The sequence below is a fragment of the Ursus arctos genome, unplaced genomic scaffold, assembly GCF_023065955.2.
Source record: "Ursus arctos isolate Adak ecotype North America unplaced genomic scaffold, UrsArc2.0 scaffold_32, whole genome shotgun sequence".
Taxonomy (NCBI): Eukaryota; Metazoa; Chordata; class Mammalia; order Carnivora; family Ursidae; genus Ursus; species Ursus arctos.
Window position 1 is genome coordinate 18,907,462 of NW_026623008.1, and position 68,139 is coordinate 18,975,600.

The 68,139-nt window shown below is 47.4% G+C and overlaps 3 protein-coding genes across 4 annotated transcripts; 1 reads left to right on the forward strand and 2 right to left on the reverse strand.

Annotated features, from left to right (window-relative positions):
• Positions 1–2,262: 2,262 nt before the first annotated feature.
• On the reverse strand, positions 2,263–24,603 carry TRIM63 (tripartite motif containing 63). Of its 2 annotated transcripts, XM_048221771.2 has the most exons (10): positions 24,471–24,603; positions 14,080–15,465; positions 13,037–13,209; positions 9,851–10,019; positions 8,985–9,080; positions 7,534–7,767; positions 6,744–6,766; positions 6,284–6,408; positions 4,115–4,189; positions 2,263–2,859 (listed from the first exon to the last, which is right to left on the reverse strand). In XM_048221771.2, the coding sequence occupies exons 2-10, from the start codon at positions 14,236–14,238 to the stop codon at positions 2,849–2,851; spliced, it is 1,065 nt and encodes a 354-aa protein (XP_048077728.1). In that variant the 5' UTR covers positions 14,239–15,465; positions 24,471–24,603; the 3' UTR covers positions 2,263–2,848. The 2 variants fall into 2 exon arrangements, with proteins under 2 accessions (XP_048077728.1, XP_048077726.1); XM_048221769.2 differs by lacking the exon at positions 24,471–24,603 and adding an exon at positions 20,459–20,537 and having other exon boundaries at positions 2,263–4,189.
• A 9,870-nt stretch (positions 24,604–34,473) lies between these two features.
• LOC130542329 (collagen alpha-2(I) chain-like) lies at positions 34,474–45,301 on the reverse strand. Its single transcript, XM_057305506.1, has 4 exons — positions 44,887–45,301; positions 43,655–44,801; positions 42,674–42,768; positions 34,474–41,768 (listed from the first exon to the last, which is right to left on the reverse strand). The coding sequence occupies exons 1-4, from the start codon at positions 45,299–45,301 to the stop codon at positions 41,710–41,712; spliced, it is 1,716 nt and encodes a 571-aa protein (XP_057161489.1). The 3' UTR covers positions 34,474–41,709.
• On the forward strand, positions 44,069–55,424 carry PDIK1L (PDLIM1 interacting kinase 1 like). The gene is made up of 3 exons (XM_026516984.4): positions 44,069–44,298; positions 46,763–47,064; positions 51,538–55,424. The coding sequence occupies exons 2-3, from the start codon at positions 46,780–46,782 to the stop codon at positions 52,276–52,278; spliced, it is 1,026 nt and encodes a 341-aa protein (XP_026372769.1). The 5' UTR covers positions 44,069–44,298; positions 46,763–46,779; the 3' UTR covers positions 52,279–55,424.
• Positions 55,425–68,139: the final 12,715 nt, after the last annotated feature.

Genomic DNA, 68,139 nt, shown 5'->3' on the forward strand with positions numbered 1-68,139 from the left:
GGGCCAAAGGCAGATGCCTACCAACTGAGCCACCCAGGTGCCCCTCAAGACTTCATTCTTGACCTTTCTCTTCAGGGTGACCTCTCCAAATTTACTTGGTCAGAAATCATAACTTACCTGGAGCTTCCCCCCCACCCCCCACAATACAATCCTCACCCCTTTTTGGGCTAAGCTTTGTCTTCCTCATAGTAACCTTCTTTTGGTTTCCTCCTTCTGGGACCACGCAATGCAAGGATGGTTTTCCTGGAAAGAAACCTGTTCGTGGCTATCCTAACGCCTTCCCTCCTTAGGACCCCTGGCCTCAATACTCCTGCTCCTAATTACTGGTCCCCCTCTTTTTAATCTCTTTCTTAAATTTGTCACTTCTAGAATGCAACAATTCCATATCTGAATGATGGCTCAACAGGAATTCCAGCCCATACCACGGGAGGGTCCCCTCCCCCAAATCCCATGGACCTGGCCACCAAGGAATTCCACTCAAATCGCCTATCAGCACGTTAATCTAATACCATGCTCCGGTCTATAACTGACAGAACCCCTGACGGACTGACAAGTTTAGGTAGGGACGTCTCTGTGTCCCTCATTCAGCAGGAAGAAGCTACTGAAGACGAGACCTCGGCCCAAATGCCAAAGATTTGTCATTGTCCATCTGTCAGGGGGGGAAGGTAGAGGCTGCTTTTAGGCAAATAGGCTTAAACAATAGAATGTAGGAGGGGCTCCCAGCAACCACCTGGCTGAATACAGACGGGCCCATCAAAATATCCATAGGCCCGAACTAGCCAATGGGCTACTTACAACGAGGCACGGCTACCAGAAAAGGGGAAGATTCCATACATCAGCACGCCTCCTCGTGTCCCCCCTTTAGAAACAGCTGCCACCCCCTGCCTCCGTGCAGACAGCCTCTCCTCTGCCGTCTGCCCTCTGCTCCCTTCCAGGCGTATTCAGTAAACTTCTATCTCCTTTGTTCCGCCTCAGGTGAATTTTTTTTTTTTAAGTAGAAAAAAAAAAAAAGAGTCACATGCCCTATCAACTGAGCCAGCCAGGCGTCCCGCCTCAGGTGAATTCTTGTCACCGCCCTCACTACTGACTTCCACCCAATCAGACACCCCGCATTTGGGGGCCCTCATTTCTCAAGAAAGACACCCCATTTAGACACCACAATTGGTAAATAATAATAATAATATAATAATAATAATAACTTGACAAAGGACTAGAAATGAGAGAAAATTTTGAAAATTCAAAGTTAGGGACTGAGTGAGCCTTGGAAAAACTCCCAGAAGTGAAAATGGGCAGAGGTGTGATGGGTCGAAAGCACTATCATAAAGTGAGCTCCACAGGACACTAGTTCTGGACGATGTCACACGAATGAATAAGCTGGGAAATGCTGGGTTAAATACTCAATCCACCAAAAAATATCAAGAGGCAGTATTTCAAACACCATGAACTAGATGGACCAATCATTGTCTAAGGTTATGGCAGGACTGCTCAGAGCCCTTACCTTGCTGCTGTGCTCTGAATGTCGAAAAAATGGGACAGACTCTGCAGTGTTCCTCAACGATCTACGTTCGCAGCAGCTCAGACCCGGTCACGTGCCTCCTTGGATCCGCTCGGCCTCACCTCTCTGCTGGCCCCTTGGCTCCTTGTTCACGGAGGCCCTGGATGCTACGTCGGCCTTGGTCTTTGTCTTATCCATCCCCTAGCACTGGTGGCTGGCTCGGCCTGCCCTGCATGAAGTCTGGAATTAACACTCTGGGAGGTGGACTTCGATCCTGAGACAGAGACGAAATTCCCTCCCTTCTTCCCTCCGATGAACTGCTTTGAGCGGTGTTGCATTCTTTATGACTTGCTAGAAATATCTCCCATGACTGAACAAGCAGCTGGGGGCGGGGGGAGGGGAGGGGTTCTCTTGGTGAAGCTGTAGCCAGCTCAGTAATGCCCACGTCACATTTGCTTCCCTCCTTTCCTGTCCCGCTGCCACTTCCCTTCCCTCTGGCCGCCCTGGGATCGCCCCGAGGCTACAGCATTGAAGCTTTGCTTCAGTCTCAGTGTTCTGGAGAACCAGAAAACAAGGCATTGAAGCTGTTTCTTGGGGACTCCCTCTCAGGGCCAGTTTTCCACTGCGCTCCCATTGGGAAATGCGAGTTTAAAGAACTTCTTCTTTGGCGGAATGGAAACCGGGCCTGCAACACACTTCCCATCAGACCTTCTGTCCATCCGCTCTGAGTTCTTCCCAGAACAACAGGCTGAATGAAACCCCAGCTCTTTGGGTAATAACAGAAAGAGAGCGCTGTGCATTTATTGAAACAACATGTAACACAAACTCAGTTGCCATCCCCTATGTCAGGGATCGGCATTGACACCTGCACGGTACAGTATCCCTTTCTCGGCCTGTGAGTGCTACCCAGCCCTCCCTCCCAGGAAAGGAAGAGGGCAGCTTTGTCAGGCTGGCTTCCCTCCCCTCTTTGTAACAATAGCCGGTCACACAATGACCAGGCATTATCATACAAAAGTTCCTTTACAAAAAGCACCAATTGGCATACATATACAAGTATATACAAAAATCACATTTAAAAAATGTACAAAATATTCCATTTTGCACCAACGTAGAAAAGTGTCCTGTGTGGTTGTTTCAAGCACGTTTCCAATTCTGGTTCAGTGGCTGCTGGACACAGCAGTGGGGGTCCTACTGCTAGTTCCTGCTCTCTGAGCAGGGAGAAGACACACCTTCCCTTTGCCCCTCCAGGGGCCCCGACCCCTCCCACCCTGGGCCTGTCACCAAGGCAGCTGGGCCCATCCCCACCCTCCCCAGTCTCTCTGCATTCAGAAGGTCTCTCCCTCATCCAGCTCCTTACTGGTGTCCTGCAAGATAGAGACAAAGAAACACAAGGTGAGACAGGGCACGGAGGGGGGGGGGGGGCGGGGATCCAGGGCTTACTGAGCCCCAGTGACAAAATTATCAGACTCCAACTCCTGCCTGGCTCGTGCCTTTTTAAACCAAAATAGAATTTAGTCATCAAAACACCACGGACTGCACACCCAACACCAAACTCCAAAAGAGTAGCCTGTATTTTTTCAACTGGATTGGAATTTAGTTCCAATAGTAACTTGGCTTGAAAAATGATATCAGCAAACATGTGCTAATCAGCAAACGTGTTTTCTACGCGCCAGACACTGTTAAATGTGATCTGATTTACTCTTCCCTAGAACGTTTTGCCGTCAGTAGTTCTGTGCCCCGGTGTATAGATGAGGAGATCAAGACCAGAAAAGTTGTGAACAGCCCAAGATTACACCATTCCTCTGTGGGAAAGCTGCCGTTCAGAACCCAGGCACTTAACGACGCTCTGGGCACAGAGAGCTTTCTAAATGACTACCCCGAGAGCACGTGGGTGGGCAGATGCCCCCAGAGGCCAGCGGAGGACCCCACTGAGGAAAGCCGGCAGGCGGACAGTGGTGGGCGGAGCAAACAGGCAATGGGGGCGGCCCCTGCCCAGCGCCAGCTCTCTGGGATTAGGGAGGCGGGCAAGCATTGTTAGTTCTTTCCAAATTTTCACAAGAAGGTGGAAATCCAGATTCTTAGTTGAAATCTTCTTTCAAAACAACAAAAAAACAGGGGCGCCTGGGTGGGGCAGCCCGTTCAGCCCCCAGGTCATGATCTCAGGGTAGCGAGACCAGCGTGGAGCCTGCTTGGGGTTCTCTCTCTCTCTCTCTCATTCATTCTCTTAAAAAAACCTGTCTCCCATCTCCTAATTTTTAAAATGTTGGCAACTAATTTAAAAAATTTTAAACATTGTGCTGGCCCAACAAAAGTTCTCAGTGGGTCAAGCCTGGCTCATAAGTCCTCTGTCTTCTATGTGACACTGTATTGCTTTCCACTCAGGAAGGTCATTGAGATATAAAAGGAAAGTTTTTATTATGAATAGTTTGGGGGTTTTTTCTCTAAGAATAAAGGGAACAGGATTTTACCCTCAAAAGGTATAAAACCCGTATTAGGACCATCACCACATATTGGCATCGTCCCCAGGGTCCAGCACAGCTCTTTGCCCGCAGTCGGGATTTCGTGTTGTTGAATGACTGAACGAATGAATGAATGCATGATGGTGGAGGACTTTCTTACCTTCTTCCTTTCTCTCTGTGGACTCTTCCTCTTCCTGATCTTCTTCTTCTTCAATGAACTCTTCCTCTTCCTCATCTGTGTGTGACAAAGAAGAACTGTATGAGGATGGAGCCAGTTCCTCGGAGGAGCTGCTCAAAGGGGCACCAGGCTGGAGACAGCACCTACCCAAACCCCTTCCACACCCAGTTGGGACCACACGGCCATGCAGTGACATCAGTGGCCCCAGAGGTGACGAGCTTGCCAAAGCTAAGCTGCACAGAGGCCTGCTTCCTCCTGCCCTGGCCTCCTCCTTCCTTCCCACACCCCTCCAAGGGAGGGAGGTTCAAGACACCCCTTTGTTCTAGGAGCAACAGCAGCTCCTATCACTTGACCTGCCGGTGACCAGAGGGGACTTTGGGGGAAGCACACTTGGTGCCTCTGCACGTCTGCCAGTTAGACCGAGACATGTCCCCTGGGGGGAATGGACTCCCTGGTTCTCAGGGATCAGAGTCCTTGTCGTGGAGGAATTTGCTCAGCCCTTGAAATCTGCTTGCCTAGCACTCCCTGTCCAGTTTTCCTCATTCCACAGCCTCCAAAGGGGTGGCCGTGGGGTGGGGGACATTTCTAGGGTCATCTGCTTGATAGCTCTCTGAAGCTGAGCCCCAGACAGACGGCGACCTGTGTCCTCACCTTCCCATCCTGGGACATGGCCTTCACGCTCCGCTAACAGGGAACGTGTCTGTTCACCCTCCCCTCCCAAGCCACTTCCTCAATGCTTTGGGGCCCTGAGCCCCCCAAAGCCAGAGCATTTGTCAAGAGTGTGCATGGGGGGTTTGAAAGAGTTCATGCCTCCAAAATGTCAGCCTGATTTCCGGCTACATAGCTGGGACCTGTGCATAACCCGGGGGTTTTTGTTGTTGTTTAATTATTACCACAATTAACTGCTCTCAGCAGCATCGGCTGAGCCCTTCCTGTGTGCCCAAGTGTTGTGCCAAGAGTCTTACACGCGTTGTCTCATCGACTCCTCCCCAGGGTCTCTGGAGCCAGACGGCCCTTGGTGGAGTCCGCGTGGGCTACTTACTAGCTGTGTGGCCTCCAGCAAATTACTGACCCTCTCTCGGCTTTATTTCCTTAACTACAAAATGGAGATGACGATAGAAACTACCTCGTAAAGTTAAATGACAGAATTTAATGAGTGGGGTATTTTGGGGTTCGAGCAGATCTTCGACACAATTCTGAAAGCCTGTGGCAGAGCCAACACGAGACGTGCGCGCTCTCTTTCTCAGCTGGTCACCGGAGCATCGCCTCTCAAGTCCACACAACACGTGGCACAACTGGATCTGCTCTCTCTTTCTCTGTTGCTAAATAGCTACCTTGCAACGGTGTGACCTTGAGCAAATTATTAAATCTTTGTTCTTCATCTGGTTTCCTCATTTCCCCTTAGTACTTTCCCCTATTATTGCTAGGGTTATGTTGTTACGATGGTTATAGGTACTCTGTGCGAGAGTAATCACAGACAGAAGTGAGGAGAGAACACAGGTCCGTTAAGGTGCCCGGGTATCAGAGAGGGTAGCATTGGGAAGCTGAAGCTAGGACCAGCCTCGGGCAATAACTAGTTTTTGTCTGGTGCCTGACAAACCCCTCAGCATCGCTCTTTTATTTGTTTCAAGAGCACCATGACGTGGTCATTATTAGTAGGCCCACGTTTTAACTTAATTTTCGAAGTTAGAAAATGAGGCTCAGGGGTGCCTGGCTGACTCAGGCGGAGAAGCACGTGATTCTTGATCTCGGGGTCTGGAGTTTGAGCCCCATGTGGGGTGTGGAGATTACTTAAAATCAATAAAAACTTTAAAAAGGAAGAAGAAAATGCAGGTCGGAGAGGGAGAGGAGCTCACCACAGGTCACGCGGTAACGAGTGGTAGAGCCAATATTTGAACTGACTCTGCCTGACTCCAGTTGCCATGTGCTCTTTCTGGGGCCCCAGGCCTCCTGCAGTGGATCCATACATAATTTACTGAGCGACAACTATGTAGCAAGTACTGTGCGAGGCTCTGGACTCAGGCAGAAGCTGGCTACAGGAGTCTGACTGTTTGCTAGTGGACCTGCCTCCAGGTGGGGCTCAGCAGCAGGGAAGCAGATTTCCAGGGGCGGAGCAGGGGAACAGACACCTGGCGCCACCCCCTCCTTTACCTGTCCCAAAGTCGATGGCCCTCAGGGCGTCTGCTATGTGCTCTAGGTCCAAAGTAAAGTAGTCCATGTTTTCAAAGCCCTGTTCTGTCTTCCCCAGCTGGCAACCCTTGGAAGCTTCCACAATGCTGTGGGGGAGGGAGAGAAAAAGAAGAGGCGGGGTGAGATTTCTGGGTCTCAGTGAAAGAAGGGGGGGTCTTAGCTCCAATTCACAGCAGTGCACACATTTGTGGCCACACCCAGGCCTTGTATCTAGAGGCTCCCCGTGGAGGGGGGGTATTTCCTCTCCAGTCACCAGCAGAATGGAGGGGCCAAGAAGGCAGGGGATGCAAAGGCCAGGAAAGCTAGCCCGGGTCGAGACCCTCCCAGCCGACCTAATGCAAAGGGGGAGGCCCACTGGGCAGAGATCAGAGGCCCTGGTGGGACCTAGGGCCTTGGATCATAGTCCTGGGGAGACACTGACCTTTTGATGAGTTGCTTAGCACTCTGTGGGGGGAAAGAGAGACAGCGAAGGGTTAGGAGTGCAGAAGAAGTGGCCCCAAGAAATCAGCAGAACCAGTGACAGAGCCACAGATGGGCCCTCGGTGCTGTTCCCTAGCCTAGCTGGGACCTGCTCCCTGCCCAGAGTTGAACAGCACTTGGGTCTTTTCCTCCTGTTCATGGTCCACACAAGGTTTTGGTCATCACTCTAGGACCCTTCCACTGTCATGGCAGGAAGCTTGGATTTTCAGAGTATCATTCTAAACATTCTTAAACTCCCAAATCTCCAAGACGAGAATCATATCCTAATCACCTTTTTATACCCAATGTCTAGCCCAAAGCCTGGTCCACAGTATGTGCTTAGGAAGTTTTTATCGAGCTGTGAAATCTTATCGTTGATCCTTTTCTGTCTCCCCAACAAGCTTTTCTAGGGCAGGCGGTGTCTCCCTCATCTCTGTTGTCTCTACTTCTGTGGCTGACCTATAGCATGTGCTCAATGTAACAGTCTCTACGTGGACACTGTGTTTGGCAGCTTACAATGCCATTTCGCAAACATCTTCTTATTTGATCCTCACAAAATCAGTTAAGAGGAAAGAAGGTAGGAATCATTGCATGCCCATTTTACAGATGAGGACGCTGAGGCTTAGAGCTTTAAATGGCTTGCCCAGAGGCTTAGAGCTTTAAATGGCTTGACCAGCGATGGAGTGTGACTTGCACTTTAGTCAGAGCTGGTGAGTCGAAGTGACCACCCACACCCTCCTCGTCCTGCTCACCAAGAGGAAGATGGCCCCGCCAGGCTCGTCCAGGGACTGGATGGCCGTCTCCACCAGCTTCGTGGACTTGTCCAGTTGCTCCCGGTACTGCTGGATAAGGGCCTCGATGAAGCCGAGCTTCTCCTCCTGCTCCCGCGTGATCCGCTGCAGCAGCTCACTCTTCTTCTCGTCCAGAATGGCGTACAGCACGTCAAACTTCTGGCTGAGCTCTTCCTTCACCTGGTGGCTGTTCTCCTGGGGGCAGAAATCTCAGAGTCACACCCTGTGGGGTCCTCCTCCCTGCGCCTGGCACGTCCTTCCTGCGATGGGTGTGCTAGGAGTCACAGGTCTGAAGCGGGAGGGGATCTTACTACACCCCCATTTTACAGGAGACAAAATGAAGGCCTAGCAAAAAGGAAGCCCTTGCTGAGGTCTCATAGTCCCTTCGCACACCAGTAACGTTCGGAGGCTGGTGTCTTGGAGAAAGCTAGCCCCTTCCTCAAAATTAGAGCTCCAGGGTCAGATGGGGTGATTGATTCTGGGCCCCCTGTGTGCCCCGAAGTCACTCTCTCCCTCCCCCCATCCCCCATTTTAGGACAAGACTGGATTCAGGAAGCTCTGCCTCAGTTGGTCCTAACAGGGGTGGAGAAACAGCATCTCCCCTAGCGGCCTCCTCGTTGAGGCTCCCTTCTCTGCAACATAGTCTCCTGACCTGTAAAACAGGTATAATAACCGTATCTCATCAGCCTGGGGGCTCTAGTACCCTCGATCAGGCTGCGAGCCTCGCATGAGTAGTAACAATGCCCCCTTCTTCTTTTGAAAGCACCCTTCACACAACTCTTCGTCCACCAGGAGTGTGATGTTCCTTTCCCCCCATCTCATCTCCAGGCCCCACCTCAAGTGGCGATGGGAAACCGTGGGTGCTTTTGCAGGGATAGAAAAGTTTCCTTCTGCCCCTACAGTCTGGCTACTCAGTGTGGTCCATGGACCGGCATGTTGGGCAAACCCCGGGAGTTTGTTAGAAAGAAATGCAGAACCTTATGCCTCCCTCCAGACCTACTGAATCAGAACTTGAATTTTAACAGGATCCCAGGGTGATCTGAATGCATTTTAAAGTCTGAGAAGCTTTAGTTCACCACACACTGGGAACAATGCTCTGAAAACTGCACGTGCTGAAGAAATACTGAGAAGGATTGCTGGGATGCTCCCTGAAGTCAGGGATCAGGTCTGTCTTGGTCACCACCCCATCCCCAGCGCCTTTGGCAGGGCCTGACACACAGCTGTGTTTCAGAAGCGTTTGGTGAATGAGTGGATGAATAGATTAGTTGGTCCCCACTCCACCATTCCCAGTTGAACACCCCAGCCTCCAGGCCCCAACCTGTAGCCACAACCCACAGGTGAGCCTTCACCCCAGAGACCTGGCTGCACCCAGAGGCTTTGGACCCCCAGACAAGGGCTCTTTTCCCCCTCACCTTGGTCACTCGACCAGAGTCCTCCAGCTGAGTGATGATGGTCTGCATGCGGTCGTTCCCCGCCACCAGCATGGAGATACAGTTACTCAGCTCAGTCTAGATGGCAGGAGGGGTGGGGGATCAGGAGAGGAGACAGAAGTGGTCTCAGGGCCTGTATTCTCAGGAGCGGCACCCTCCCTCCCCTCTCTGCGAGAAAGAGCCTCTTTCTGAGGTGCTGCTCAGATCCAGAGCAGAGAACGTCAGAGAGATACCGCGTCCCGGATGTTGCAAATGAGGCCCAGAAAAAGGGGACGTGAGCAAAATAGAACAGCAACGTACTGTCAGAGGAGGGGCTTGTTTCTAGGAAAGAAAGGATGCAGAAAAGAAGTAGAGTTGGAGAGTTCTAGAAGAGAAAGATCAAGAGAAGAGTGGGAGGCAGGGAAGGAGTGTCCGGAAAGAGGGGCCACACCTTACTGCGTGGGCAGGATGATGGGACTCCCACAGGCCTGGGGGCCCAGGAGGAGTGTTCTCGGCTATTTTCTGCTGCAGGAGAGGTAATCAGCCCAGGAAGAAGTATCTGGGGCCTGAAGCACACTGGGATTTAGAAGCCGTGGCCTGAGAGGACCCTGGCGGCCTGACCCAGGGGCCTGGTCTCTCCCCTGTGGCCACACCCAGGTGCTCTCAAGTGGCTCTAAGTATAACCCATGAGCTCAGCCACCTCCCCCAAGAGGCAAGGGCTGCTGTCCCTGTGGCCTGGGAAGTCCCTCCAGAGGGACTATTCCCGAAAGGCCGGCTCAGCAGATCTACAGGGATCAAAGCCACATCCTGAAGCATCTGGCCGTGCCCCGCAGGCCCAGGCTGGGGGTAGAAGCGGCACGGGCCAGTACCTTCTGTCCCTGGAAGACGCTCTGCAGCGGGGCTACCTCACAGGCCTGGTGAGCCCCAAACACCTTGCACATGGAGCACGTGGGCACCTCACACGTGAGGCAGTAGATGTTGATTTTCTCGTCTTCGTGCTCCTTGCACATGGGGTGGCTGCCCTTCTGTGGGGGCCGACTGCAATGGAGAAGAATCACAGGTCAGATGGGGGAGGGGGGGTTTGGTCCCGAGTCCCTGTCTCCTCCCCAGCTCCACGGGACCACCCCGGATCTAGGGCCTGAGCTCTCAGTGACTGGCTGCCCCCAGTCCTTTTCATTTTCTGGAGACCCAGAAGCAGGAAAGCCAAGTGACACCAAGGCCGTCCTCGTATCCTTGGACTGCAACACCGGTGAAGGAGCTGGCCTTAGGCCCCGCCAGTGCCGAACGTGGTTGTAGAGTCCCAGGGTCGGAACTGGAGACCATTTCTGGGAAGGGGAAACTGAACCCCAGGAAGGTGAATTGACTTGCCCAAGGTCACCCATCAAGTCAGGGAAGGGGAGGCAAGAGTGCATTTGCTCTAATTATAGTCCCCGTAGCTCTTGGTTCCTGCAGGCCGGACTCTGAGCAAAGCAATTTATACACATGGCCTCAGTGAATTCTATATTTAATCCACCAGACTGTAACCGCCGTCAGAGCAGGGAATCTTGCCTGTTCTCTTCATCTCCGCAGTGTGCAGTGTGGGGCACGGCCTCAGTGGTGCAGGTGGAGAGATCGCGTCAGTGAGCACGCCCTGAGGGCGGCCCCAGGCTCAGAGAAGGAAGAAATGCGTGGGCCCCAAGTCACACAACCAGGACACGGGCAGCCCAGGCATGGCTCACAGCTTAGCCTAAGCCTTGACTTAAGGTCCACAAAATCTCTCCAGTGTCCAGAGTTTTCTCCTTCCCAAACACACATTCTTAGAATGCTTTTCTCGGGGCGCCTGGGTGGCACAGCGGTTAAGCGTCTGCCTTCAGCTCAGGGCGTGATCCCGGTGTTCCGGGATCGAGCCCCACATCAGGCTCTTCCACTATGAGCCTGCTTCGTCCTCTCCCACTCCCCCTGCTTGTGTTCCCTCTCTCGCTGGCTGTCTCTATCTCTGTCAAATAAATAAATAAAATCTTAAAAAAAAAATAAAGAATGCTTTTCTCCCTCGGTCGCGTTCTCTACGACTCTTGCATGTTATTTGTGTTTCTCTCGAGGCATCAGTTACTTCCCATCTGAGGCTCAGTTTTTTGGGTCTAAGTCCTACCTCCCCAGCTAGACTATACGCTCACTTAGAGCCAACCCCATGTCTACACTGCTGTTGCTTTCCCAGCCCCTGACACAGCAAGCCTCTCACAAATGTCAGATGGTGACTATCCCCCGTCCATGTCAACGCCTCACCTCTGAACAGCCTTGCACAACTGGTCACACCCCAGGCATGATTATCTCCCCAGGTTCTTAACTAAGTCCCTTTCCAGACTTATCTTTCTTTCATCTTTTAGCCCAGGGTCCCCCATGCTGGCAGGGGTCTCTCTTTGCCACCTGTCTCTACTCCCACTCGGGGAAGGGAGCTCTGGAAGGGCCATAGCTGCAGAGGTGAGGTAAGACCCTGAGGTCTGGTGCCCGTGCCCTCTGCCATCCCCAATGCCCATTCTCCCAGGCATCAGCACCTGGGTTCAAATCCACACTGTTCTGCCACTCACTCATTTTGTGACCTTGGGCAAGTGATTTCTGCTCTCTGAGCCTTGGTTTTATCCCAGAGCTACCGGGATCATGGCAGCTGTCTGAAATGAATGTGTTGAGCCCAGCACAGAGCAGACCCTCCAAAAAGGGCAGCTCTCCTGACATCTGACTATGTGGAAAGGTCCCGAAGGGTTCAGACATAACAGACTCTTCATAGGTCGGCACTTGGGGCAGGGGGCCCATATTTAGGTGCCATATCGACTTTATTATTGTGAGAATGATCGGCAATATAGCCGCACTTTTGTAGTGTTGAACTCAGCAACTCAGAGGCCATAGCAGTTCGGAATGTCCGCCTGGAGTCAGACAGACAGGCTCCCTCCCAGCTTCACCGCCTGCTGGGTGCCTCGGGCAAACCTCTGACCCTCTCTGAGCCTCTGTTTCCTCATTGGAAAATGCGGGTAAGAATGCCGTGTGGACTGCCGTGAGAATTAAACCGGGGTCACGCACAGAAAATGCTCAGCACGGTGCCTAGACCCAGGAGGTGCTCCATAAATATTTGATACATCTAACACTTCCCATCAAAGCCCTATTTGATAGTCGCAATAACCAACCTTACCACCGGTTCTGCAGGCGGGAAATGAAGGCAAGTTCCCGCAGAGCATTAGTAACAGAGTCAGACTCGCGGACGGTTCGCCCAGTCAGGGCTTTTTCTCACCAAGATTGGTGTGTCACCGATGTTGGGGCAGGCCGCTGCCTGCGGGCAGCACTGGGGGACGGTTTGGGACCAAAAGCCCCGAGGGCAGCAGCCTGGGAGTCTTGTCAGGGGTCCGGATGTGTAAAGAGCTCCCTGGTGGCCGTGTCTCTCCCCAGTTTGAAGCCACACACTGCACAAACTCTGTTCCCACAAATTCTGCCCAGGACGGAGCTGCTGTTTCACCAACAGGGAGACTTGGGGCCAGATCGGGGCTGTTCCCCGGCCATTTCTCTTTCCAGCTGGGAAAACTTGGGCAGCTGACGTCACCTCTTTGAGCCTCAGCTTCCTCATCCGTGAATGCGGATGATGAAAGTCATGCCCGATCCACAGGGGTGCTGTGGACAGCGCGAGGAAGCTTCCCCAGTGCCCACAACGATAGCTGTGGCCTTCGCTATAGAGAGACCAGCTGTGTTCTCTCTGCACTTTCCTCTGCTTGTCGTGGCCACTTAACTGGCCCCAGTGCGTCCCTCCCCCTGTCACATCTCGCCCTTCCCCTGGTTCCTGTCTCAGTCTCTCCTAGGAGGGCAGCCTCAATGTCTGGGCTCTTCCCATTCCCTGAGTGACAGCGGGAGCTGGTGCTGGGGACAGAGAAGGGCCTCCATTCTGCCTGAGAAAGAGGGAGAGGGCTCTCTGGACTGGCGAGTGTCGCTCTTCCAGCCAGGGCACTGGATCCTGGGCAGACGGGAAGGAGCTGGGGAGAGCGGGGACAGAGCGGCTGGGGAGGGAGGATGGGCTCCCCGCAGCCGGGCGCACTGACCTGGAGCACTCCTGCTTGTAGATATCAATGATGTTCTCCACCAGCAGATTCCTCTGTAGGCCGTACACTCCGTGACGGTCCATGATCACCTCATGGCGGCAGGAGGGGCAGCGGAAACGGCCTCCAGACATGGACACGGAGCCAACCCGGTTGGTCCAGAAGGGATTTGCGGCCTGCGGGTGGCAAGGGCAGAGGTGAGGCCTGGGACAATCTCCGATTGTCCTTCTTCCTGCTTCCCCCAACAGTTCTCGTCAAACCATTTGACCTAGAGCTCCCCATCCTGAGATGAGAACCAGCCCACTTATAACGGGGAGCACCTCAGAAACAACTAAGCGAGCGTGGGAGTCAGCAGACCTAGGCGCAAGTCTCGGTTATCTTCTGAATGACTTTGGGCAAGCAAACTTCTCGCTCCAAGCCTCCACCCCATTCACGCAAGGGGCATTATCATTAGAACCAGCTCGTAGGGCTGCTAATTCAAAGATAAAATTGTGAGAGAACATTTTGTAAAATGCTTCTGGGAACCTTGAATCCTGCCTCCCAGCCAGGACACTCCTCCCCTTCCTTTGTTCAGGAGATGGATCCCCTCCAGCCCCATATTATAGGGAACCGGCCTCGAATGGGAAGACGCCTCTACTGCCCAGGGCCTCCTGGCCACCCTCCTCCTCCGAAAGCTCTGGGCCCCCTGCCACCAGGGAGCTGGCTCCCTCCCCAGGGGTCTGGTTTCTCTCTCCTCTCTGCCTGCCTCTCCCACTTATCGCTTGAGGCATTTGACTCCTGATTGGAGAGTCAACTGCGGGCTCAGGGCAGCGGTGGGGGAGCTGTGGGCAGGGTGGGGACGGGAAACACGCGTCATGGAGAAGGAATGGGGCAGCCAGAGCCGCCGCCGAGCCCCCTTCCATCCAGAGGCCTCTGCAGGGGCTTCGCTCCAGACGGGAGAAAGCCAGCCCTGGTTTAGAAGTCCTGCACTAAGAGAGACTGGCTTTCACCACAGGCGTCCTGAGTGGCCACCTGGGGCCCGGGACCCGGCCTTGCCCAGCGCTCACCTGGAAGATGTCATTGGCACACTTCCGGCAGAGGTTGTGCTGACAAGGCAAGATGACCACTGGCTTGGTAAACATCTCCAGGCAGATCGGACAGATCAGCTGCTTCTCCAGGTTCTCCATGGGGTTCCCATCCTGGATCAGGCTTGATTTATAATCCATATTGTCAGGAGGTGTGGGGGTTCACCTGGCTGCCTCCTTTGCCTGCCTCGCTCTACGCAGACCTGGGGTCTTGCCTTTATCACAAAATACCCACACAGAGCCTCTTTACCTTCTTCTCCTGGTGCCCAAATTCTGTCTTGGTCTGAGGCCCCTCTGATATTTATAGCTGGGTCCCGGTCACATGAGCCCCAGGAGGGGACCAGCTGAACATTCCGATGCCAAGTGGCTGGCTGGGGCTTGAGTTTCCTCCAGGCCTGAGAGACCGGCCCTCTCAAATCACATGTGGGGATGAGCAATCGCTGTTCTCCCGGGAGGAGGGTCGTAAACAAGAACAGCCTGTTCGTGGGCAGGCCTGGGGGGAGGATGGGGTACCAGAGTTTCCTCCAGAAACTAGTGTTTCAGGCTGCCAAGCCAGCAAGGGGACCCAAGGAGTGGGCCACTGGGATTTGCAGGGTTAATAACCAGGGATCCCTCACTGACTAAACCCCCTCTTCTAGAGTACTGAGTAGCTCCCAAGAAGAGGGGTCAGAGCAGCCCCTCTCTCTGAGCCCATCCTGAGCACAGAATATTGCTAGAGACCTTGAGACCCCACCCCAGCTAGCCCAGCCCTCTGGCAGCCGTTGGCCACTATGTTCACTCTAATGCTGAAAGGGCTTACTTGAGACATAGTCCAGTGCCCTTGATTTATAGATTTTGACCCTGAGGTCTAGAGAAGGAAAGGACCTTATCCAAAGTCACTTAGAAAGTCAGTGACAAAGCCAGGAATCTTTTTCATTCATCAGACATTTCTCTGAGTACTAACCATACATCAGGCACCAGGGTGACAGATAAATGAGTAATCCGTTTCCCTGCCCCTAGAACCTCACAGCCCAGGGAGGGAGGCAAACAGAAATAGCTATCACGGGGTGCCACGAAGCCCCACGTGGACACTTAGAAATTATCCAGATATTCCCTCTGCTCTCTGCACAAATTTAAATTTTTCTCTATGTTCTGTGGGACATCTTCTGTGTTGGCAAGTAGAAATCATTAGAGTAGTTCTGATGGCTATTTTTAATGCGGAATCTCATGCAAAGGGATGCAGGGGCCAGCCAGTGTCAGGTGCTGGGGCAAGAGTGAGAGCAGTGACAGCGGGCCTCGAGGATGAGCCGAAGAGACCGCGGAACATGCAGGAGTACCCAGGGTCTCACGAAAGAAGGGCGGTAGGAGAGGAGGTTGGGTCACCTCAACCTGAAAAAGAGATGATGGTTGGAGCCTTGAGGCAAGAACTAGTGAGTAGTGAGGGAAGACGAGCCAACCTTGGGGTGAGGGGAGGAAATGGGAGCGAGAACCAGTCATAGAAAGAGGAGGAGGGGGGCGCCTGGGTAGCGCAGTCGTTAAGCATCTGCCTTCGGCTCAGGGCATGATCCCGGCGTTCCAGGATCAAGCCCCACATCGGGCTCCTCCGCTGGGAGCCTCCTTCTTCCTCTCCCACTCCCCTGCTGTGTTCCCTACCTCGCTGGCTGTCTCTCTGTCACATAAATAAATAAAATCTTTTAAAAAAATTAAAAAATAAAAAAAAAATAAAAAAGAAAGAGGAGGAAGCCCAGAGGACGAGAGGCCGGGGGATGTTTTTTTTTTTTTTAAGATTTTATTTTTAAGTGATCTCTATACCCAATGCGGGGCTTGAACTCACAAATCCAGGATCAAGAGTCATAAGCTCCACCGACTGAGCTGGCTAGGTGCCCCATGAGGCTGGGGAACTTGAAGGAGAGGGTGCTCCCTGCCAAATGTTAATGGCCAGTTTTTGCCGGGCACCTACTTACCGAGTGCCAGGCACTGTGCGAAGAGGTTCGTACGAGTTATTTACTTCATTTCATCACCCCAACAGCCAACAACGTGAGAACGATTCTATCCCCATTCCACAGATGAGCAAGTACAGAGCATAAAGTAAGTGGCGTGAAGCAACATAGCTTGCTAGAAATGGCTCTAGGGCATGAACCCAGGCATGCTTGACTCAGAAGCCCAAGCTCCTTATTGTTTTTTAAAGATTTATGTATTTATTTTTAGAGAGAGCACGCGAGTGAGCAGGGGGAGGGGCAGAGGGAGAAGTAGAGAGAGAGAGAGAGAAACGGACTCCCCAATGAGCGTGGAGCCCAATGCAATGTGGGGCTTGATCCCACGACCCTGAGATCATGATCTGAGCCAAAATCAGGAGTTTGAAGTTCAACCCACTGAACCACCCAGTCACCGCCCCTGCCGAAGCTCCTTCTGTCTCTACTGAACTGCGGGTCACCACTGCCAGGCCAGCTAGGGGTTGGAAGAGGGGGCAGGATGAAAAGAGGCCATCCCTTCTTCCTTGCTCACACCTCAGCTTTGTTCAGGTATCAGATAGCACTGTTCTCCAGGAAGGTGGACCTCTCCAAGGCCACAGGAGACTAAGGCTTAAGCCTATCACGGTAATACCATTGTCCTTCGTCTAAGAGATATAGTTATGGCCTAGGAGACCCAAGGGCTCGTGGAAGTGGGAGAAAGATAAAGGGCTTCCTCCGTGATAAAAAGTGAAGTGCAAAAGGAAAGCTTCATTCTTGCCTTTGAATGGGGGCTGTGAGCGGGTGGGGCAGCTAGTTTGCAGCCCAGAGCAGGGACAAGTCTCCGGGAGACATCCACTCCCTGGAAAGAGCAAGGAGGGACTGTAGAAAGCACGGGTGACATTGATGCCATCACTGTGCTGCCAATTTACCCACCCCTGGACCTTCCCCCCTCCTGACTATTTATGATGTGAGATAACAGGGGCGCCTGGGTGGCACAGTCGTTAAGCGTCTGCCTTTGGCTCAGGGCGTGATCCCAGCGTTCTGGGATCGAGCCCCACATCAGGCTTCTCTGCTAGGGGCCTGCTTCTTCTCCCACTCCCCCTGCTTATGTTCCCTCTCTTGCTGGCTGTCTCTCTCTGTCAAATAAATAAATAAAATCTTTGAAAAAAAAAAAAGATGTGAGATAACAAACGTCATCATAGTGTAATTACTCTGTTATTTGCAGCAGAGAACACTCTGTATACAGTCAAGTCTCCACCTCCTATACGCCAATGATCCTCACATTTCTAATTCCAGTTCAGACCTCTCTCTCTCCCTCAAGCTGAAGATTTGTTGGAGATCTCTCCTGGGATGTCCCAACAGCACCTGGAACTCCTCATTCCCCCAAACAGAGCGCACCATCTTCCCCCACACCTAACTCCTCCTTGCATTTTCCTTGTCTCGTGTCTCAGCGAACACCACCACCATTCACCCGTTTGCACAGACCAAATAACTGAGAGCCGGCCTTGGGCTCCCCATCCCTCCACCGCACACCTGGTCAATCTCTGCATCAAGCATGGGTCCGTCTTTGCTTCCCACCTATCATTTTACCCTCATCTGTTTGTGAGTCTGATTCTCCCTTTGGACCTTGAAGACTTTGAGGGTAAAGACTGTCTCTGTTGATTCTGTACACCTGGTACCCGGCACACAGTAGGCCCTCAACAAATACTTCTTAAATGAGTGGACTAGGGAAGGAGTGAGTTCAGTAAGGGAGCAACAGGGTCACTGTCAGACTTGGGAAAGATTGAGATACTTGAGCGAGGTGTTTTTTTTGTTTTTGGTTTTTTTTGGTTGACACGTTGGAGAGAGAAAGTGCTGGAAGATTGAGAGGGGGTGATGGAATGAACAATTCAGCCTCAGAAAGGAGAAGGACACTCTCTGTCTTGAGTTGGGAGGAGAGGAAAGAGGAAAGGATGGAGGTGAGAATCAGGTGCTGGGAAGTGGAGAGAAAGGTCTTCCAGTTGATGACCTTGGTCAAGAGGGAGTTGAGGCCAACTTCTGAGGCTAAGCAGGGGTACGGGGAGCATGAGTGGGTGGACCAGCCAGTGCGGAGTGTAAGAGGAAGTCCCCTAGAGAGGCCTGGAAGGGCTGTGTGAGGGCAGAGGAGCCTTGCTGGTGTTTCATAACCATCGTTTTCTATTTGCGAGGAGCCATTCACATGGTTCTGTTGACTTTGTCCAGCCGCACTTGGCAGTCCAGGTGCAAAAGCCACGCAAATGGACAGTGGGATCCACTCCACCTGGGCCTCGGCCAGGCCAGCACTGCTGAAAGTCAAGAGGTGAGGAAGGGGAATTCCCACGTGGGCCACGCTGGGCATCAAAACATGTCTTGTCACTTAATCCTCCCAACAGGTCTGCAAGGGGGGTATTATGATCTCCGTTTTCCCAGGAGGAAACAAGATTCAGAGAGTTAATTAGCTTGGCCAAGGTCACACAGCCACAAGCGGCCGAGCAGAACTGGGGTTCACATCCAAGGTGGTCCGACTCCTAACCCAGTGCTCCTCACGCTGAAGCATTTATTGAGTGCTTACTGCGTGCCAGGGATTGTGCTAAGCCCTTCCCAACCATCCTCTCTTGTTCAGTCCTCAAAATAACTCAGTGAGGCACGGGTCATGATTTTCCCTGTTTTGCAGCTGAGCAAAGGGTCTCAGAGAGGTTAAGTCACTTGGCAAAGGACCCCAGCCACTGAGTGGTGGAGCCAGGATCAGAACCAGGAAGTTATAAACTAGTGTCATTACCAGTTGCTGGAACATACTGGAAAGCTATGGATTGACAGATGAAAGACAAGGAGTATCAGTGGTACATCTGATCCAGAGCTTTTGACATTTTGCTGCTTCCCTCTTTGCACATCTCCTTGCTTATTTATTTATTTTTAAGCTTTAATTTATTTATTTGAGAGAGAGAGAGAGTGAGTGAGAGAGAGAGAGAGAGAGCATAAGCAGGGGAAGGGGCAGAGGGAGAGAGAGAAGCAGACTCTCCTCTGAGCAGGGAGCCCGATGTGAGGCTCAATCCCAGGACCCTGGGATCATGACCTGAGCTGAAGGCAGACACTTAATCGACTGAGCCATCTAGCTGTCCCAATTTTTACTGTTATTTTTTAATTTTTAAAAATTTTTACTGTATATTAATGGAAATTTTGAACACCCAGAAGTAGAGAGAAATGTACAATGAGCTCATGTAACCAAACCCAGCTTCAACTGCTACCAACAATTTCCCAATCTTACTTCATCTAAAACCCCACACACTTCTTTTGTCTGAAATATTTTTTAAAAGATTTTACTAATTTACTTGACAGAGAGATACAGAGTGCCAGAGAGCACAAGCAGAGGGAATGGCAGAGAGGGGGAGAAGCAGGCTCCCCCCTGAGCAGGGAGCCCAATGCAGGGCTCAATCCCAGGACCCTGAGATCATGACCTGAGTTGAAGGCAGACGCTTAACTTACTGAGCCACCCAGGCGCCCCTTGTCTGAAATACTTTAAAGCAAATCTTAGACATCAAGTAATTTCATCCATAAATACTTCAGTAAGCATTTCTAACCAATAAGGATTTTTTGTACATAATCACAATGCCATTAGCATATCTAACAAAAATAATAAGAATTTCTTAATATTATCTAGTTTCCAAACCATTTTCGGAGGACGCAGATTGCCTCAAATGTCTTTTACAGTTCGTTTTACAAATGAGATCCAGATAAGGTCTCACACATGGCCTTTTGGTGTTTTTGTCTGTCTCATTGATCACTTTTAATCTGTAGTAATTGCCTTCCCTCCCATTGTTCTGTGCCACTGATTTGTCAAAGAATGATGCGGGGTATTATGATTCTCATTTGGACATATCAGGAACTGAAGTTCAGAGAAGTCGAGTGACTTGCAGAAAGAACGTCACCCAGCTAAGAGACAGGCCTCATTTGGGACTGCCCCCAAAGTCAGTTACCCCTGGGAGGAGCTTAGTGCCCAAAGGGGTCCCAGCTGGGTAGGGGCTAGACAAGGTGGTGGGGGCAATGGGCTGGGCCTGGCAAGGAAAAGCAGAGATGGAAGGTAATAAAAACTATAACACTATTTTTGACTGATGGACTGCTCGCCCGTGGCTGGGCATCTACTAAGAGCTTCGTGGCTCTATTTCATTCAGTCCTCATGACAACCATCAGTAGGTCATACTTATCCCCCATCTTCCAGATGAGGAAACTGAGGCACGGATTGGCATATGGAGTTGTCCCAAGTCCCATGGCTAGTGTAGGCAGAGCTGAAAGTGGCTGATTTAACCCCACATTCTATGCTGGTTTCGATTGTCACCAGAGGGGGACTTTTTGGAAACCTGAGATTTTGAGGCCTGGTGGTTGGAGAACATTCTGTCAGACACTAGCAACGTGATGCCCACACCCGCCACACCCACCTTCAGTTTCTTGTTTGCAAACAGAGCGACCATTAAGAAATGCTCCCCGAGGGTCCCTCCGTGTCCTCAGTGGCTGGATTCTCGGAGGAGCTCTTCCAGGGATGGGTGACTGGCTGACACAGGCCCGGGGGTGGTGATGCTGGAGAGGAAACCATCCTCCCTCTCCCCTTTCATTTCCGCATAGCTTGGGGCTTGCTTAAATGTTTTTTTGGTACATCGTGCGTGGATCGGATCCCCTCCACGTGTGTGCTGTTCTCGCCCCGGCCCCCATGACCTCCCCAGGAGGGTGGGGGCTGCCCCGCCTCTTCCTGCGGATTTCCCCTGGAGCTTCAGTGGTGCCTGAGTACCCTCAGAAGAGGGCGGGGGGGGAGGACAAAGACTGGTTTTCTTACAGCTTGAGATCCCTGTCACATGCAGGGTCATCCTAAACAAGAATCACCCCAAATCACAGGATCAAACCGATAGGTCCTTCACCCAGAGGCTGAAGACAGAACAGTTGGCAGGGGCAGGTCAGCGGGGTTTGGGGCGTGATGCAGAGCCCCAGGTGCAAAGCCCACGTGCCGCGGAAGGAGAGCAGAGTGTTCTGGGCTCTCACCACTCAAGGCCGGGAGCCCCACACATCTCTTCCACCGGCCTCAGGTCCAGGCCACCACTGTGGGCAGCTATGAGGGCTCTGGGGCGTGGATGGCCTTTAGAGAAATGGACTGCCCCAGGGGATACGGGACACCTAGAGGGTGTGGAGGGGGCTCTGCACTGATGATCCCAAAATAAAGTACTGAAAGCGCTTTATACACTGTGAGATGCAATCATCCCTTATTATAAGGCCCTCGAGAGCAGAGCAACAACAAAGAGGCTGCCCTGGCCCCGGTGGATCTGAGTTCAAGTTCAGTCTCCTCTGTACATCAGCTCTGTCACCTTCAGTGGATTACATAACCTCCGTGTCTCAGTTTGCTCAACTGTAAAATGAGAGTTGGGTCAAGTAACGATATCTCCAGGTCTTTTAGCCCCAGGAGTCTAGGATTCTCGGTAACTGTCTGCCCCCAGCACTCCATGGCTTGCTGAAAATTGACGGCACAGAGGGAGGCGTCCATCTGCCCAGAACGTGGCGCATATTTGGCACATGGCAGACACTTGAGAAACACTGTTGCTAATATTTTCACCATCAGGGGAATAATACGGGGGGCACTTACTGAACAGTTGCTATGAACAACCCCATGGTATTAGGTATTGCTGCGGCACAGATTTTCCCCAAATTTAACAGCTTAAAACAATAATAAACATTGATTATCTCAGATAGTTTCTGTGGGTCAGGACTTCAAGAGCAGCTAAGCCGGGTGGTTCAGTCTCAGTGGCTCTAGGGAGGTGGCAGTGAGGACGTTGGCGGGGCCGCAGTGCAGTTTATCTCAAGACTTGCCTGGAGTTGGAGGACCCACTTGCAAGACGGCTCACTCACATGGTTGGCAAGCTGGTGCAAAGCCTCTGCTCCTCAGCTCGGGTATCTCTCCACAGGGTTGCGTGGACATCCTCAGAGCATGGAGGCTGACTTCCCCCAGACAGAGTGACCCAAAAGAGCAAACGGTCTTTTCTGACCTAGCCTCAGACATCACACGCTATCATTCCCACTCTACTTTACTGGTCACACAGACCAACCACATAGAGCGTGGGAAGGGACCACACAAGGGCATGAATACCAGGACGCAAGAATCATGGGGAGCCATCTTGGAGGCTGACTATCGCCGTCTGCTCTAAGGGTTTTAGAGCTATTAATTTATTTATTAATTCATGAGGTCGATACTGTTATTCCCATTTTACAGATAAGGAAATTGAGTCACAGAGAGATTCAGGTAACTTGCCTAAGGTTATACTTCTAGGAAATGGCTTGGAGGCATTGTTATGGACTTAATGTCTGCGTCTCTCCAAAATTCATATATTAAGTGCTGACCCCCATCGTGATGGTATTTGGAGATGGGGCCTCTGGGAGGTAAGGACTAGTACACTTAGAGACACAAGAGAGCCTGTTCCCTATCTCTCTGCTCACGCACATGCCCTGAGGAAAGGCCATGGGCGCTGGCAGCCATCTACAAACGGAGAGAAGAGGCCTCAGAATGGAGCCCACCTTGCCCACACCTCCTTTTAGGACTTCCAGCCTCCAGAACCGTGAGAAATAAATTGCTGTGTGTACGCCCCCGGCCTGTGGTATTTTGTTACGACAGCCTGAGCAGACTAAGACAGGATTTGAACTCAGAGAGGTGGGCTGCTTAGCCCTTGCTCTCAAACTTCCCCTCCCTCAGCTGCCCAGTTAACACTGGCCCTGACTCTCCCTGCTCCCTGCCTGGCCCCCGGGCTTGCGGAGAGACTCTCCCCTGACAGTGGGGTCCAGACCGTGCTGGGAAGACTTGCAAGGGGACTGGAGGGAGCCTTGCAGCAAACTGAACGTCTGGGGCTCAGTGGTGGCCCGGATGTTTCAATGCTTGCACCCCAGAGAGACAGTCCTGGGGGCCAGCTGCCCACCCGACCTGGCCCGCTGCTCCCCCCACCACCAGCTTGAACCTGGGGTTTGCCACACACACCCTCGGGGCGATCCAGATCATAAATGGTAAGTGCGAGGAAAACAAACTATATTTAAACCGGCAGTTGCTCCATAAACAAAGCTAGAAGACGAGTGACCGTTGGGAGCAGTAGAAACACATGGAAACACGACGCGTCAATACCCATAATACAGTACAGTTTTATAAACAAGCAAAGGGTACAAAAAGGCAAATCAGAAAATAAGTGCCAAGGCTCCCTCCCTCAAAACAAAAACAACAAGAGGCTTATCCTCCCGACTTTTTAAAATCTCATTAAAACCACAATAAAACCTGATTTTTCCTCTATCGGATTGGCAAAAAACTCTTAAAGATTAATAGTATACGAGTTTGGTGGACATGTAGGGCAATGGACACCGCTACTACCCTTGACCTTGGGGGCCGGCGTACAATTTTACAAAATCAAAATGTGAAATATGGGTACATGTGACTCAGCAGTTATATTCTGAGGCATCTATCTTATCCAAAAACTAGAAAGATAACAACCAAAAGATATATTTAGCTGTAGCTAGAGACCGAGAAATAGATAATCAGATACATAGATCCATTTAAATACAAAGATGTTTTTTGCAATCTGGCTTTATAGTGGTAAAACTTTGGAAACAACCCAATGTCCATCAATGGAATAAATAAATACACTGTTGTCTGGTCACATAATGAGTACTGTTACAGCAACGACAATGAACAAATATCGTCACGGGCAACGACATAGGTGCATCTCAAAGACTCTTGAGCAAAAGAGCACATACAGCATGATTCTGTCTTTATAAAGTTCCAAAAAGCCCCAACGAATCTAAGCTGTTAGAAATCAAAGTTGTGCTGCCCTCGGTAGGGGGGGTGGGGGTGGCAGGGAGGCGGGGGGGGGGGGTTGGATGGGGGCATAAGCCAGGCTCTGGGCATGCTGGTCAAGTCTGGGTCTTGATCTGCGTGTGGGTTATTCAGGCATACTCCCTTTGTGAGGGTGCTTTGAACTGTACCCTTGTGGACTGTGCCCTTTTCTGAATGCATATTATACTTAAAGGAAAAGTTGATTTAAAAATGAAACAAAGCAGGGGTACCTGGGTGGCTCAGTCACTTAAGTATCCAGCTCTTGGTTTTGGCTCAGGTCGTGATCTCATGGTTGTGGAATCAAACTCCGTGCTGGGCATGGAGCCTGCTTAAGATTCTCTCTCTCCCTCACCCTCTGCCCTTCCCCCCTCTCTCCCTCTCTAAAAAACAACACAAAAAAACCCCAAAGCATATCTTATGTATAGATATGTAAGCGTTCCTCCAATTTAAAAAATGCATTGAGCTTTCTATATTGAATACCCATATGAAAAGAGGTCAACAATATATTGTTAGCTACAAGCAGAAAAACAGATGCCATTTACATGTACTCTGATTCTTTTCTGTTAAAATTATAGATATGTTTATGTAAATAAACTTACGTATGAGAAGTGTTGTACGGGCATAGAAAATGGCTGGAAAGAAATCCCCCCGTTAAAAAGTCACTGTTCCTATGGATTAGGTCTCCAAGAGCTGAGGCTTCTTACTGAGGCCCTCTGAGGAGGCCCAGCAGGAAATCTGAGCTGCAGCTGAGTGAGCTGGGCCCTCACCTCTGTCAGAGCTGGGCCCTGGCCAGCAGGCCAGAGGGGACTTACGAATAGGGTTTCTGGAAGCACTGTAAGAGGTGGGCAGCCTGGGACCCCTGGAACAGCCAGATCAAGGCCTGGGACAGGGCATTTAAGGGCCCCAGCTGGGCAGGGGGAGGACAGGAAAACCAGCCCTACTCAAGCGGCCCTAGTGGTGGTGGGGGAGGGAAAGAAAGGAGGAGACCCCATTTAATCATCACAACCCTATGAAGTATGTATGATTATCTCCATTTCTAGATTAGGACGCCAAGGTTAAGTACCTTGCCTAAGTCCTGCAGGTAGTAAGTGGACTAGCCAGGCCTTGAACCCAGATCTGTCTGAACCTGGAGTCAGAGGCTGTGCACTGGGCTGGGGAGGGGGCCCCAAGACAGCACAGACTGAGAAACCCAGCCTGGAGGTCTTTACACGGTCACCTATTAGGAATTACAAAAGCAGTTTCTGCCCAGTGCCTGCAGCCACACCACCCATCTGGGGTCAGCGCTTCACCACTAAATCTGGCCCCAGGGGCTGCTCTGTTAACTCAACACTGATACCTCCAGCTCCGGCTGCCAGCAGCCTAGAGGCTGGCCCCATCCAAAATAGATTCCAGGTGTGAGGGCGTGGTCAGTCCACTGTGCCTCTGCACGCAGCCACCCCCTGATCTCCCAACTCCCCTCCTCCCCCCTCATTCCTCTGCCCCTACCTGTGGGAAGAAACAAGGTCGGGGCAGTGGGGCAGTGGTGACTGAAACAGCCTGGGTTCTGGATTCAAGTCCCTGAAGTTTGAGTCCAATGCGACCTGCCTAATTGTCCTAAGCAGCTTAGAACAAGCTACTGTACTGATTGTTGGGGGTAGGGGATGGCGGACAGCAGCCAGTGGTTGGGAGCCTACTACGTTCCAGTTTTTTCAGTCTTTAGGACTGCGAGAGGTAAGTATTGGTATCTCCATTTTACACATGAAAGAACCTGAGGCTCAGAGGGGAAGCAATTTGCCCAAGGTCACCCACAGCTTTGGCTCTGGAACCAAGGAAGACCTAGGTTTTGAGCCTGGCTATGCTTTGGTGGTCTTGGGCAAGTTACTTGACCTCTCTGAGCCTCAATTGCCTCATTTACAAAGATGATATTAAATTAATATTAATACCCAACTTAGAAAATTATTGTGAGGATTTTAAGGAGTAATGTTAAAACTCTTAGCATGGTATCTGGTACAGAGAAGGTCCTCAGTCAACATTATTATGATTAATTCAATTATCTGACCAGCGCGAGGTTTCGCTCCCCAAGAGTACCACTACTCTGGGGCTAGGGAAAATTTTTAACCTTCCCAGATCAATCCAAGAGGTCTTCCTGAGAGAAGGGGCATTTTTGTCTCAGTTTACCCCGAGACCATACGTTCGCTAGGTGTGGGCATGGGTGTGGTGGGGCTGGGGGTGGGGGTATTTGGGAGAAGGTGTAAGAGCTGAGGTAGAGAGAATTACCTCAGTCTGGTGTGGAGGGGTCAGGTCAGGTCTAAACATGGGCAGGCCACCAGACCTCGTTCTCGGAGGATGTCCCAACAGCCTGCTTGGGCACCTTGGAAGATAAACAGGTTGTCACCCTCCGAGCCCCAAGTGAACCTGATAAACCCTGGCAGGCCTGAGGGGAAGAGTGGAGGCCCATCTATAAATATTCCATGACTCAGGCTCAGCGTCCTGTTGAAAGAGCCGCTTGTGTTTATGGCTCTGTTGCTCTGGGGAGGCATTCCAGCACAGGGAGCAAGGTCTAGGCCACCCTGAGGTCTCAGACCACCCATTTCGCTCTGCTGGGGCCGATATGGGTCTGCGGCTTCGTGTCCAGTCCATTACGGGATTCGGGAAATCTCTCACCTCTGGGTCTTCTTCTCTTTTCTTTCCTTTTTTTTTTTTTAAATTAAAGATTTATCTGTTTATTTGAGAGAGAGAGAGCGAGCCAGGGGAAGGGCAGAGGGAGAGGGAGAGAGAGAATCTCAAGCAGAATCCCCACTGAGCATGAAGCCCAACAACTCGGGCCTTAATCCACGACCCCGAGATCATGACCCGAGCTGAAACCGAGAGTCCGACACCCAACCAACTGAGCCACCCAGGCGCCCCCACCTGTGGCCCTTCTGTCACCTGGAAATGAGACATATCTCTCGACTTTAGACAGATGGGCTCTGAGGCAGGATAGTCTAGTGGTTGGGCACACAGGGTTGTTGTTTTTTTTAATTGTTTATTTTTTGTTAATTTAAATTCAATTAATTATTATTAGTTTTAGAGGTAGAGGTCAGTGATTCATCAGTCTTATATAACACCCAGTGCTCATTACATCACATGCCCTCCTTAATGTCCATCACCCAGCTACCCCATCCCCCCACCCTCCTCCCCTCCAGCCACACTGTTTCTTTCCTGAGATTAAGAGTCTCTTATGGGGGGAGGGGGGGCTGGATGGCTCAGTCAGTTAAGTGTCTGCCGTCGGCTCAGGTCATGATCCCAGGGTCTTAGGATCGAGCCCCACGTCAGGGGCTGGGGGGGGTCCCTGGGGTCCCTGCTCAGTGGGGAGTCTGCTTCTCCCTCTCCCTCTGACTGCCGCTCTGCCTGCTTGTGCTCTCTCTCTGTCAAAAAAAAAAAGTCTCTAGTGGTTTGTCTCCCTCTCTGATTTCGTCTTGTTTTATTTTTCCTTCTGTTCCCCTATGATCCTCTGTTTTGTTTCTTAAATTCCACATATCAGTGAGATCATATGATAATTGTTTCTCTCTGATTGACCTATTTTGCTTAGCGTAATACCCTCTAGTTCCATCCATGTCGTTGCAAATGGCAAGATTTCATTGTTTTGATGGCTGGGAAGTACTCCATTGTAAAAATATACACATCAGGGGCGCCTGGGTGGCACAGCGGTTAAGCGTCTGCCTTCGGCTCAGGGCGTGATCCCGGCATTATGGGATCGAACCCCACATCAGGCTCCTCCGCTAAGAGCCTGCTTCTTCCTCTCCCACTCCTCCTGCTTGTGTTCCCTCTCTCACTGGCTGTCTCTATCTCTGTCGAATAAATAAAAAAATAAAATAAATAAAATAAAAACATACACACCACATCTTCTACATTCATTCTTCTGTTGATGGACATCTGGGCTCTTTCCACAGTTTGGCTCTTGTGGACATTGTTGCTATAAACACTGGGGTGCAGGTGCCCCTTCAGATCACTACGTCTGTATCTTTGGGGTGAATACCTAGTAGTGCAATTGCTGGGTCATACGGTAGCTCTATTTTCAACTTTTTGAGGACCTTCCGTACTGTTTTCCAGAGTGGCTGCACCAGCTGGCATTCCCACCAACAGGGGCACACAGGTTTTCATGGTGCCAGGAAACCATGGGCTCAAGTCCCAATTTCATCCCTGAACTAGCTATGTGACCTTAAAGCAGTGACTTTACCTTTCTGAATTTCAGTTTCCTGAACTATAAAATGGGCATAGCAATGGAAATTCCTTCATAGGTTTGTCATGAGGATGAGAAAAGAGGGTCTATAAGGCACTTAACACAGTAACCAGCATGTAGCAAACCTTCAGTTAATAGTCGGTATTATCCTGGGGCACCTGGGTGGTGCAGTCAGTGGAGTGTCTGACTCTTGGTTTCGCCTCAGATGGTGATCTCAAGGTCATGGAATCGAGCCCTAGTCAGGCTCCGAGCTTAGCATGGAGTCTGCTTGGGATTCTCTCCCCTTTTCCTCTACCCTCTCTCCTTCTCCCTCTGCCCCTCTTCCTCTGCCCCTCCCACTCATGCTCTCTCTCTCTCTGAAATAATTGTATAAATCTTTTTTTTTTGTAGGTATTATACCTACAAATTAAGCTGTTTAAAATACTTGGCAAAGAGGATACTTGGGGACTTGTTTCCCTCAGAGAGATACTTAGGGAGTCGGTGGTTACCCCAGACTTTTACCATCTCTCTGCTTCCCAAATATGAAGAGCCAAGGTATGCAGAAAACAAGATGGCTCCCAAGACTGGTAGGGAAAGGTCAAAGCACTGTCGTTTATCAAATACCTGCTGTGTGCCAGCGCTGTCACTCACATCATCCTCTTGCTTGACTCCCCAGCCACCAGATAACACCCTGTAAACCACAGCCCAGTGAAATATACTCAGGCAGAGCTGAGATCTGAACCCACATCTGTGTGCCTCTGAAGTGCTTATTGTATGTGGCCCACTGCACGAGGGTACCTGGCTGCTTCCCTGGTCTAGGAAGGCGGCCAAAGAAGGGATGGAAGTGAGAGAATGAGGAAGGAAGAATCAAGAAGCTTGGCAACAGTCTGGGAGAGTGGAGAGAACAAGGACAACTGGAGAGGGGAAGCTGGTTGGGGAAGACACATGACCACATGACTTTGAGGTGACTGTTCTATGGGGTCAACCAGCAGACAGAGAACTGAACTCAGAAGAAAGATCAGCCTGAGGTGGAGAGAAGAGTCCTTGGCTCAAGACTGTCTGAAATGACTTCTGAATTTACAACTTCTCAAGACCCTCTTGTGGGGGTCACAAAGAGTAGGTCCTGAGTCCAGGAATAACGGGATGGGGACCTATTTAAAGGGCCCCCCACAAACTTAAAAAAAAAAGAAAAAGAAAAAGAAAACTAAAACCTGGAAATAGTAAAATAAAAAAGCAACCAAGATGGTCACAGTGACAGTTCGTGCGCACACCTCGTCCCAAATTTGCCAGACAGACAAACTGTCAGAAAAGCGAAACAGCTGATTTATCGAGTGGCATGATTGTGGATGGCTTCTTAATTTTTTTCTTTTTTGAAAAATACCTGCTGTTGTCACATGACAAATTATCTAATTTTTTTTTTAAGTCAAGAAAAAAGCGGCATTCCAGGCGTCTCACGCAGACCAAATAAGACGGTTCTCTGACTCCTGTGAAGGCTATGCATATGAGATGGATATGTCACCCTAGTGAACGTGCTGGGCAACCTTAAGCAAGTGACACTCCCTCCCTGGGCTACAATACTGAACATGCAGGATGCTACACTGCCTTGTACATCTGCCAAAAGTGGGGTCCCTCCTAGATGAAGGCACTGGCAAAACCAAGCCACGTGCCAGTCACGTAACACCTATTTATAAGAATACTTTTGTTTTAAGATTTTATTTATTTATTTGACAGAGAGAGACAGCCGGCGAGAGAGGGAACACAAGCAGGGGGTGTGGGAGAGGAAGAAGCAGGCTCCCAGCGGAGGAGCCCGATGCGGGGCTCGATCCCAGAACGCTGGGATCACGCCCTGAGCTGAACGCAGATGCTTAACGACTGAGCCACCCAGGTGCCCCAAGAATACTTTTTTTTAATCACAAGAAAAAAACGGAATCATTCATAAAAGTTAATCAGGAGAATGAGAAAACAAGTCACAGGTGGGAGGAAACATTTGCAAAAGGCATATTTGATAAAGAACTGTGATCCAACATCTACAAAGGACTTATAAAAGCCAACAATAAGAAAATGAGCAACTCAATTAAAACATGGACAGAAGATCTGAAGAGCTCAGCAAAGGTATCCAAATGGCAAACAAGCACGTGAAAAGATGCTCAACATTATATGCCATCAGGGACTCGCAAATTAAAACAAAAATGAGATACCATGACACACACGTCAGAATGACCCAAATTCAAAACACTGACAACACCAGATGCTGGCAAGGGTGAAGAGCAACGGGAACTTCCATTTATTCTGCTGGGACGGTTAAACGGCACAGCCACTTGGGAATACAGTTTGGCAATTTCTTACAAAACTACACATACTCTTACCATCAGATACAGCAATCACGCTCTTTGGTATTTACCCAGATGAGTTAAAAACTAATGTCTACACAAAAACCTGCGTGTCGATGGTTAGAGTAGCTTTACTCATAATTGCCAAAACCTGGAAGCAACCAAGATATCCTTCAGGAAGTGAATGGATAAGTAAACCATGGTACAGCCATCCCGTGGAATAGTATCCAGCACAAAAAGTGAGCGAGAGTGAGCGAGCTATCAAGCCACATGAAGACATGGACAAAACTTAAAGGCGTATTACTAAGTCAAAGAAGCCAATCTGAAAACGCTATATATTGTAGGATTCCAACCATATGACATTCTGAAAAAGGCAGTATGGAGACAGTAAAAAGTTTAGTGGTTACCTGGGGTTTGGGGAGAGGGAGAGATTAGGAGGCGAGGTACACAGAATTCTTAGGACAGTGAAAATATTCTATATGATACTGTAACAGTAAGATACATGTTACACACATTTGTCAAAACTCACATACAGCAAGAGTGAACTCTAACATAAGCTTTGGACTCTGGGTAATAAGGACGTGTCACTGCCGGTTCATTGATGTCATGACAAATGCACCACACTGGTGCGTCACGCTGATGGTGGGGGATGCTGGGACGCTCTACACAGAGCGTGTATACAGACTGTCTGTACCTTCTGCACGATTTTGCTGTGAACATTAAAGTGCTCTAAAAAAAGGTTATTCATTTTTCAAAAATCAGTATTAGAAGACAAAGAAGCCTTCATTGATATAATTGTTAGCCGAGGCGGGGGAACGGGAAATTCCTGAAAGATCTTTGTTCCTTGAGGTCTGCCACCGCTCACTCAGGAAGGAACGAGAAGTTACGTATAAGATGAAGGGACTGGGCTCCCAACATCCGCCGTTTGGGGGACACTCACTGCGCACTAAGCCCTGGGATGACATGAATCATTTCATTTGTTCTTTCAACACCTGAGAGAAAATGTTTCTATTACGTGAAAGGGTTAAAAATTATTATTATTCCCAGGAAAAGCTGAGGATATAGATTTCCCCCAGCTCTGTCCAAGAGGCTGAGCTCTAAACCAGCAGGGGAGATTGGGGGCGCCCTTGGCCCCAACCACCGTCACCATTCCACAATTCCATGAGTTTGGTCTGTCTCTTGTGGGGTTCCAATTGGGGGGGGGGCTGCTCCCTGAGACGTTAGATTCCTGGAAGGACAGTGCTGTGCCCTTAGGGGACTGAGAGTCTGACTGCCCGGAGCTCAGCCTCAGGCAGGAATTTCACACCTTCCCAGACCCTAGACCACAGGTGGACGGTGTCTGGAGGACGGGCCAAGTCTGCCTGTGAGACTGGGAAGGGTTGTTCCCACGGAGAGAGGGCTCCTTCTCCAGCCCTCAGCCACCTGTTCCCCAGATCCACCCTCCCCACCTCTGTACCCCCTCTTTGGAATGCTAAATCCAAGAGCTGGTGGGGCCGGCCGGGTATTAATAACTGGAGTCTGACGTTTGTGCTGATTAGAGAGGCATTCCCTCCTGGCAGCCAAGATGTCTGAGTGCCTTTCAGCCCATCTCTCCGAGCCCTCCGTGACCCTGAGGAGGAGGGCAGGATAATAACGATAATAACAACAGCCGCCCTGATTTGAACGCCATGCTGCCAAACGCATCACCCACAGTGTTGCGTTCAATCCCTTCAGGTCCTTCAGTCCCTCCATTTCCTATACTGAGACACTGAGGCTGGGGAGAGGTCAAGTAACGTGCCCCAGGCCACACAGCAGGGGAGCGGCTGGGCAGGCGCTCAAATGTGTCTGCCAGCAGCCGCTCTTGTGCTCTTGTGGGCCGTGGAGCCAAACACAGGTTCCTGCTCAGGTGCCAGGAAGCATGTGGCCCAGTTCCCTTCCCTTCCAGGAGCAGAGCTGACTGGTACAGGGGCGGGGGGAGGGGGGGCGACGAGCTTCCAGGAAGCCACCTTGCTGGTGGACTGCAGGACCAGGCCTGTTGGCCCAGGCCTCAAGACAGCCCCCAAGGGGCAGGGCCAGCCTGCCAGAGGGGACCTCCCGGGGCTTCTGGCACGGGGAGTCAGGTGATGGGAACATCTGCTCCCGCCCTGGGAAAGCTCTGCTCACCCCCCCTGCTCACCTCTTCTGCTTCTGGTTCTCTGGCTTGTGCTCACCTCTTCTCTCCTTTGAGGTGTTTTGACCATTTGGGAGAGACGGGCTCAATCACGGGGAGAGGAGAGCAAAGAGGCCCGTTCGTCCTGGGGCTCATAGTCACAGAAGTCTCGGATCTGGGCCTTTGACATTAGCTTTCCAGGGGCAGTGTGACATCGTGGTGGCTTAACCACTGGAGCCAGACCGCGGCTGGGCCTCCCTCTCCCGGGTCTGCCACTTACGGCTGTGTAGCTTTGGTAAGGTTCTTGAACTGCGCTGTGCCTCAGTTTCTCCATCTGTAAAATAGGGATAAATAATACCTACTTCATAGGGCTGTTGTAAAAATTAACTGAGTTAATGAATGTGAAGTGTACGTTTCTCGAAGCATAAAAGCCTGGCACAGAATAAGCGCTCAATCAGTGTTAGCGCTCCATCGTTTGCTGTTTCCAAATGATGCTTCACGCAGAATAACCAACAGAAGGGAAGAGACATCCATCAAGGAAACTTTAAAAAAATCATCTCCCAAATCCCGCTGTTCAACACAACCACCAACAGCACTTCACTGCGTTTCCTTGCAATTATTTTCCTGTCTGTCATTCTTACAACACTATAATTACAGTGTACTGGAAAGTTCTGCAACCTTGGGACTTGTTTTTCTTCTTTCTTTCTTTCTTTTTTTTTTTTTTTTTTTTTTACAGACTTTACTTCTTTATTAGCAAGAGAGCACACACAAGCAGGGACAGGGGCAGAGGGAGAGGGAGAAGTAGGCTCCCCGCCGAGCAGGGAGCCAGATGTGGGGCTCGATCCCAGGACCCCGAGATGATGACCTGAGCCGAAGACAAATGTGTAACCTACTGAGCCAACCAGGTGCCCTGGGTCTTGTTTTCCATTTAACATTTTATTCTAAACATTTACTATAATCATTCAGTAGGATTTTACTGAGGGTCTGCTCTGTGCTGAGTAGAGTTCTGAGCTCTGGGCACACAGCAACCAGCAGGAGCAGACAAACCCTTTCTCTCCAGGAGCTTACATTCTAGCGGCCTACATCGCCTTCAGAATTCACGCTTTTGGGGCGCCTGGGTGGCTCAGTCGGTTAAGCGTCCACCTTCAGTTCAGGTCATGATGTCAGGGTCCTGGGATCAAGTCCCACATCGGGCTCCCCGCTCGGCGGGGAGTCTGCTTCTCCCTCTACCTCTGCCACTCTCTTGCCCTATCTCTCAAATACATAAAATCTTTTAAAAAAAGAATTCATGCTTTTACATGGAGGTATCATCGTGTACAGTAGGGAACACAAATAGGAAGTGTGGAGTTCAATGAATTTTTACACATATATTCATCCACGTAATCTTCGCCCAGATGAAGATCCAGAACACTTCCATCCGCCAGAAGATTCCTTCACCTTCCCCACCAATAACCACCCGACTTCCACATAGATTTGTTTCACCTGTTTAAAAAGAGGGTCCACTCTTTTGAGAATGCCGATTTTCTAATGGCTGCAGAATATTCCATCCTATCGATATATTATTGGACACATATTTTGCTTTTCGTTTCTCACTGTTCCTACAGGGAACACCACATTTTCCTAGACTTTCAGAAGTGGGATTGATTTTTGAAAGGGTGTTTAGTATATGCGGACAGATTGCTTCCCTAGAAGTCGCACGGCTCCCCCAGGAGTGGGAAGAGCAAGGCACACAGCGTCGGCAGAGTCTAGCTCCGTCACCCGCCTTCTCAGTTTGAATCACCTAGAATTTTAGCTAGAATTCTCAGCATATAACACAGAAGGGTGTCTTCATGAAAATCTGACTGGTGAGAAGGACTCACAAGAAGGACTCACAAGACAGGATCTCTCTTGGTCCTGAGTTTGGGGCTGAGCTTTACAATGTCAGAACCCCAACTTCTCACAACATACTAGAAAGGGATTCGGGGGATTCATCTTTTTTTTTTTTTTTTTTAGGGGCTTGAACTCAGACCCTGAGATCAGGACCTGAGCTGAGCTGAAGAATAGGACCCTTAACTGACTGAGCCACCCCAGGTGCCCCGGGGATTCATCTTTCACCGATGGATTAACAATAACCAAGCAGCAGAGTCAGAGTCAATCATTAAAGCAGCTATCAATCTAGGAATTTACAAAGATAATGCAACAGTCAAGGAAATCAGAATGCCTGTGCTATCCCTCTATCCCTAAAGCAAATTTTTAAGGAAGATTCTCAGTGGCTCAGTCTGCGTTCCTCGGAAGGCAGAGCTGGTGAGAAGGAATCACGGAGCTGTGAAGACAGGATACCCTCATCTGCAGCTCAGTGGACTCCCTCAGATCTGGGTCCTTCAGGAAGACTAAGGTCAGCCCGCCATTCCTTGATGGTTCCTCCTTCCCATGGCAAAGTTCCAAAGTGCAGATCCTGTGCAATCTCCCACCTGCCCTTAGATCTACTTCTCCCCTCTTTCCTGGTCACAGCCTAGGCCACGCCACCACCATCACCTCTGGCCTAGACCTTTGCAGCTCTCGCCACCCTTGGGCCAACCTTCACCTGCCAGCTAAGTGACCTTTTATTTAAAAAAAAAAAAAATTTTTTTTAAGTAGGCTCCACAGCCAGCGTGGGGCTTGAACTCACAACCCCGAGATCAAGAGTCCCACGCTCCACAGACTGAGCCAGCCAGGAACCCCACCCCGGCAAGTGGATCTTTTAAATTGGAAATCTGATCTGGTTTCAAATCTCTACTTAAACCCGTTTGGTGATGGAAAGATGAACGGATAAACCAAATGTGGTGTGTACAGACAATGGAAGATGATTCAGCCTTAAAATGAAGAAACGCTGAGGCGTGCGACCTGAACTGGAGGCATCGTCCTAAGTGAAAGACAGACACAAAAGGACAAATACTATCGGATACCATACGGTGCTTCTGTGAGGTTCCTGGCGTACTCAAGTTCACAGAGACGGCAGGTAGACTGGCAGCTGCCGGAGGCTGAGGGAAAGAGGGGATGGGGAGCTGGTGTTTCACGGGGACAGAGTCTCAGTTTGGGAAGATGAGAAAGGTCTGGAAATGGATGGTGGTGATGGTTGCGACTCAGTGTGAGGGGACTTACGCCACTGAACTGTGCCCTTAGAAATGGTCAACCTTATCTTATAGATATTTCACCACGATTCAAAAAACAGCTTCGATGACCCTTTACTTATACCTCAAAATCCATAACAGGGTCTACAAGGTCCCACAAGATCTGGTCCTGGCCTTGTGTTGGCCTTTTAAGGCTCATCATCACGCCTCTGCCCCCTTCCACGGGCGTCGGGCCCTACTGAGAAATAGGAATGGGAATCAGACAGGTGACCTGCTGGAGACCTGAGCTTTGTTACTGATGAAGCTGGGCCAGAGACAGGCTTCTGTCTGTAGCTGCTACGGTGAGCTTCCTTCCTCTGACTCTTGCCCTAACTCCTGGCTTAAACTTCCAACTCAGGGCTTGGAAGAACCCCGGGCGCGTACCTCCCCTCCACTGCTCACTTGGCTAATTGCTTCTCCTCAGTCATTTGTTAGCATAAACGTCACACGTTCAGAGAGGCCTTCCATGACCCAAACCACCATCCTACCTCCACTCCCTGCATACTAACAAGCCTTGGGCCTCTAGAGCTTGTTGGCAGCACTTTCCACAACTGCATTCCTGTGTCTCATTGCACGATCATTTCTGGAAGTAAAGAGGAAGGTGAGCTCCGTGAGAGCAGCTCCTGGGCACGTCTTGCCAGCGCCTGGCACAGTGCCTTGACAGTTCTGTATGCCATTGGAAGGAAAACATGGGTAAGACTTTGGGTGGGCAGTCAGGGGCGAGCCCAGGTAACATCCGGTGCTACACTGAGTAGCAGGCTTTTTTGTTTTGTTATATGCCCTTGCAGGTTTGTCCAGCACCCAGGTGCTCAGTACCATCGGGAAGCTAAGTACAGTTCTGCCTTCTCCCCAAACCGCACTCAGCCCCTGCTCTAAATGACCATAGACCAAACATTCAAAGAATGTCAGTTTGAAGGAGTGTCTAAGTATCTCACTTTGGCCCTCAAGTCTCAATTTAAATGCTACCTCCTGTCAAAAGCACCTATCCTCTTTCATGTAAGAACAACATAGGGCCCCCTCCTCTGGCACTAATCACCTTGTACCGTCTTCAGCTGTTTAGGTGTCTGTCACCCCCGCTAGACTATGAGAGCAGGGACCTTGTCCTCTCGTCCACTGCCTTTCCATCAGCATCTAGCATAATTTCTTTCACCTAGCAGGTACTCACTAAATAGCTGTTGGTTTCATGAATGAAAAAAGTGCTCACCATGTGCCAGGCACTAGTGACTCTACAGGAGGGGTATGTGTAGTGACATTTGCTAGCTGCCCCCACCAGTCAGTAAGCCCTGTCCTCCAGGACACAGACCTTGGTCAAGGAAGGCCCACCATCCTTAATGAGCCAATCAGGTCCAAAGACTCAACCCCAGGACTGTCTGAGGAATGGAGTGACTGACTTTCTCATTCCTGTAGGGTCATACTCCTGAGCTGAATCCCCAGGACTGCTGCCTACCACCTGGGCCCATCAGAGAGGCCAGCTTTAAGATGTAGTCAGCAAAGTGGAAGGCAGAACAGAGGAGGCTGATATGTGAGGTGCTGGATCAAACCTTTCCTGTTGTTCTCAGACACACATGCCAACCATTCCCTTTAAGCCAGTTTGAGTTGTGCTTCTGCACTTGTAACACACAGCATCCAGAAGGGTCAAAGGCAGCCAAAGCTCTAACATCTTAGTATCTGTTGAGGAGCTTCATGAATCCTCAGCTTGAGATGCTTTTGGGACCTTGTCTTACAGCTCTCAACTCCTCAACCATCATGGCTATCAGATGGGGACACCCCCTAGCAGGAGCTCTTGGCACCAAGGGCAGGGGATGTGGAGCTTGGTCTTAATTACCAGCACTCCAGCTGTTCTCAGTCCTCACTGAGGAGACAGCTAGGACCCATCCAAAGACACAACAGCTAAAGCTGGGGCTGGCGCAGGACTTTCTTGAGCCCCTAAATCCCCTGTTTGGGGGCTGGATCAGAAATAATCTTGGTACATGCAGAGTGGAGGTGTAGGACTGAAGAATCGGAGTGGCAGAGCTGGAAGGATCTGTAGAGATGAGCTGGTCAGACCCCTCGTTATGCATATGCATATGAGGCACAGAACAGGGAGACATATTCAAGGTCACACAGCATGGCAGTACCAGAGCTGGTGTTCTCCTTAAAGGAGTTTCTCCATCAGCCTCCCCCTGCAGAGCTGGGACTGGAAGGAGAGGGGAGAGAGCATGGATGGGAATCCTCCCTGCTATGGCAAGATAGGAACTGCTCCCCCAAACAGTCACCTGGTTACTCATCCTTAATAATTTGGCAGCATGTTGATAACACCTTGTGGCGGGCCCAGGATGCAATGACTTCAGGGGGTACTAGGTCTCTGATGAAACATCAGTGATGCCTCCAGAATTTCCACAGAGGAGGAATTTAGGGCCAGCGATCTGGGGGGAAAGGAGATTAAGAGACCTGCCCTGAAGCTATGTTTGCACAGGGAGTCTACTGCTGTCACGGCTTCTCAGTTTCCACACTATTGACATTTGACGCAGGATAATTCTTTACGGTGGAGGACTGTCCCAGGCTGTGTAGCAGCACCCTCAGTCTCCACCTAGCGGACGCCAGCAGCACCTACGCTCCCAGTGTGATAACCGAAAACGTCTCCAGACGTTGCCAAATGCACCCTGAAAGGCGAACGGCCCCATTTGAGGTCCACTGACTTAATTATATGTTTAACTGGCTGAGAGGGCATGGTGGAGAGTCTCCTAAAAGAAGAGAGGAAATAAAAATAGGAGCCACCCTTTCCTACATGGAAAAAAAAAACATCAGGGGGATGGTTGGTTCTAGGCAGAACTATGAGCTTTGACCTTCCCCATGCACCCTTGCTTTCATGACCATTTTCTTCTCTTTCATAGCTCCCATTCCTATGTAGAAAAAAATTTAAAAAACTATCCACGAAAATATTAATATTTGTATTCATGCTAAAAGTGAGACAAGCAGGATACAATAGTTATCGGGAGTTAAAAACACAAGCATTATATTCTTAAGATGTGAAGGGCGCCTGGGTGGCACAGTGGTTAAGCGTCTGCCTTCGGCTCAGGGCGTGATCCCGGCGTTATGGGATCGAGCCCCACATCAGGCTCCTCCGCTAGGAGCCTGCTTCTTCCTCTCCCACTCCCCCTGCTTGTGTTCCCTCTCTCGCTGGCTGTCTCTATCTCTGTCGAATAAATAAATAAAATCTTTAAAAAAAAATGTGAGCAATTCACTGTATGTAAACCATATCTCAAAAAAAATTAAGTAAAAAATACATGAGTACTGTAGTCAGACCGGGGGTCAAGTCCCAATTCAGATGTTTCCTAGCTATGTGACTTTGTCCTCTTAGAAACTCCGTTTCCTCGGTTGTAAAAGGGGAGTAATAACAGTACATGCCTCACAGGATAATATGCAGAGTAAGTGAGATCACATATAAGCAGCACTTTGCACAGTGCTGGCACGGGGGGGGTTCTATGAATATTTCCTACTTTTATTTACATTTATAGTACCTATTCATACTTATCTGCAGTTTATAGGCAAAACTGCTGCCCAATGATCTGCTTCCTGTAGACCTATTCTAATTAGGGGCATCTCCACTTGCCTCTTCTCATGGGACCCCTTTGTTCAGATAGGAAAAGGAAAGTCTGGAGACACAGCAATTTTGGGGCTTGGAACCTGGAGTTTTCGCTCTACCAGTGACTTACTAGAAACTGAACTTACCGAGTTCCTCTGAATCTCCCTTTCCCCAGCTTTAAAATGGCATACCACCCCCATCACCACCACACCACCACCACCACCACACCACCACCACCACCACCCATTTCCTAGGGTTCCCGTGAGATTTATAACCCAAATTTTGACAGCTCTGGGAATTCAGACCAGCCTTTTAGGGCTGGGGCGGTAGCTGTACTAATGGAACCTACCACAAGGGGGCAGGATCGCTACATCCAAGTTCCCACCTATCCCTCACATTTCATTTTTCGAGCATACTTGTCTACTTGTTATAATCAACCTGTATGTGTAACTTGTATATTCCGACATATACATAAATAGAATAGTATAACGAACCAATGTACCCAGCACCAGGCTTCAACAACTATCGACATTTGGCCAATCTTCCTCCCCCTTTTTGTCTACTGTACTGCTTGTAGAAGAGTAAAGCACAGCCCAGACCTCATTACATTTTATCCATAACTCATCAATGTGCCATTCTAATTGAAAAAGGCTTTTATTTTCACAGGCACTATGTCATTATCGCATCTAACAAAAAAGAATAATAATTCCTTAATCTGTCAGTCCACATTCAAATTTCCGATTGAACCACACAGCTTTTGACAGTTGGCGCACTTGAATCAGGATCCAAATAAGGCTATTGCATTTGACGCGTGTCTTGAGTTTTATACTTTAACATTCTATCATCCTTTTGTAATTTCATGCCATGAATTTGTTGCAAAAACCAGGTCACTCGTCCTGTAGGATGTCCCACATTTTGAATTTGGCTCATTATGGTATTTGTCTATCCCCCTGATTTCTGGTACACTGGTAATTAGATCTTGGCTTGATTAGGCTTAGACTTTTTTTTTTTTTTGCTTTTTAAGGCAACAATATTTCATGGAGAGAGCTGAATCCCCCTCTTGGTAATGTTAAGTTTGGTCGCTGGGTTCCGGCGTGTCAGCCTAAGCTATTACAAAGTTCCCCAACACCTTTCATCCAATTGTTTGAGCATCGTTTCATGATTGTCACCTAGACCCATTATTTCATTAAGGTTTGCAAAATCATGCTTTTCTAATCCTACCATCCTACGATTTCTTTTGCATTTATTAGTTAGAATTCTTCTACAAAAAATAACTTTTTCTTAGCTACCGTTTGGTTACATGCAATATAACTGAACAAGGAATGACCAGAAAAATGTCTGATTATTTCTCTTTATCAATGTTCACAGTAATTAGTTGATTCCCTATAAAACTCCACTGATAACAAATGTGTTGTTTTCCTTAAGTATCATTATTAATTAATGAGTTCTTATATATTTTATGTGTTATGATCAATGGAAGTCATTATTTTTCTTTTAATTCTCAAATTGTTCCATCTTTGGCCAGTACGGCCCCTTCATATTGGTTCCTCTGTCATTTTTACATGACTTCAATAGTCTTTGATAGCTTCCTGGCTTCCAGGCACAAGATGACGCAACTTCATCTTTCCTGTTCCAGATCTGGAACCAGCCATTTATCAAGGGAGCCTTGATTTTCTTTGCTTAATTTTTTATTTTTTTACAACTGGAAAACGGTGTTTAGAGACCAACTCTGTGCATTAGGGGTGTTCATTACTACTGGATTGGTGATTTTTTCTAGGCCTTTTCAGCAGAAAGTAGAAAACATTTTTTAAGAGGAAAATACATCATTCATTCTGCTATCTAACTCAGATATAAAATTACCCTAGGGTTGTTTAATATTTTTTAAAGATTTATTTACTTATTCATTTATTTGAGAGAGAGGGAATGCCAGGGTGGGGGTAGAGGGAGAAGGAGAGAGAGTTTTAACCAGACTCCTCGCTGAGTGCAGAGCCTACTGGGTTTGATCTCAAGACCCTGAGATCATGACCTGAGCTGACATCAAGAATCGGATGCTTAACCGACTTTGCCACCCAGGTGCCCCATGCTAGGCTTGTTTTTTTGTTTTTTTAAGATTTTATTTATTTATTTATTTGAGAGAGAGAGAGATAGTGAGAGCATGAGCAGAGGGGAGAGGAAAAAGCAGGCTCCCCGCTGAGCAGGTAGCCGATGTGGGGCTCGATCCCAGGACTCTGGGATCATGACCTCAGCCAAAGGTAGACACTTAACCAACTGAGCCACCCAGGCGCCCCTAGGCTTTTTTTCTCATTTGTTGAAAATCTTGATGCCTAACGTCACTGACATACTTATGTGCCTTCTCCTTAAATAAATCTATCATAGTTTCAAAATAGCAATGTCAGTCTTATTTTTTAAGATTTATTTATTTATTTATTTATTTATTTATTTATTTGAGAGAGAGAGAGAGAGAGCATGCACAGTCGGGAGGGGCAAAGGGAGAGGGAGAGAGAAACTCAAGCAGACTCCTCGCTGAGCATGGAGCCAGACGTGGGCCTCAATCTCACCACTGGAGCTGAAACCAAAAGTCCCATGCTTAACCAACTGCACCACCCAGGCGCCTCAGTAATGTCAGTATTACTTCTAACAAGACTAATGAGTGAAATTTAATATTTGTATGCAGTTCTAGTTGTCCTTAGACTATAGCCCATTAGGGAGGTACAGTCAAAATACTTATAAAGCCAATACTTATAAAATACTTATAAAGCCAATTGAAATTTTCTCTGTGTAGTTACGCCACCAATCTGACATGCAGATGGCTCATTTGTTTCCATTTGTTTTTAACTTTTGTGGAGTGTTCTGTTATTTTTATTGAACTTTGTTTTATAAATATGTAAAACATTTACAAGGTTCCAAAATAGTCACTATATAAGGTACATTCACAGAAGTCTCATTTACACCTCTATCCTCTCCATCCCACAAAGGAAACCACTTTTAGAAGACTGGAGTTTATTCTTCTACTGTTTAACTTTTAAATATAAGCAATTAATGTTCACTTATATCATCCCATCACTGGGTGATATAAACAGTATTATGCTTATTTCACTTAACAATATAGATGGACATCACTCCAGATTAGCATGCTTATTAGCATATGCAAGAAGGCTTCCACGTATCTTTTTATGGCTGCATAGCACTCTAGCCTGTGCATGTACTATAATTTATTCAGCCAGTTCTTTATTGACATGTGAGCAGTTTCCAATCTTTTACTCTAAAAGTGCCATAATGAATAACTTTGTGCATACAGCTTTTTGTATTTTTGCCAATATATCACTAGGATGGATTCCTAGAAGTTTAGGATTTGACCTGGGATTGCTGGCTGAAATAGTAAATATATATGTAGAGTGGCTATGTGTTGCCAAATTTTCTTAACGAGTTACATCATTTTGCTTTCCCACAAGCAATGTAGGACAATACTACCCTCCGGTGTATTTTGGTACCGTAACACAGGCGGCTTCAGAGATGAATCATAGACAAGGTTCCTGTCCCCAGGAATTCTCAGTCTAGCAGAAGTCCTATGGGCAAACAAACAATGATGTAAGTATAATAAGCAGGGGCCGATTTACCCCGGAGCTAATGAAGCTTAAGCTTGAGGCCCTCCCTTACAGACACCTTCTAAGGTGTCGGCAACGTGTTCATGGGGCCATTCTGTAATCTTTTTCCTAAAGAAAACACCCACCTCACAATCTTTAGTCAGCCTATCTTTGGGGATTACAGAGCTGGATTTCAAGTCTCAGCTCTGCAGTCAGCTTGAGGAGGGATTCCTATATTTAATGACTGAGACAAGCAAAAGGAAAAGGCTCTTCTGACCAAAAGAGATAGCCCTCTCCCGATTCTGCTCAATCACCCACACGGGTATTAAGGCCTCCTATAGTTTCCCTCTAATTTCAAGGGCAGAAACTAAGCCTTGGATGGCGTCAGTATCCCCAGCTGAGAGCTGAAGACTGGTAGATGGCACTCAGAACAAAAGTCTGAGCGGATTACAGAGCAGGGTGTTGTTGGGGTTTTGGCGGCGGAGTCATACCAGGGGAGTGGGTATTCAAGGCAGCTACACACATACACACACACACCCCAAACTACACAACTTTTGGTCAAATAAGGCAGAAGTCTGTTTCTTCACCTGTCAAAACAAGGTCAGCAATAAAGCCTACCCCGTGGGATTTGGTCAGGATTAGAAAGGCTAATTTAAAGACCTAACCCAGTCCCAGACTCTCAGAAGATCCATAAATAGAGGACAGCAAATAAAATGAGTAAGTGGTTGATCCTTGAGAGCACTGACAGGGATTCTTTGCACATCGTGCCTAATGCAGCACTGGGAGGAGGGACCACCACTTTACTGACAAATAGTTGGCGCAGAATAAATTGGTGAAGAAGGGACGGACGTTTCTGGCGGATGCTTACTGATCTGTGTAACTAACTGAATAACGGGTTGGTCCGAGTCTCTGAGTCATTGACAGTCCCGGGCTGGCTGTCAGGCGATTGCCTGCCGGGATCTGACAGACCGCTGTCATTCGGGCCGAGAGAAAACGGCTGTCTTCGCGGTCCATCCCGGCCCCGGCCGCCTCGAACCGCCGGCCGTCGCCGGGCGCAGGCTGGATCCGGACTCCCCCTGGGGCCGCCGCCGGGCAGGGCCTGCGCGGGCGGCAGCGGCCAGGTGCGGGCGCCGCCGCCCCTTCCTCCCCGCGCTGGGCAGGGCGCCCCCGACTCCCCGCGGCCGCGGCCGGGGAACAATGAGGTGCCGGCTTCTTTAAGGGAGATACCACCGCGCCGGCGGGGCAGGGGACGGCGTCCTCCCAGATGATCGCACCCAGTCCCGCGCCGCCGCCGCCTGGGCAACTGCACCGTCCGCAAACATGGCTCAGTGACTCTGACAAAAGGTGCAGCCTCCCTCCCGGCGGGGCGGACGCCAGGCCTCCCAGCTCGGGCCGCGCCTCCCCGCGGACCAGCCGAAGAGCTCCGCGTCCCGCAAGCACCCCAGGCCGGAGCCGAAGAAGATGCACCAGGCGTTCCGCCCCAGCGACCCCCGCACACCTGCCCGCAGCTCGGTAGGTGGGAAGGGGGGCGGGAGGGAGCGGGGAGGCCGCGCCGGGCGCGCGCACCCCCAGGCCCGGACCTGCTGCCGCAGACCATCCCCGGGGCCGCGAGCCGTGCGCGCCCGCTGCGGCTGGACGGTGACCAAGCTCCGGCGGGCAGCGGCCTCCCCGTTCCCGGGCCCGGCCACCCCTGCGGGGAGGGGTACTAGTGGTGCGTTCCGGAGCGCGCACACCTTCGGCGACTCCCGGCTCCTGCGAGCCACGGGAGAGGGAGGAGGCTGGCAGAGCGCGGGGCGCGCGCCCAATAGGGATGGCGCTCGGCGTCCCGGCTCGCGCTACGGAAAGCCGGAGGGGGGCGGGGCCGCGCGGCGTAAGGGGGTGTGTCCGCGCGCACCACGGGGGCGCGCGCCGGTCTCTGACTGGAGGCCGCCGAGGCTGAGGCGCGAGCTGCCCGATAATGGCGGCCTGCAGAGCCCGTGAGAGGGAGAAGCGGCGGCGGCTACCCTGAGGTAAATCTGGCCCTTAGGCCTGGCACGGAGGCCCTGCTGCAGAGCCGAGGGCCTTGCATGCGCCTCCCTCCCCGGGAGGCCTGTCACAGACCTGTCAGCGGAGTCATGCTAGGGAAGGCCCCGCGCTCCTCAGGCCTCCGGCCCGCACCCCTCAGGCCACCGGCCCCAGCTGCGGCCTCCTCTTCTGCCCCTGGCCTCCTCCCCAGGCCCCGGGCCTCAGTCACCAGCCCCGAGGAGTTGGGACAGCCGCAGGACTGGCTCCTCGGGGTGAAGGGCCTCGGGAGGATCCCCTCCGGGTTTAGTCTAGACGCCGCCGGGGAGGGGGAGGGCCTGATACTCGGCCAATGAGCGGGGCGCTGCGCCGCCGCGTCGGACACCACCTCTGCCCAGGACTGGCCCTTCCCCGGCCCGGCAGGTGTGTGGCCTGGCCCGCCGGCCGCCGAGCGCTGGCTTAGCGGGGCGGGCGTGAGGGCCCGGGAAGTGCCGCCGGTCGCCTGGGTTCGCATCCAGGGATTTCATAAATGCCCTCCCTCCCCCTTGCTCGGGCGCTCTTTCGTGTGTGGGTGTGGGACAGCTTGCAAGATAGCAGCCACTTAGAGTAATTGGCGAGCCACGGAGAGCAGGAAGGTGTCTACTGTGGACCTGGGGCAAGGATTCCGTGGCAGCATATCAGACACTAGGAGATGGAGTAGGAATTTGAAGGGGGGTTCCAGTTAGAGGAAGTGGGACTAAGAAGTAATTTCAGAAGCTTTCATTTTCTTTATTAAAACTCTCCTATGGACTTAAAGTAGCTGTACCCAATTTTTCAGGCTCAAGAGTCAGTCGCTTCTTGTGCCCCCACACTGTACACCATAAAGATCGTACAGTCTCTTGCCCATCGTGGCAATCTACAAATAAGAATTTGTTCCTGAAGCTCATTAGAATCTTAACATTCTTTGGAGAGTGGGGTGGCACGCTTTAGACTTTCTTGATTCAACTCATGAGCATTTCTGTGTACACAGGGGCCTTTGCTTCTGCCTTTAAATGATTTATCAAATTGAATTCGAAAGAACTCTGTCGGAGAGCCCCTTCATATGGAGGACAGTTTTTGGTGGCAGAAATGGCCTACATCTAAATAGCTGTTGTTTAAATTTAACATCAGAAAGGTATCAATATTCTAAGTAGCTTGGTTTATTTTTAGAGGACCATGTTTCTCCACAGACTTTATTTTCATTTATTTTGCAAGAAATGAGGAAATAACATAAAATTAAAATAGGGACATACACAGTTTGTTTACTTTTATAAAAAACCCACATTCTCAATTCGATATATAATCTGGTTCACTTTCAGTCCCTAAGCACAAGGCAGGTGTTTGTATTTCTAACTTGTGAGGTTTTTTGTTTTTGTTTTGACATTTTTATGAACTTTTGTGTGTGTCAGCTTTAAGGAGAAGCAGGAGTTTCTTTTTTCATGATCACTAAATAAGAATGTTGAATTTTTTGGTTTAGTTTTAACAGTAATATTTTGAAGCAGTTTGTGTAAGAGGCAGTATAGTGTAATGGTTATGGTCACGAATGTCAGAGCCAGATGGCCTGGTTTCAAAACCCAGGTCCACCAGTTAGTAGCTGTTTGACCTTAGGCATGTTGCTTAAACTCTCCGTGCTTTAGTTTTCTCATCTATAAAATGACCATAATAGTATCTGTTTCATAATATTGTTTGAGGATTAAATGAATTTAATATTACAAAGTGCTTGGAACAGTTCCTGATGCATGGTAAGTACTACCAAAGTGTTAGCTGCTTTATTATTATTATTATTATTATTATTATTATTATTATTATTATTCAAACTTTTAGATTTGCCCAACTTATAGCAAATACCTTTCAGGCACTGCAAACAGTGAGACAGATAATTAAATCATACATAAGAAGGTATACAAGCCAGTAAGTATACTTAATTTCAACAGAGCACTTTGTTGATTTTTTCCAGAAACTTTGACCTTGAAGATGGTGAGTAGCCAGCCAAAGTACGATCTAATACGGGAGGTAGGCCGAGGCAGTTACGGTGTTGTGTATGAAGCAGTCATCAGAAAGACCTCTGCACGGGTGGCAGTGAAGAAAATTCGATGCCATGCACCTGAAAATGTTGAACTAGCCCTGCGTGAGTTTTGGGCACTAAGCAGTATCAAGAGCCAACATCCAAATGTGATTCACTTGGAGGAATGCATCCTGCAAAAAGATGGGATGGTGCAAAAAATGTCCCACGGCTCTAATTCTTCCCTTTATTTACAGGTATGTGTGGTTGAATGGGAAATAGAAATAACTTGAACTTAGCATTGGTCAGCAAGAAGAGGAATAAAAGAGTCAGATGAACTTCTACTTTTAAATGCAGGTGTTTATATAGTTAGCAGTAGATAAGGGTCTGCCAAGAACCGAGTAGATGTTTGCTTTAAAGCAAGGTTTTATTTAAACCTGTGATGCAAATACCTAAAAATAACATAAGCCACCTGTTAGGCCATAGTACTTGCCAGTCTGCATGGGAATGGAGCAACACAGGAGCTAGAGAAGTGATTGAGATAAGAGTCTACTGAGTTCACTTATTTGCAATCAAGTTTTTTGGAACTGAAGCCAGAAGAAAAGGAAAAACTCCGCAGTCAATAGCAGCACCCATATAGGTAATTGGGCATTTCTTTAGAAATCACTGATTTGAATACAAGCCTTTGCTGTTTCAGAGGGTTGTGTGGCTTCTTAACCATGCAGCTCCAGCTAATTTTCATGAAGTATGTGGCATAGCACTTGAATGTTATTCACAGTGCTAATGGCTAACATTTGGGTTCCTAGTCAGTTCCGCACTGTGTGCTAAGTGTCTTAAAGGCAGTTGCTCAGAACAATCCTGTGAGGGTAGTACTATTATTATCATCATTACAAATGAAGAAACTGAGGCTTAGAATAGATAATGAATTTATCCAAGTCTCATATCCAGCAAGTGGCAGAATTGGGAACTGAATGTAGGAGACGATCCGACTGCTAAAACTTGTGTTCCCTTAACTTCCAAATTACTCTTGCCTTCAAATTACTCTTTTTGTAGACTTGGGGAAAGCATTAACATAGGAAAACAGAAAAGGTTGGTTGGTTTGTTTACTTGGTTGGTTGGCTAGCTGGCTTCTGGCATAGATCAAAATCTCTAGTAGGCCTATATTTGCTAAAGAGAAAAGATACTTAAGACATAGCTAGTTAAAGGCCGGAGAAAATTTTCTTAAGTCCAGTCATTCTTGGAAAAGGAAACAACTTTCCATGAGTATGTCTAAATTCAGAATTTTACCATCAGGGTGCAGAAGTATAATTTTAAAACAACAAAAGCTTTTGGACCAGGAACAACAAAGAAAACAAACACATTAATCTGTGTAATTAGAAACTTGCAGTTTTCATTATATGGTGAACAAATATCAATCTTGAGAACCTAATTTATATTGCAGTTTAGCATGCTATATCCTGAAGTTTTACCTTTTAAGACAGTGACTATAAAGCACAACTATTTAGCCTCTATTCCATTTATTGTTTACTTTTCTAAAAGTGCTTAGTATGTAAGTTGCACTGATGGAAATATTAGAAACATTCTTACCACACTCCCTCTTAAAAGTGGATAGAACCTTGATGAACTTTGCCATTGAATTGGTCTACAAATAAAAAGACATTTAAATATATGACTTAGTGTTAATGGTATCCTTGAGTCCAGATCAAGCAACCTTTATAGTAATTAGGTATTATGGTGGTCTTTCAAGGCTTTAAGATGTAAGTATTGGGACACCTGGCTGCTCAGTCAGTAGAGCATGTGACTCTTGATCTTGGGGTTGTAAGTTTGAGCCCCATGTTGGGTGTAGAGATTACTTAAAAAAATAATAAGAAGAAAGAGATGTAAAGTACTTCCAGACTTGACTCAATGATTTTTTTTTTAGTCTAAAGCACCTTTTTATTTAGTACTCCCTTTTATCTTTTAAAGCCTGATAAGCCTGTGTTTGACTTGTATCACTTTTGCTAGCTATATGATCTTGGCTAAATAACTTATCTCTTCCAGCATCTGTATCTTCAGATGTAAAATAGGAATAATCATTTTTACCTTCTGTGGAAGTTGTCAAAATTAGAGATGATACAGGTATAATACTTGGCACATAGGAAGTATTCAGTAATAGGTAGCTCTACTAAAATTGTCTTTTCTGTGGATTTATTTTGTTAACAAGACATTGATCAACACACTTAGCAAGTACCTTCTCTAAATTTACATCTGGTAAAAACAGTTAAATCTATAGTGTGACCACAGAGTCCCTATGCATGGCTTTCTCTATTCTCTACACAAATTCTTATTTTTCTCCATGTTTTTCTAGATATTTTCCTTGTTCTAAATGATTAAGTCAGTTCCTAATAGCTAAAAAACTTAACCTAGAAGAAAATGTAAAACGAATAATTAACAGAGGATATAGTCTCAACTTAGGAACTTAGTAGCCAGTCTGTATAACTTGTAGTAAGTGTCATGAATGAGAGGTATAGAATGATATAGGAGCGTATGATAGAGAATCTGACATAACCTGGGGTTCAGGAATTATGAACTGTTTCAACTGAAACTTGAAGGATAAAGAGGAGTTAGCCAGGTGAGTGAGAAAACTTTCCAGCCAGAAAGAACTGTACATACAAATGTCTTGAAGCAAAAAGTACAAAGCATTCTAAGAATTGGAAGAAAATAGTAAGACTGTACTATACCGGGAGAGTTGTTTTAGGTGAGACTGGAAAGATCAGCAGGGTCAGAGGATCCCATAGCCCATGTTAAAGACCTTAGACTGTATCCTAAGAGGACAGGGAAGCTGTTGAAGTGCTGAAAGGAGCCGTGGCATCAAAGGACTTTAGGCAAGAGAACCAATGGCTGATGACATCCTCTACACATGGAAATAAGCGGATTGGGCTCTCTCAACCAGCAGCCCTCAAACTATAGCCCTCAGGCAGTTTTTATATGGCCCAGATGCTAAAAATAGTTTCTACATTTTTAAAGAGTTTAAGAAAAAGAAAGAAAGAAAATAAAGAAGAATATGGAACAGAGACCTTATGTGGCTTGTCAAGCCTAAAGTATTTACTATCTGGCCTTACTCTAAACCATTCTTTGAATTCTGGGACTCTGCGTTGCTCCAAGCTATTTAGGAAGTTTGCTTTTGAGAGTAAAGACAGAAGAAAAGAGGAAATGAAGTAAGAGTCATGGCACTGGTCTTTAATCTCAGCATATTTAGTAACAGTGCACCTGGTAAATAATTGTGTGATCTGTGCCTTTCTAGTCTTTCATTTTCTGGCTCACTGGCAAACACACGCAACAAAGAAAATGCATGCAAAAGACATCTGCAGACCGTTGCAGTTACAGCTGTTTGCCATTGGGGGAGATGGTGTGAAAAGGTGTTCTTTGCTTCTGCCCTCCAAAATGACAAGAGGAAGTACTAGTAGACTTAAATGTAAAATTAGCAGTTCATTCATTCTTCAACAACTCTTCAGCTTCCATACTGAGTTTCTATTCAGTGGGTCCGAAAAGGCACCATGGGTCAAATGCTTTCAAAGCACTGTATGCTGTATTTTAGAATGGTAGTTCCTATTCAGTGAAGTAATCAATATTCTTGAATTTCAGGTAATAGAGTTATAATTTGATAATGATAACAAATAAAATAGCTACTTATTCTAGGTTTTCAGCTTGCAGCAAAGAAATATACAAACTCTGGGGCGCCTGGGTGGCTCAGTTGGTTAAGCATCTGCCTTTGGCTCAGGTCATGATCCTGGGATCAAGTCCTGGGATCGAACCCTCCATCGGGTTCCCTGCTCAGTGGGGAGTCTGCCTCTCCCTCTCCCTCTTCCACCTCCCTGCTCCTTCTCTCTCTCTCAAATGAATAAATAAAATGTTAAAAAAAAAAAGTAATATACAAACTCAGATTTGAATTTTTATATCAAAGTGTAAATATGCTTTTTTGTAAATTGGTTTTTAGAAGCCATACAGTGATAGAGATAGCCAGTATATTTGCATTCTGCCTGTAGAAGTTTATGAAGTAATAATGGCAGTCTTTATTTTTATCAGTGACTACAGGAAGCCTTTATTTCCTTAACAACTAGTGTTCCTGACCATTTTTCTCTTAATTTTACAGATTGTATAATGTTGATAATGTATATCCAATGAACAAGAAACATATTTCAGGCAGTTAAATTGAATAGAACTTCCTAATTGATGTTTATACCCCAGCTGGCAATCTCCCAGGTCTGCTGAAATGTCCATTTTTTCATGAAGCTGTTGGCTAGGTAGGTAGAGTTCAGCTCCATTAACACGTGCAAAAAATGTATAGCCAGTTGGACACTTTTCAAAATAAAGCATTTATTTGTTTAGTTGTTTGTTTATTTATTTATGATTTAGTAAGCTCTGTGCCCAACGTGGGACTTGAATTCATGACCCTGAGATCAGGAGTCCCATGCTCTACCAGCTGCGCCAGCTAGGTGCCCCTAAAGCTATTTTTAAATAAGTTTTTACCTCTCAACTTAGAGATTTGGTGTGTATTCATTAGGGGCAAAGTGACAGTTTGAAGTACTGGAATTTAAAATAAAACGCACATAGGAAAGCACTGACCAAATAAAACATTCATGGGATTTCTACTTAAAATTGGAAGTCCAACTTAACCGGTTATTCTTTTTCTGTAGCTGAATTGTATAAACTGTGCAGATGATTGTAATCTGTTTTTCCCCCTCTCATAGCTTGTAGAGACTTCATTAAAAGGAGAAATTGCCTTTGATCCCAGAAGCGCCTATTACTTGTGGTTTGTGATGGATTTTTGTGACGGCGGAGATATGAATGAGTATCTGTTGTCCAGGAAACCCAATCGTAAAACTAACACCAGCTTTATGCTTCAGCTGAGCAGTGCTCTGGCTTTCTTGCATAAAAACCAGATCATCCACCGAGATCTTAAGCCTGATAACATCCTGATTTCGCAAAGCAGGTTGGATACCAGTGACTTGGAACCCACACTGAAAGTGGCTGATTTTGGTCTCAGTAAAGTTTGTTCAGCCTCTGGGCAGAATCCAGAAGAACCTGTCAGTGTAAACAAGTGTTTCCTTTCCACAGCCTGTGGAACAGATTTCTACATGGCTCCTGAAGTGTGGGAGGGACATTACACAGCAAAAGCTGACATCTTTGCTCTGGGGATTATCATCTGGGCAATGCTGGAAAGGATCACATTCATAGACACAGAGACAAAGAAGGAACTCTTGGGGAGTTACGTAAAACAAGGAACTGAGATTGTGCCTGTTGGAGAGGCGCTTCTGGAAAATCCCAAAATGGAACTTCTCATTCCTGTGAAGAAAAAGTCTATGAATGGGCGAATGAAACAACTGATTAAGGAAATGCTGGCTGCAAACCCTCAGGATCGTCCAGATGCTTTTGAACTAGAACTCAGATTAGTACAAATTGCATTTAAAGATAGCAGCTGGGAAACGTGACACATATATTGTTTGCAAATATCTTGGATGATATGCTGCTTATGTTTTAACAGTGATGCAACAACATAACGTGGCTGAAAAAGAATATAAAAAGCTAAGCTCCACCTTCTAAGGGTTTAGATTTTATTGTGGGGTGTTTTTTTTCCTCGTTTTTCTTAAGTCCAAGCTGGCCATTTTGTTATAGTATGTTTTAAATGTGTATTACCAATGTGGGTGTACATTTTTTAAAATGATCATTGGTAGAAGTTTGGCAGGAAAATTCTCTAAGAGCCAAGAAGAGAAGAAAGTCCAGTTTTCTGGAAGTAAGTCTCCTAAGTATTTTAGACATTCCTTGTCAGTATTAGGAATTTCCATGGAAGAAGAGGTTTGCATGCTGGCAATGCAACCTTTGAAGCTTTGTAAAGGAAACATATATGTATATATTTATGTATATGTAAGTATGTGAATGTGTGCATTTTGCATTCCATATGAAGAAAATGCCACTTCTGTTTAAATTATTTGATGTAGGTTTGGGTTTTTGAGATTTGCTGGTGAAATCAGTGATGAAAAATAAAAGAACCTTCCCTCATCTTCCTACCCTGTCCCTCCCTCTAATGAAATCATACTACACTTTTTATTTTTGTAATATTATACACCTTTTTTTAAGGCATCATTTTTGGAGGGTCTAAAATTACCCGATTAAACATAAACAAAATTAAGCGATGCAAAGCTGCTGAAGTATGTTTGAGCTCTCCAGTGCCCTATAGCTGCAGGAGTTGAATTAGCCATGCAATCACATGGTAGCAGGTTGGCAAGGACCTTGATGATTTCAGTCATACCTTTAGGTAACCAAGCATTCAATTAACCAATTAAACCATTGCACTGGAACATGTCTGCACTTGACCATCTGCAATCTGATATAAATCTGAACACAGGATTCCTCTGTTTCTGAAAACTTTGCAATATATGAACTATCGTACTAGATATAGTAAGTTTTGATTTCAAGACTGTCTAAGCCTCAGCATAAAGTTGAAGAAATCAAATGAGCTCTACCCTCACATTGCCTGCCCTGATACGGTCTCTTTTTTAATCACTGGAATTCCTTTCATTTTGGCACTAATGCTGTTTTCTCTTGCCTAATTTAACACAGTAATGATAGTGATATGGTTGTGTTAAATGCTGATCACCTTTTTCTAAAGTGGGAGATGATACCTATACAGCGTGGCAAATGGATGAAATATCTTGGCATCAACTGTATCTTTCAAGTAGAAACTTTGAAGTATCGATTATATACAATCACTTGGTACGGTCTATGTCAAAAACCAATAGACTGTTACTCTAATTGAAGTTAGTTTGATTTTTAACCCTATATGGTTGTCTCCAGTTTGTTTTCCTATAAATGCAAATAATTAAAATCTAAGGAAAGTTTTGCTAAAACAGAATATTAGCCTTTAAGGTTAGATAGACTTTGAGACCATTGTATCCAGGTTAGTCTTTATAAAGCACTAGAATCTTTGGTCAAAGTAAAAAAAAAAAAAGTATTAGAATACTGAAATCGTTAATAGTTTGCATAGTCTCCTCAGCTCTTTTTTTAATGAGGTTTTCTTTTTTTGTTTTTTTGTTTTTTTTTTTTTTTTAACTAAAGCATAATTGACACCCAGTGTGTCTCCTCAGCTTTTTTGAACTTCCATAACTTTCGGAATTTTGCTATCATAATTTTTTCCTTACTTAAAATGTGTTTGGGAACTTGAGAAGGTGAAAAAGCACAAAAAATTAGAGTATGTAAAATTTCTGAACTATGCGTTACTTGGTGTGGAAGTTTAAAACTTGGACTGAAAGGTTTTATTGAGATAAAACCTTTTATTCTTTTTTAAATAAAACCTTTTAAAATAAAAAAAATCACATACTTTGAACATCACTTTCAAGCTAATAAATACGAGGAAATTTTTGGAAATGAGAGGTGGAAATACACTGGAACCTCATGATAATTGACCCTCTGGATCACCAAATTACTGTAACACAAACCTGGCCAAGGGGATTGAGTTACTGGAAGTGAAAAGTATTATAATGTTGCATCAGTAACACGGCGCTTCAGCAGAGATTCATGATGCTTCAGGTGATAGTATGCCAGTGCTTCGTTTGCACTTCAAATATCTATGTGCTTGGAGCCATGGTTTCCTGAGTACATAGTTTTTGGTCTTGCCTCATTTAAAATAGTTAGCGATTATCATTTATTTTGAAAGATTTCACCTGTGAAGTGAATTCTTTCTTTCATTGGCAGCAAAGGTATGAGGTGATCAGGACGTGTCTCCTGGAATTTTCTCAAGTCCTTGTATTCTAAAATAGTCAATGATACCAAGCAATGATAGTAAATTCTTTGTCTTTGTTTTTTCAATCAGGAGGTATTTATTCAGTACCTACTGTGAGCTCAGCACTAAAGGTCAGTTGGTAAAATGACAGTTTAAAAATGGCATATAGCCACAGACCTTTTCCAGCCAGGAGTAAGAAATAAAAGAAGGCTGATGATACTTGGAAATTCCTGGGTATTTGCTAGAGGAAAAATGAAAAGCAAAAATTTGTGCACAGTGCCTTGCCCATAATAGGTACTCAATAAACAATTATTCCTCAGAGTCTCTTGCCATGGTTTATAGTGTTTTATGAAATTTGTCTTAATTGAAAAAAAGACCAAATATTTCAAATAAGCTTATAGGCAGCTGTGGCCAGTTAAAATATGGGGTTGTACAGTTAGTTCCTAGAATGTTATTTTGCACTAGTTGTCATTTAGAAAGACGGGGTTCCTGTAGATTTTTGGTGCTAAGGGATACTTTGTCATTACGATGAAGTAAGTGTTAAGTGTCAGATAAATAGCACACTGAATAGTTCTTTCTGCTGGTCTGTTTTTCCTCTTTGTTGTTGTTGTTGTTGTTGTTTTTAATTGTAAAATGTTTATCAATCAAACTATCGTAGCAGCTACAAAATAATTCACCAGCATGACAAAATGGTCAAAAAATAAGTCATCAGCACTTCAAAAATGAAAGCAACTTTTGAGATTTTCTTTTAAAATTGTCAAATATATTTTATGAAGAATTTATAAAAGGGGGAAATGATTGTAATTTATTGTTCATGACTGTTTTTTTTTTAAATAAAGTGAGTTTCAACAAAAAAAACACACCCTGAAAATTTTATATTGTTGGTTTGGTGGTTCTGTCTACTTCTGTAGTGTTTTACTTCATGAACATAAAATAGAGGGTATAAAATTGGAAACAATGTCATTATCAGCCTTATCTATTAAGTGAAACTTTCTGTAATAGAAGCTATTGCTGAGGAAAAGATTATTGAATTATAGGAATTTCTTTCAGCATTTCAAGTTCTCAAATTTTAATGCTTACTATCTTGCTGTATTTGTCAAAAGAATTTGTATTGCCTGAAATAAATGATTTTTTTCATTAATCCTTCTATCTCATTAAGATGAGGATGCATCCCAGACTCAGAATGAAGTCAATAGTAAACGTACCAGGAGGAAGTAATTTTTCAGCCTATAACTTGAAAGCATGGTTTCCTTTCTATAAAGTCATCTGGCCCACTTTTTTTCTTTTATAGGTTTTATTATGGATTGCTGCTCCAGAATAAACAACGTACTGAAGATACAGTGCAGTTAATGGTCCAAAGGACCAGCAGAGGGAAAAATGGGAGACAGAAAACATTAATGCTACATGTAATCTAGTGACAAATAGGAAAACAGGCACCAGGAATTGTGGCTGCTTCTGACTGCCACGTCATCCTGGCATAGCCTTTGTAGACAGGCAGATTTTGCTTTCTATTTAGAGATTAATTTTAATTGCATCTTAAACTATAAATATTTGCATTTACTAGTTTTTTTGTAATCCATTGCAGTTTACAAAGAGCCTTCACGTGGTTTTTATGTATCTTTTCGGTGGGTTTTCCTTAAAATAGGGACTGGTTTCTTGACAAGGAAATGAATAGTAATACACCAGTTAGTGAGGTAATGGTATAAGGGTTTTAGTACCTAATCTCAGAAGCCAGTTGGAGTTTTCTCTGACAATAAAGCTTTATCTTTCTCAGGGGAGGAATGACCCCTGGTTGTTTTGGTCTTGTCTTTAAATTCAAATGTTGCTCTCTTAGTCAACCAATCCTAGATGTCCTCTAAAATGCAGTGTAATGATAGACAGTTGGTTTGTGGTTAGATAATAACTCCTACTTGAGAAAACCTCCCCACCACACCTCTTGAGCGCACAGTGCTGTCTTGCGTCTTTTAAAGGCAGTACTTTCTCTTTTGCAATGATTTCTCATTGGTTAGAAGGGAATTGTTTAAAAAAAAAAAAAAAAAGGTGTCTTTGACTTCGCTCTTTCACTTCCTGCTCAGTCCTGATATTTCAAGCTTAGCTCGTTCTGAGAAGTTAGGCAACTTGGTATTATGGAAGGCATCATGGCGGAGCGGCTACAGGATAGGTTTGCTGCAGTAGATCTCCTATTAAACACTAGCTTTTGCAAATACCTACATAATTTAGTGGCATTGGTCAAGTCACTTCATTCTGAGCCTTAGTTTCCTTATCTGCAAAACGGAGATGGTACATTGGATGATGATACGCACATTTCAGAATTTTTGTAAGGGTCGGAGATAATACATGTAAAGTGCCTGTCATAATACCTGGCACATTAAGTTCTCAAATGGTAGCCATTTATGTTAATTGTGTTCTGATTTTGACAATGTGTCGAATGAATGAGTGGATTCTCAATGAGCCAGGCTTCAGCTGTAGCTTTCATTCTTCTCCCCTTTGGGAGAAGCTGATGAAGGCATTACATCCTCTCCTCAGGAAACTGTTTGCCTGTGATTTAGGGGAAACTTTGGGGTTGATGGGTATGTTCGTAGGTTTCATACATATACCAGAATTCACTGAACTGTACTTAAATTTATGCACTTTATTTTACATCAATTATACTTCAATAAAGTCATTTAAATTTTTAAGAAACCGATCCCTAGGATCCATCTCATATTAATAAAGTGAGAATTTCAGTAGGTAATGCACTCACATTAATATTTTTTAAGTATTAGTGATTCTAATGTGAAAACGGTAAGATATTACAGTTGAAACAGTGTTGGTCAGACTGTGGGATAGGCAGAAAAAGTCAGAATGTAGTAGTTTTTTTTAATTTGCTTACCTCCGAGCAATCAACAGCACGGACCGTTTCAGCACCCCACCCCAAACTCAAGTCCCTATCTTCACTTTCAGACTCTGCCTGCCTCAGAGCAGAACGCAGCGGTGTTTCTGAGAAACAGAAGACGTAATGCATTAAATCACTATCAGGTACATTATTCTAGGACAGGACTTCTTAAGCAGGAATCCAACAAGGGAATCCAGCCTTGTCAGTGGACCCACTAGAATTATAAGCAAAATTTTATGTGAATATGCATTTTTCCTTGGGGACAGTTCATAATTTTTAGCAAATTCTTAAAGAAGTCCAAAAGACCAAGAACCACTATGCTAGTCACATGAGGAACCGTTGCATGAGAACTCTGGCTGCGGGGTACATGGAGTGGATGGACACTGAAAAGAAAATAATGGACACCAAGGAGCTTGGAAGGCTAAGTCACAGATCGGCCTACTGCAGGCTGGCGTTGACTGACTGACAACGGCAACCATTCTTGTCTAGGTCTACTTGTCAGAACACTGCTCTGCAGGGGCTCTGGGCCTACTCCAGCTGGCTCACAAACTAATCGGCCTGCCCCAGAGGCTTGTCTTGGGCCCTGCCTTGTCCAGTTTAGCAGGCAGGACTTCCTGAGGCTGATGAGATCTGGTGGGCCCTCAACCCCGCTGCTCGAATCATATCAATACCAGTGGTTCTTCTAGTCTTTCCCAGAGGAAAGTCAGTGCCTGTGGGCTACAATGGGCTATGGAGAAGAAAATGTTCTTTGAGGATAAATTACATGTTTATCTGGGCTCACTTTCGGCCTAGGCCCCATCCTTAGAGAAGAAACTTCCCGACTTTAGGATTTCTTTTAGGGACATAGGACCAAAAGGATCCAATAGAGTGGTGTCTCCCACCTTCATAATATTAATTACTGTCCGCACTAACTAGGAATAATTTCTAAGAGCCCTTCCAGTTCTAAGATTCAATGAGTCAGTTCAACATGGAAAATTACTAATGAAAGGATTATGAAATTTACAAAGGTAGGTCACACATCCCTGCCCTCAGTTCAGAAAACAAAACACACAATGTATCACTATAAATTTCCTCAAAGACACCAAGAGATAAGAAGCATCACATTCTTTCATCTTTCTAGAACAGCCAAGATTAGAGGGAACTTCTCCTGAATCATCTACCAGCCTTGCAGAAAGTCCTCTGGTCTGCACTCTGTCCGCTGAGATGCTTACTAACCAAATCCCTAGGCCAGCCCTGCTCAGACGCTGGCGCCATAGGCCCGTTCCATCCCATCAGAAATCTCGCTGCCATGGGCACCATTGGAGCTCAATTCTCACAGAAATCAGCTATACGTCCATCGCTTCAGTCTCAGGAGATTCCACCTTTGCCGAGGTGGGTAGGCTTGCTTGTTCCCCTGTCTTTCGACACTTTGAGCCATTTCATTGCCCTTGAGACTTGAAAATCAAAGCTCTTGCCTCTCCACTGGGACAAGCGAAGCCCTAGGCCTCGAGGACAGAGAGCGCTATTGCCCTCTTAAAATGGCAAAAGGTAAATTGCCTTTCAAGAAATTAGCACCACTGTGTGCCCGGGACTTTTTTAGGTACTTTTCAAAACTATTGAACTTATGTATGTTAACTAACTGGAGTTTAAATAAAAACTTGAAACTACAAAAAAAGATAAAGTGACAATGTTTGGCTTCAAAAAAATAATAACAAAATTATTTTATTTACAAGAATCCTCTCCTGGTTTGCCGGTGAGCTGTAGGAAGCTAATAATGAGCCACTCTGTAGGGGGAACAGGAGTCCCGCCTCGAACGCATCCGCAGTTACTGTGAGCCACGCACTTCTTTAAGTGCTTGACATGCATTGACTCGTAGAATCCCCACAGCCCTGCAAAGCACCTACCGTTGTTCACCATTTTACACGTAGAGAAACAGAGGCACAGGGAGGGTAGATAACCCACCCTTGTCTACGGTTTGCTCAGGATCTGAACCCAGGCTGGAGAGCCCATGATCTTCGTCACTGCTCACTGCACAGAGCCCAGCCATGAACTGAAGAGAGACCATGCAGATGCCCAGAAGGACTATTTCAGGGAATGCATGTCAGGAAAACGAGAGTGGATGAAGACAGTGGGATCAGAATATGAAGGGTCTTCGAAGACAGGCAGGAGAATATGAACTGGTGATCAAACCTAAAAAACGGATGTGTCTTTTTGTTCCAGCATCTGCTGTCAACCTTATAACACGCACAGCTTCTTTATAGTAGGATCCATGCATGGATTTCGTAGGATCTCAACCCCCGCTGTAATTTTAGTGTATTTGTATCAATGTACGTTTTGGGGAAGATGATCTAGAGATTTCATTAGATTCTTAAGGGGGGTCCATGTCTTCCAAAGGTTAAGGACCCCTTGGAGGGTGAACACCAATGGCTAAGTCCCTGTTCAGCCGTATAATTGGTGTAACCTTGGGCAAAACTCAGAGCCTATATTTCCTCATCTGTAAAATAGAGATAATAATGTCTACCTCTCCGTAGTAAATATGGGAGTGTTGAATCACTATATTGTACAACTGAAACTAATACAGCACCGCATGTTAACTATACCGGAATTAAAATAAAATAAAATAAGATGAAATAATATCTACCTCCCTGGGGAGTTAAATGTGAGTTAAATGATATCATTATAAATAATAATATACACAGTCATACCATATAAAACTCATAACATTAAAATGTATAAAAAGAATATAACAATGTCATTAAATAAATAGGAGTTGTGATCATGAAATCCATGTTTTAAACTTTTTTCCAACAATATGGTGAATTAGAGACCTAAGTGACCCTCTTGATGAAAAAAATTAAAATGCTGTATAAAGGAGGTTTGGGTTTGTTTTTTTTTTTTTTTTTTTTTTTTAATTCTTTTTTACTATGCCGCTGAGCTGCCATGAAAGTTAGGAGCACGCCCAGCCCCAAAATGAGATGGAGAGGAAAGTAAAACCCAAATTGTTTTTAACCCTCAGGGTGCCTGCCAACTCCTGGACACCATAACATCCTCCATCCTGTCCTGTCTGTGTGGGACATAGCAGACAGAAATCCCAGGGCCTCTCCAAGATGGGCACACTGATAGGAGACCCCAGAGGGTTTAAACCACAGCACAAGGGCCGATATGGAGCAAACACTGGCACCCAGAAGGGAAGACAGTTAAAACTTCCTTATATCGCCTTTGGCCCTGGGGAAAGGGGGAAATAAAATTTCCTTTAAGAATTCATAATTTGCAGGGCGCCTGGGTGGCTCAGTCAGTTAAGCGTCTGCCTTCAGCTCAGGTCATGAACCCAGGATCTTGGGATGGGTAGAGCCCCGCTTGCATCAGGCTCCCTGCTCAGCGGGGAGCCTGCTGCTCCCTCTGCTGTTCCCCCTGCTTGTGCCCGCCCCCGTCAAATAAATGAATAAAATCTTTAAAAAAAAAAAGAATTCATAATTTGTAAGCCAGCTCCCTCATGAAATCTGAAGTCAAATCACAGTATTTATGTGATCCTAAAATCCTTAGGCAAAGAATTTAATTTAAAGTGGTGTGGGTTGGTTACCAGCTACCAGTTACCAGCACATTACTGACCGAAAGGAATGCAAATTGTCTTTGGAGGAACTTGATGTCAACACAGGCCTCAAATAATTCCTATGAATTTCTAGGCAATGTGAGCAGCTCACGGTAGAAAAGAACACGCAAGGTAACAAGGCACCGTGAGGGAGAACAGATAGAATTGAGAGACGGCGGAAACAGACCTTCAGAGATATTGGAATCGCCAGACACACAATACAAAATAACCTTAATGTGTTCAAAAACGAAAAGAGAAGCTTGATAGTATGTGGGAACTAGTAAACTTGGGGGAAAAAATACAATTTCCGAAAATGAAAAAATACGTTAATTGAAACTGAAAACTCAGCAGACTAGGCATTCGGTTAGAGTGGCCAACGCAGCAGTTGAAAGACACAGAGCCTATAACTACCTAAATGAACAGAGGCAAGGGTTGGGATCGACCCCAAAATGTCTTTCAAACAATAGAGAGGGGGTAGCGCCTGGGTGGCTTAGTCGGTTGAGCACCCAACTCTTGGTTTCAGCAGTCCTGGGGGGTCCCGGGATCAAGCCCCGTCAGGCTCAGGCTCAGCAGGGAATCTGCTTGAGGTTCTCTCCCTCTGCCCCTCCCCCTGCTCACACACACTCTGTCAAATAAATAAACAAATCTTTTAAAAATTTTTTAGAAAAAAAAGAGAGGGAAAAAGTACAAAACTACAATGTGCATTACAAGATGAGGAATAAAAATAAAATTAAATAAATAAAATAAATAAATAAATAAAAATAAATCTCAATGAACGAGTTCAGAGATAAAGGATGTCGGACAAAGGAACAACATCCAATGATGTTCTGTTTACAAAAGGCAGATCTACACATCAGAACACAGATTGACAAAGTCGGAGAAGAGAAATACTAGGCTAAATAAATAAACGCAAGTGATATTAAGGCAAAAAGCATCACTAGAGGTAAGGAGGAGCAAAACATAATAAAGTTCAGTTCCCCAGAGGGGGAGGCAGAGAACATTTCTAAATTGGTAGGCACCTAATAACATAGCCTCAAAACACTACAGAGAGAACTAGACAAAGCCATCATCCCATCATGGGCTATATTCACACACCAATCTCAGTAATTGATAGATAAGTAAACAAACAAAAATTCAGTAAGAACATGGGAGATTTGAACCGTATAATTAATAAGCTCTATATGTTCCAGTCATCTGCTCGTCTATCCCTCCTCCATACCTCATGGTCGTAATTACTGCAGAATTGAACAAATTACAAGCCAGCTTGTACATCAGCCATAGCATACAGCAGGTACCTAATAGATGTCAGTGATAGCCGCACCAGAAACTCGCTATAGGACTTTACCAAGGATAGCCCCTTCCCCTCTGGGAGCTTCAGTTACCTCGTCTAAAAAGTGGCTATAGAATAAATTATTTTTCCAAGTTGCTTTGTAAACCAAATGAGAATAACGTATGTGATATTTCATAAACTGCAGGAACAAATATAAATGTAGGAATTCCTGCTCTTACCGGTTAACTGGAATTACAAAGCACCAAGCATCAAGGTAATAACTATCGGGGTGGGCAGCAGCGAGAAGAGCGGCGCTACGGGTGTCCAGGGAGTGCAGAGTAATGCCAGGCAGCCGCGTCGACCCTGGGGCTATTGGAGCTTGGAAAAGAGAGTCCGGAGGTGAAGGCGAATCAGGAAGGCTTCTTGAGGGGTGAAGCCTGCCCTCTAGTGGACACGCCTGGGATACTCGGCTCAAACGCCAGGTGCCTTGCGCGGGTCTCTGGGAAACCCCTCCCCAGTCTGAGCCTTTACATGCCCTCGACCCAACCGACGGGCTTCCTGTAGACATTGGAGGGTAGAGTGGGACAATTTGGAAACAAAACTCTCACTGTGGCCTGTGTGTCACAGTGCCGAGCTCGCCTATCTCAGAGGCTTGTTGGGTCGTCTCTAAGAAGTAAGCCACTAACCACAGAGCCCACGGAGGGGGCTTGGCCTCGGCTCCTGACCACCAATCGCTTTCAGATCACTAGGGCCGGCAGGAACGGCCTCTCCACCCGTGGCTGGACTTCAGGAGGCCGAGGGGAGCAGACCACTCAGGGTCTAGGGTCTTTATGGAGAAAAGATTTACTCCCACTCTTTCTGGAAGGCATTTAAAAATTATCAAGGCTCTGGAACTAGTCGGTGCTTAATATTTGTTTGCAGAGCAAATGGCGAAGGGAGCAGGTGGGAAAGGGTGTCTAAATCTCAAACAGAGTAGAAAGCTGTGTCGGAAGAGCTGCTCAGAAGCCCCCTTCAGATGGCCTTGGGGTCTCTGGAGGGAAGCTGGAGACAGAGGCAAACTGTTCCTGGGGGCTGGTTCTGTTCCATGGGTAATTCGTCGCTGGTGCCACAGCTGAGTTCTCTGAAAGCAGACCCAAGACAGAGTTTGGGCACAAGCCGTTTATTAGGGCAACAACCCCTATGAGAGAAGGGGCAGGACCCAGGCTGAGGCAGGGGAAGAAGTTGAACTATGACTCAGAGGACCTGGCCCACAGCTCTGGCGCGAGCACAGTCAGTCAGTTGGGGTCCTGCATCGGGCTGGAAAGGCCAGATCTTTGCACCCCACTTCCTCCCGTCAGCAGATCCAGGCTGCCCTAGGAAGGACATGACCCTGTATGAGGGAGTGCTCAGCAGGCGAGGCCCGCCCTCAAGGAGGTGACAGCTTAGGCAGAATGCCCTTGCCACACACGGGCAGCAAGCCCTTTCCTGAAAGTCGGTGGCTTCCACAGACCACCCGAACTGCTTGAATCCGCTTCCCCACCAACATTCAAAGAGCAGCTCCTTCGGGAGTCCACGGACCAAGCAGTCCAAGGAGGAGAAACTTGGAAGAGGAATGTTAGTGGGACAAACCAGATCTCCCACCATGGCAGATGGTCCCGGGGCCACAACTGATACTCATTGTGTCCCTTCTCTATCCATTCTAGACTTCCCCCTACTGTCAGCTGCCACTTCTGTTGGCCTCAGCGCACCTGGTGGCATGAGCCAGCCCCACTTCCTCAAGGAGCCTGAGCCCCTGGTCACCAGGCCCTTCTCAGGCCAGGATTGCATTACCTGGCCATTTATAGTCACAACTGGGCCAGGGAGTACCAAGAAGCATCCAAGTAGATCACCTGGAATCGATTATCCCAATTGTGTAACAGCGGCTTTACTCCTCTTTATAAGCAGGGTCAACCCCCCCCCCAATGCCATGACCCCTTTTCTGCCCGCTCGTCCCTGGATACAAGGAGCTCAGAACACCCAGGAGGCAGACGTAGCTTATAATTCAATGCAACTCCTTTAGGCAAAGTGTGCCCTTCTTGAGGACCAGGACCTCTTACCCCCCAGAGCCCAGAGTGGCAGGGCTGGGAAGAACAAGGTCTCCAAGAGTTGTTAGTAACCGTAAGTGGGGTCACTCCTTGGTTCCTGTACTCCTTATTCTTGCTATGGGGACACAGTGCCACATAACGTTCTGAGTTAGGTAAATGCTTTGGAATAAGTTTTGCCCATCGGTGTCCCACTTTGGGCCAAAAAGGCTAGATCTTTATACTCTTACCTGCCTCAATCGCCAGATGTGGGCCACCCTGGGAAGGGGGTGACCTTGGGTAAAGGGGCGCTCAGCAGCTGACACAGACCCTGAAGGAGGTGACAAGCACAGGCAGTTGGCTGACTGCCCTGCCCACCGATGGGGACAGCAAGCCATTCCTCGAGCGCGCATTGTGAGTAGAGGACCCAGATAAGCCACACACCGCCCCCCCCCCCCGCTTTCTCCCCCTGCTTCTTCATGGTCCGCAGATGGCCAGAATCGTTCTAAGAATCACATCCAGGCAGCTCATCTAGAGGAAAGGGCCCATTTCTTCCTGTGTCTCCCTGAGAGCAGGGAAACCTTCCCTCAGATCCTGCAGCACTCTCCCTCGCGTCTCACTGGCCGGAAAAGCCACCCCCCTGCTTTGGGGGCCTGAAGCTTGCATCACTCTGGTCCCAAGACCCTCAAGAGACCCTCTCGAGCCACTCCCCCCAACAGTCTCTCCATGGTTTCTTCAAAATCCATTCACGAAACAAGTATATTGAGCACCCACTAAGCGCCAGGCACCGTGCCAGGCGCTCGGAATGTATCTGTGAACAAAACAAAGGCCCCCGCCCTCACTGAACTTACATTCTAGTGGGGGAGGCATATTTGAGCATAAAGAAAGAGTCGTTTAGTATGATAGAATGTGCTAAGTTAAAACAAACAAGAAGATGCAAAGAAAAAGCAGAGCGGGGCAGAACGTGTTGGGAATGCTGCAGAAAGACGCTGGCTGAGTTATTAAGTGAAGTGCTCACGGGAGATGTCGTTGGGGCAAGAGTTGAAGGAAGTCTTAAAGCCGGCGAAGGAGTTAGCAAAGCCGAGAGCGGAAGGAAAGGCATTCCAGACAGAGGGTCAAAGCCCTAAGTTAGACATGGCCGTGGGTTCAAGGAACAGGTCAGGAGGCCAGAGTACCTGGGGCAGGGTGAGGGGAAGGATAGCCAGAGGTGAGATCCGGGTCATGAAAACCTTGCTAGCCTTTGAGCACTTTGGCTCTCACTCCAGCGAAAAGAGGAGGAGCCTTTTTCAGGAATTTGAGTGGAAAGGGACAAGGTGATTAACTTCTACCTTGAAAGATTGATCTAGCTGCTGGGTGGGCTGAGGTTAGGAGGGAACCCTGGAGGCTATGGCAGCAATCCAGGCAAGAGAGGATGGCATTTGGCCCAAGGTGGTAGGAGTGGGGTGGGACAGAGGTGACCTAAATCAGGATGTGTTCTGAAGATAGAGGCAAATAGATGTGGCTGATGGATTAGATGTGGAATGTAAAGGAAAGACTTGTGTCCAAGATGACTCCAAGCTCTTGGCCTGAGCGATTGGAAGGATGCTGAGATGGATCTGGAGGGATAAGAGATAGACCAGTAGTTTAGTTTCAGACATGCTGAATCGTGGGTTCCCAGGTATCAGCATCAATTCAAAGTCAATGTTTAGTAATGCCTAACAGGTCTGATTTTTCCCATCCCCCTTCCTTGGAGGAAGACATACACTCTACACTAGCTATTTGCGGCAGTGCCCCAGGGTCCTGCCTTAAGGGAGCTGGCCTCCTACTCAGTGGGGACATCAGCTCTGTGAACTGGCTTGGGTGTGGACAATAGCTACAAAGCCAAGATGTTCCATTGTGACAACAATTCACATTAGGCTTCTAGCCACAAAATATGGAGGTTTTTCTGTTACATAACTCAAGGATATCTAATAAGCGGCTCATCTGTTTTATTCCCAGGACACTGATCAAAGCTCCCTGCAAGTGCGAACATACCAGTGATCATCTCATCCTGCAGGGAAAGCGCTCACCTTGACTCTGGCGGTTCAGCCAAGTTCAGCTTGGCTTCTACTCCTTCAGGACCCCATCACCCCTAATGAAATCAGGGAGCCCATCCCAGCGGTACCTCTCCCAATATACCCAAACTGCAGAGGACAGCCGCCATAGAATTCTTCAAGGATACCGGCGTTGTTTTCACTTAACACTTATCTTAACACCTCGGTGAAGAACTACCCTCTGAGCCTTCTTGGGGGACGTACTCAGTGGGATTAGGGAATATATGCAATTTCATGTGATAAAGCTCCAACATTCCTATCTTCTTAGACGTGAGACACGTTAACCAGAGAAATGCTGACATCTCAACCTCAGAGAATACGGGCCATGTTGAATACCAGTTTCGGTCGACTAAACAAGCAATGTTAGAGCTACTTTCAGCTGCAAGAGATAACACATTAAATCTAGAATGTCTAGTAAGGGCATTCATATCAATAAAATCAGTCTGTTATGTTCTTTCCTTCTTGACTCCCCACCAGACCTACTAAATGAGGTTCTCTGAGGGCAGAGGTCTGGCATCTGTCTTGTTAGCAAGTTCTGCAGGTAAATTTTATGTAGCCAATTGGAATCCACGAAGGAACAGCACTGGGGAACCACGGGTCGCATCCACTTTCTTCCTTTTAACGGATCAGAATCTGAGGTGCGAGAGAGAGCGACTTGCTGCAGACCAAGAGTGGGTTGGCCTCAAAGTCAGGACCAGAATTTGGTGTCCTGACTCCTTATGAGAACTGTGACTGCTCTTTCAAGTCAGCTATCCACAAACCTGGAGGCATTCGTTCAGCATTCCTGAGAAATCAGTGCGGAGGTGGGTTAGAATGGTAAAGCAAGAGAAGGCTGCTCATGGCCAATGCTACACGCACCGTGATGCAGGTGACCCTAGTTTTGGAGAGAAGGATGTTTCTTTCCGGTTTATGTTGATCATAAGTGACTGAAAAACCAACCCGGGAGGGTTAAGCCGAAAGGAAAGGTATTGGCTTCCCCAGCCATAGGGATCCCCACAGGTTTGTTTCAGACACAACCACATACAGAAGCCCCGCTCCTCAGGGTCGGTTTTCACTGGCTCTGACCCAGTGCTGCTCCTTCTCCGCTGACTCAGTCTTCGGGCAGGCTGGACCCTCTGGGCCTTCTCTGCCCAGCTTCTTGCATGGCAGGGAAGAGAGAGATTTGTCGCCGCAGTCTCAGCAAAAGTCCCCTTGGCTGTAATTGAGTTACATGTCCATCTTTAAATGAAGTCGTGGGGCCAGAAAACGCAATAGGCTTTTTGACCCAAACCTAGGTCAAGCACCCCACTCCGAGTCCAGTTACGCCACTGTGAGAGCACAGGTGGCCAAGGTCAGAGTAGGATGAGACAATTACTGAAGGGCAAAAAGCACAGATGTTCACAGTGCTAGGAACCATGGAGAAGCTAACAATGACTGAAGGAGGGGCGATTATAATCCAGGGGTAACACTAAGGCGTTAGTTACAATATTATGGTGCTTTAGGGGTGATGGTCATAACACTCACCTTTGTGGGTATCTGCCCAGCTCTCAACCTCCACCTTCTCTGGGAATTACCCTCCTCACATACAGAAAGGTTAGGTTCCCACCATCGGGTGTGTTCAATGTGACACAGCACCTTCCTGGCCATAGTTCAGTGCCCCCCGTAGAACTAGCTAGAGGGATCCATGCCCTTCAAAGGGGCCCCAGTATCAAAACTGCCCCAAAAGTCATTTATTAAAGCATCTCATACAAGCATCTCAGAACCATCCAG

Coding starts and splice junctions, on each gene's coding strand:
- LOC130542329 (XM_057305506.1), bottom strand. CDS start 45,301: ATGCGAACCCAGGCGACCGGCGGCACTTCCCGGGCCCTCACGCCCGCC. Junction 44,802..44,886: donor TAGCATGACTCCGCTGACAG/GTCTGTGACAGG, acceptor CCTAAGGGCCAG/ATTTACCTCAGGGTAGCCGC. Junction 41,769..42,673: donor GTACCAAAATACACCGGAGG/GTAGTATTGTCC, acceptor TTTTGGTTTCAG/CTCCAGTGGTGAGATTGAGG.
- TRIM63 (XM_048221769.2), bottom strand. CDS start 14,238: ATGGATTATAAATCAAGCCTGATCCAGGATGGGAACCCCATGGAGAAC. Junction 7,768..8,984: donor ACTCTGGTCGAGTGACCAAG/GTGAGGGGGAAA, acceptor TTCTGCCCCCAG/GAGAACAGCCACCAGGTGAA. Junction 6,409..6,743: donor GCTAAGCAACTCATCAAAAG/GTCAGTGTCTCC, acceptor CCTCCCCCACAG/CATTGTGGAAGCTTCCAAGG.
- PDIK1L (XM_026516984.4), top strand. CDS start 46,780: ATGGTGAGTAGCCAGCCAAAGTACGATCTAATACGGGAGGTAGGCCGA. Junction 47,065..51,537: donor ATTCTTCCCTTTATTTACAG/GTATGTGTGGTT, acceptor CCCCTCTCATAG/CTTGTAGAGACTTCATTAAA.